At 43.4% G+C, this 72089-nt stretch overlaps 1 protein-coding gene across 1 annotated transcript; it reads right to left on the bottom strand.

Annotated features, from left to right (window-relative positions):
- Window positions 1-18294: 18294 nt before the first annotated feature.
- FRMD1 (FERM domain containing 1) lies at window positions 18295-71230 on the bottom strand. Its single transcript, XM_067535820.1, has 14 exons — window positions 70992-71230; window positions 53051-53240; window positions 47383-47473; window positions 40703-40782; window positions 38586-38662; window positions 36264-36450; window positions 33419-33574; window positions 30248-30313; window positions 29996-30064; window positions 29625-29799; window positions 24438-24773; window positions 24190-24318; window positions 23270-23349; window positions 18295-21299 (listed from the first exon to the last, which is right to left on the bottom strand). Exons 2-14 carry the CDS (start codon window positions 53144-53146, stop codon window positions 21012-21014), a joined length of 1830 nt encoding a protein of 609 aa, XP_067391921.1. The 5' UTR covers window positions 53147-53240; window positions 70992-71230; the 3' UTR covers window positions 18295-21011.
- Window positions 71231-72089: the final 859 nt, after the last annotated feature.

The following is a 72089-nucleotide window of genomic DNA, read 5'->3' as shown; positions in this document are numbered from 1 at the left end:
AAACACCAGAAAAGAAAACAGAAAATTACTTTAGCAATGATTACATTTGAACTACTAAAGAAGGATGTTTAGACTCTAACCAAGTCATTAATATTTTTAAAACCGTAGCACCCTCTTGAGATGGATGGGATAGGTCACACCGAGCTATTGTTTCAGGCTAGCACACTAAAAATAGCAGTGTGGATGTTGTGGCACAGGCAGCGGCTCAGGGTAGTTACCCAAGCTCAGCCCCGGGGGGGCGGGCAGGCTTGCACTCAGGCGGCTGGCCTGAGCCATAGCCCAGGCTGCTATTTTCAAAGAGCTAATGCATGTCTGTTAGGTCCCTTCTTTCTAGTCCTCAGTGTCTGTGATACCTGGAGTGGGAGGCACACTTTCAGCTGTACTGTACGTGTATACGATAGGGCCAGTAACCTGCCCATTGGAGTTAGACCACCTTTCTCTCTAGCTGCAGCTGCAATCAAAGGAGGCACATGAGCTAGAACTGCCCCTTGGTTGAAAAGGAGAGGGAGCTGTGGGCAGTGTTTGCAGTGAGAGGTTCTGATCTTTGGAATTCCCTCCCTCTACTTGCTGTCAGGACATCCTGCAAAGTCCCTTTCCAGCCTGGTCCTTGGGAAGGGAGATGTGAACAGAAGCTGTGACCCATTCCTCTCTCCTCCATCACCAGTCTTGGTTTTGAGGAAGCTATTGTATTTAGTTTTGTGTTTAAAAGGTGCCACAGGTCCTGGATAGGCCTGGGTTGTACCTGAGCGAGATCTAAAATAAAATAAACCTCAAGCCTAGTTATTTACAATGAAATTTAAAAGTAAGGCATCATACTTCATGCCGGCAGCTGCATTAGTACGGTAAACCATTGAGGTGCTTAACAGTTATTTGAAGGCTTAGCTTTGTGTTTCACCCTAGGCCCACCTTGTACATGAATGGCTTACTGATTCATCTACTGCTGTGACTTATTTAAAGAACCACATGGGTTATGGAGAGAACACTATGCACCTTCAGATCTAACAAGCATTATGATGTTGCAGTAACATCTGCACAATTAAGGTAATTTGTTTCAATTGAAAGCCCACTTCTTCCTCCCCTTACTTAATCAAAAGAATTCCTCTCTGTCTGATATCTCTTATCAGATCTGTCTAGAGACCAGATATTTCCCCTCTTACAATGTTTGAGAGTAAGCAAACATTTGGATGATATGAGAGGCCACAAATGAAGTACATACCAGCTTTTTTCTTTGCCGCATCATATCAAATTTTTCGTTTGTCACTGGTGACTAGTGCTTTAAGCATTCTTTGAAAGGCTGTACAAAGCCGTAACAAGTAACAGCTCAATAGTAAAGACCAACATGTTCAAACTTAGATACCTGAAGTTAGGCACCTAACTAAGAGTCTGGATATTTCAGAGATGCTGAGAAGCAGTAGTTCCCTCAATGGGGGTTATGGGTGCTCACCATCTTCCAAAAATCAGACCAGCTATTTAGGTGTCTAAATTTAGGCACACAAATTGGAACATTTTGTCCAAAGATTTTAAGCTAGGAATTACATTTCCATCCTCACCCTTTCACCCTGAGCATTACAAACACTGGATTGATGTAAGTTAATTTGGGTTGGCTTTCTTCTCTTAACATTACTACTTGCAGCAAGTATTATCATCTTCCCTAATTTGCATCATCTCTCCTCTAATTGCATAAAATTGTTATTGTGGGTGGGGTAGGTCACTACCAAACAGTTCAGTTAAACGCAAACACTGTAAAAATACTTGAAACCTTCTGTCATCTTCTGATCTTTACAGATCATACTTTTCTCTCCCTGTTTTTGTTTAAAATAACCGCTATTACAAAAAGACCTTGGAAACAGTGCCAGATGCTTTGAAGATCTAATGGAACACGAACTTGATAAAGTTCTCTTTCACCTATGCTCTTTGGTTTCTATTTCAATGTAACATTATGAATCTTATTCCCTGTTCAGGCCTCTCACTACACGCTTTTGTGTTGGCTTTTGGAATTAGACAACCAGAGTCAGGGTTAAAATGACAGCCTGCTCCAGAAATGCAAGCATTTAGCATAGCAGTTGTGGTACTCACAATTTTTTTTTCTCCTTTGCAGCTTTAGTCATGGACCTTGGATATTGCTTAGCCCTAACTATTTGGACATGGCATGCTGGTATACACAAGCTGTTTTTGATGTGCATCACATGTGCTCTGATGAGTTTCAGCTGGGTTTGAAATCGTTATTTGCAACATTTTTCTCACTGACAAGTGCCATTTAGAGTAAGATCACCCCAGTGTAGCGGGGTGTATACTAGCATCTATATGCTACTTTACATGGAGCATAAATAGCATAAACTGCTTTTCATGGCCTTGTATCACTGAGGTGAAGCCTTGGGGAACTGCAGGGGAGGAAAAAGCTGTTTTAATGCTCTGACAGGGTGCTTAGCCCTGTACGGCGATGGTAATTATTCTCTTATAGCTCTGAAAGTGTACTCAGCCAGTCACAGAAGACTTAGAAAGACACAGTCCTTGCCCCAAAGAACTTAGTCATAGAGGCTTTGGAAAATTTTATGTGACTTAGGCACCACACTCCCATTGACAGTGAATGGGACTTAAGCACCTCCATCACTTAGGGACAGATTTTTAAAAGTATTTAGGTGTCTAATACCCACTGATGTTGATGGCAGTTAGGCACCCAAACATGGTTAAAAATCTGACCCTTAGGTGCTTCTGAGAAATTTATATGCCTAGCAGAGATTAAAGCAAGTGTTAGGGGAGAAGAGTTGATGCAGAACATATGTCCTACCCCAACTAATTCTTGCAGGAACAGGACACATGAGATGGATTTTGGAAGTGGAATTTTTTTTTAAATCATTTTATTAAAAAAAAAAAAAAATCAGAATCATCCCCATCTCCCTCAGAACTAACACTAGGCTCTTGTTCTTTAAGGCTCACCTTTCAATCAGGCAAGAGATGTTGTGTGAAAGCAGCAACACGTGTCTTCTCTTAGTCCCTCTGCACACCTCTGCCTGGTGCCATTCCACAGCTTCCCTCCCTCCCCACAGTGCTGACAGCAAATGGTTCCTCTGGGCCTGGTTCATGGCTAACCCCTTCCTTGGAATAAGCATTTAGTCCTCACTTCCCTCTGCTCTTCCTACCAAGTCTGTCACTTCTGCTTGTCCACACACAAAGAGCAGGCACGCACTTGCAGGCTGAAGGGCTGATTAAAGCTGAAAGGGCAACAAGGCCAGAAGCAAACTTGGAAGAGGGCATAGTGTGTGGCATGCTGCATCTGCTCTGTCTCACAAAATAGCAGCTACCTCTTCAGAGAGCAGGGTCCTAGAAATTTAAAGGTGTGGTATGCTAAAAATTAAGTTAATAGCTATCAGTTACATACACCAGCGTGGCCCAGGCTCTTTGTGTGCTGATGACAGTGCTGTGCAGCCAGACTCGCCTGAGGTGATGATGGTGGAAACTAGTGTTACCATAAATCTGGGTTTTCCAAGCTGTCACCTTTTTTTGAGCCGCCACGCTGGTGGATTTTTTCAGAGGAAAGGTCTGGGATTTTGGCAGAGCAGACGGTGCAGCTTAGAAAGACCTGGCTCCACACCCCATTGGGCCCGCCCCTACAGCCACAGCTGCCAGATCCCACCCATGCCAGCCTGGTCTGGCAGATAAGTGTAGCAGCCAAGTGCTTCTCAGGCATGCTGCCTGCCCCACCGCAGGGCCTCAGAGTCTGGCTGGGAGAGATGACAGGGCTAGGCCCTGGCTTCCCACTCTGGGAGATGCTGACTGATGGGCTGGCACAGCCTCTGGTGCCTGCCACTGTGCCCCCCCCCCCCCACTGCAGCTGCAGGTCCTCCCTCCCCTATCCCCCAAATATCCTTTCACCCACACATTCCTGACCCGCCCCCAACAGTGTCATCTATTTGGGAACTTAAAATATAGTAACACTAGAGGGAAGGGAGCAGGTAGGCCTGGCTTTTATCACTACACTTGCGCAACCCAAGAACTTTGAACTTTGTTTCTTAGTCTATATGCACAGACACACAAGTCTGATGTCATTGGGGGGGGGGGGGGGAGCATAAGGGAAGAAAGGACAAAGCTGTTGTGAGGGGGATGTGGAGAGGTGATGGAGAGAGGACAAAATTTCATCTGTAGTAGCAACTGACAACAGCCCAGGGCCCTAGAAGCTGCACACCCCCTCCACCTATAGGCCCTGCACTATGGTGCTCTTCAGGTCTTCCATTCTTGCAAAGTTACAATAGAACCCACCTTCAAGGGGTTAGCATTTGCCCTGCCTTTATTCACAGCAGCAGGAAACAATGTCATCAAGAGCATCAGCCAGGAAAGCGGAGCAATGTCAGCAAGCTGCTCATTAGTTTAAACAATGCTGAGTACCTACAACTCAGGCAGGAATCAATGGAAACTATGTATGCACCACACCTGTGAAAATCAGGCCCTAATGGTTTAGTCCTGCTCCAACCAGCATCATACACCTGTAGCCATAGGAGCTCAATCATCACCAAGCCCCTGGCAACAGGGCAATTGCTGCCTAAGGAACACAGAGTCCTCTCTTCATATGCCACTACCAGCACTTCATTTTTCAGCAGTAATTTTATTTTGCCTCGGGAAGTGGTTTGCTTTGATGCAAATTAGAAAGTAATGTTTTACACACTGTGGGATTATTTGTCATGCAAATGCATTAAGCAAAAGCATATCCAGCTGCATTGCCATTGAGTCCTGCTGTTCATCATGACATGACCATACAGTCCAGTGTTGCCTCAAATGTCTGAAGTTGCATCAATAAAAATCTGCTGTGACCATGGGGGGGAGAGGGGGGGAACGGAGGGAAGTAGTTTCAGTATCATGATGCTCAGCTTTACTGAAAGTGAATCATTTTTGTGCACACATAAAAGTTGTTCTACCACTGAGACATAAGCGACAAAGGCCCAGATCCACAAAGGGATTTAGGCTGTGCAGTGCTGAGTATTGCAGTGACGCTTTTTGGTGCCTGGAAACTTATTGGACCACGACTGTGATCTACAGAGCCTGAGTTAGGCATCTAGAATCCCTTTACAATGGTGCTCTAGCAGGGCGGTCCTATCTTTTATTGGACCAACTTGTTAGGCAGGGCACTGCCCAAGATAGCCAACAGGCAAAGCCTATGAGGGGTGTTGCCAAAGGCCTGCTTCTGTCACCGAGTTCGGTGCCTCAGTCCAGCGCGTGAGGAGGCACCAACCTCTGTTTGGGATCCACAATCAGGAACCCCTCTCCCAGACTCAGGCACTTTTGTAAGAATGCCACGCAAAATGGCAGGTGGTGGATGAAAGAGTCGTGTGGGGGAGGGAGGGCGAAAGAGATTTGCTATAGTTAACTGGTTCAGGCACCCAGCTGGGGGACACCCTCTCCAGTCCCCCCTGACCTAATGACTATTTATACACAGTGGAAAAGCCTCAACAGATGAGACTGAGGGCACCCTACTCAGAATAGCCCAGTGAGGGGCAGAAGATTCTTTTTCAAATCTTTTCTCCCCCTCTGGCTGGGGCAGAGGAATTGAACCTGGGTCTTCCACATCCAACGTGAGTGTTCTATCCCCACCACCAAGAATTATAAGCTTTACCACCCTCACCCTTCTCGGGTTTTGAATGGGGCCCAATCCGGTACGCAGCCGGTGAGCATGCATGTTGGATTGGGCCTAGCAGGGAAGAAAGACACACCTCCACCTATCATTCCGTGGGTCATGGATTGCTCTGGGCAGCACCATATTTTGACCAATGGACACCTCAAGAAGGAAGTGCCATCAAGGACAGGAAAGGCATCCACAGCATTTACTAACCTCAATAATGTATGGAAATCGAAGATATACAGCACCTGAATAAAACGGAGAATTTTCTATTCAAATATAATCTCTGTGCTGACAAAACAACTGTGAGCAGTGGAAATATACCAAAACTTTAGATAGAAAAATAAGTGTCTACAATAAAGATTCTGGACACTGGTTGGAAAGACTTAGTCAGAGAGCTGAGAAATCACCAATCAGCAACTTGTTTCCACTAGAACCAGAAAGCAGTGATGGACATATTTGGGGCACGTACTCCAGATACCAACATACAGCCCGCCCCGCCCCCCCGCCCTGAAGCTGTCAAGTGGAAACTAACTGGTGTGAGGAAATTAGGGCACCCAAGTGAAACCCAGTGGTGTACCGGGGAGGGATGGTGCATGTGTGCGTGTGCAGGAGGCTCTCAGGGGTGCAGAACCCTCTACAGCCCCCGCCCGTCATGAACAACTGGCCCAGAGCGCACTTATCCGCTGCTCCAGCCCCAGTGTCAGCTCAGATGGGGTGGCCTCAACCCCCAGCCTGGGGGGGCGAGGCTGGGCAGGACATGCAAACGGGAGTAGCTGCTCCTCAGCTTCCTGCACCCCCTCGCCCATGAAGGGCTGACCGGTGCCCCCTCTCTAGGCTGGGGGGGGGGGTGAGGCATCTGAGCTGACGCCAGGCTGGGGGGTTGCTGTGGGAGAGGCAGGCGCTGCACACTGGGTAAATGCGGGCAGGGGGGAGTGGCAGAGCCAAGTGTGCATTTGCACTCCCCCACGCCTCAACCACCCCCCCCCCCCCCCGCAGGTACAGACCCCTCCTCCTTGGGACAGTTGGGGGGTGCCAGGACCCCTCCTACCCTGCACGGGCGTGGGGAAGGGGTGAGGCCGTGGGGGGTGGGCACTGGAAACCCTCCCTACACCACTGGTGAAACCTTAGGAAGATCCCTTCATATGGAGGGCAGAACAGCAGCAAATGGCAGACTGGAATGGAAGAGACTGCTTTTCCACCCTGTGCACCAGCCTTAGGATGTAGTGTAGTATCTCGGTTTTCTGCCTGTGTTACCTCTACCATGGTTAACGGTATTTTGAATGCAGTTGTTTCAGACTTCAATTTCTTACACATACCTTATCTAATCCCATCACTGGAGATTAAAAACAACCGCTACAGGATGGAAGGAAAAATACAGATTTGTAAATGCATTTGTATCAATCTAAAAAAAATTGTGGGTTAAATATTTTTGGTGTAAAAATTAGGTAGGCTTTCAGCAGTAACACAGCTACTCCTGTCAGTACCTTATATTCAACTACCCCTGTAGTCTACCAGAATGAACACACATGGCTTTTATCTTGTATGTCTTTGGGTTAAGACACTGACTTCCATCCACAGCTTCACCTATTCAACCCTTAAGCCACAATCAGCTCCTCCCAGAGCCAGTTCCTATTCCTGACTGACTTTACCAGTTCAGAACCCAACAGGACAGCACGCTCTCTACCTGCTTGGGCGATGAGGAGGAAGATGCTATGTGGCTAAGCTAAACTTGTGATAGAACTTTGTGGCATTCACCACATGAGATACAGAGTCTTTAAGCTTTCATAGTAAAACAGTATCATCTCCTTATGTACAAAGCATTCTGGGGTTCATCCGTTTTCAATCCCAGAAATACAGACTGCACAGACACCAACTCTATGCCTGCAAGTGAAGAATGGGAAACTATTTGAAAAAAAACCCTCCCATCCATATGACTTGATGTCCCTCATTCTACTGCTCATCTCTACCAGGAAGGTCAGCATAAGATTGTAGAGAGTCTGAGCTACCGCTTGCTGCATGCACCTCCAAACCAGGGAAACCCTGCACTACAGAGTTTGGGTTGCGTGGAGTGCCACGCAGCAGGCTCACAAGTCGATACAGCATCCCTTGATGCAATTAGGTGGCATGTCTATAGCCCAGAAGTTCTTTCAAAGGATCAGCAGTGAAAGAGTTACCACCCTCACTCAGAAAATTCAGGTATTTCAAGTAGCCAGAAATAAGCAGAGGTCATTGACAAGAAGACAGCCCGCAAGAAAGGGCAAGGAGAAGCTATTGGCACAGCAGGTAGACAGTATTAAAAATATAATGCATTCTTAGGCCTCTCTGTTCACTAATAGGATTGATAACTGATGCTAGAAAGGCATACAGATTTTCCAAGGGAAGTGGAATACTGAAATAAATCAAAATTGCTGAAGACTGACAAAACTTCAGGGCCAGCTGAGAATTCTTAAGTGGCAAGAAAGAGAGAACCTTTTAGCTAAAATATTTGAAATGGCATCTGATAGAACAAATTGTGCTATGGCAAAGCTAGCATCAGTAAGATGGAACCAGGAACACTTGTGGGAGCTAGAGAGCCTTCAGCAGAGAGCAAGATACCATAGAGTCACAGGTTCCAAGTCCAGAAGGGACCACTGTGCTCATCTAATCTGACCTCCAGGAATATACGGTTTGGGCAAAATAGGGGAATACCTAGAAAGCTGTTATACGCGTTAAAGGTTGAGGAGGAGTCCACGTGAAATTACAACTGAAAGATCTTGCCTCACAGTTCTCTTAGGGCTCTTCTCTGATGGCTTAAAAGCAGATTCTTAAACAAGCTATGGACATAATGGATTTGAGTATCTTAGTGTATGTTACCACCCCTTTATATTTGACTTTGGTATAATGATTATGGTAGAGTAGGGGAAACCACTTAAATGATGATGAACTTGTCTAGCTAGCAAAGCTGGGAAGTACTTGTTATGAGTGGAAGTGACTTGTGGATGACATGAAATCACTTGATGAGTGAGCAAGGCCTGATTTTGTTGATAATGCCTATTTCTTATATAGCACTTTTCCTCAGTAGATATCAAAGTGCTTCCCAATCTTTTAATGTATTCACCCTCATAACACCTCTGTGATGTAGGCAAGCCTTATTATTCCCATTTTACAAAGTGATTTGCCCACGGTCAGACAAGACGGCCATGGCAGAGGAGGGAATTGCATCTCAATCTCCCAAACCAGTGCCCTAACCACTGGACAATCCTTCCCCTAAGGCACAAACAACCAAGGATCAAACAGCTACTGCCTAGCAGTTTCCACTGCTGTCTCAAAGGAAGTGGCAGAGGAAGAAGAACGTGGGCTTGTATGAGGGCGTCTATTCTCCTTTCATCCTAGAAATTTCCTGTGTTGCCATCTATTTTGAGGCAGAGACACAGACAGACACACTCAAGTGAGATTGGTAATTTAAGATGTACTCTAGCTCTCTCCCTGCCTGTGTTACTAACAGAGTACACATTGCTAGGTGCAATGGAAGAGAGAGATGTCAGGTCAGGAGCACTGCAGGAGCAGATGTCAGGAGCCAGGTCACAGCAAGGACAGGTTTCATTCTTTCACATCTGTATGCAAAGCAAAAAAAATAGCATTTTGCAAAACACCTCCCCCCGTCCCCCCAATTAAACCAGAAGAACTATAAACCGGCCTGTGGGGCTCACAATAGTGCAGCATAGTGCTTGTAAGAGTGCATGAAAAGGGATCGTTATATTGTATATAAACAGAAGTATTTAGAGAGCATTGCAGCATTAGGATGAAAATCCTATTACCTTTACAATAGACGCCTGAGGTGCTTTGCTTTGCCCTTACATGACAAGTCTAATTATAAACTAGCATCCTTGAAATAAACTCATACGAAACTCTTCTGCAAGGTGTTCAGAAAACTATGGGTCAAATTTTGCCCCCTGAAATCAACAGTTGCTTCATTTGCACAGGTAAAGGAATCCAGTGTATTGGCCCTGATCCTGCAATCAGAGCTGCACTGGCAGAGCACCAACCCCCCACGCAGAGACACAGCATACTGGTCCACACCTGCAGAGCTAATTGCAAAACCAGGACTTTAGCAATCCTGTAGGAGTGGCTAGAAAATGGCTTGGCTTGAATGTACTTGGATTAAGAAATCAATATGTGTGGAAATGGCTCCATTATAAATCCTTATTTGCAGGGATTTATAAGATTATGACAAGAATTCCTTCCAGGTTGACCATTGAGACAGCAGGCCACATTTTCAAAGGGGTTGGTTGAGCATGCCAAAAATGCCCATGAAAACACATATACACCCTTGTTTGTGTGCACCATTAGCACAACTGTACATACTAGCTGATCTTGGCCAGCTTGTCATCTATTGTAACTAGCCATTTCTACATGCAGTTACCCAACTTTCACATGAAAACATGGATGAACAAGTACAAGGACTTTTTTTTTTTTTTGGTGGCAGGTCAGTCTTTACTGTCCATTTTTTAAAAGTTGGCCCATAAAGTTTCAGGCCAAAATTGTATTTTCTCTTAAAATTAAAAGGTTCAGCTCTTTTTGAGTTAGACAAAAAAAATTAAAGCCCACACCACCACTCCCTAAAAGAACAGAGAAGCCCAAGCTGCAGAATTTGGATCTGGATCAAATTTACCAACAGGATGGGGGTGTCTGGATGCAGCGTTTTCAATTCAGCCCATTATAGAGATAAGCGATTGCTGATCTGGTCCTGATTCAGACCTGGGCCCTCTTCAAGGGGTAAGTATGTTCTCATACTTCTCATTGACTCAGCTATTAAACTACAAAACCAAACATTTGTCACTTTCATGCCACCTTGAGTGTGGGGATTTTGAAAGGCTTAGATGAAAGAAGACTCAACATGACAGCTGCTGCCAATTCTCTCATGGTGACTAATTGCTATTTTGTTTGCCATTGTGTTTATTTTACTCGCAAATGCAATGGGTGCAATATAAGATTTCCAGCATTCTGAGCCCTGTATGTACCCAGAGCAACATGTTAAGAAACTTTTCTGTCTTGAAAACCACTCCTACATATGATATAATTGAAAAGGTTATTCACTGCCTTGGATAATTGCTGCAACCTTGCTATCTCCCTGTATTTGCAGTCTGAGATACTGTGGTACCACAATCTTTGCAGAGGGCAAACATGTCATCCAGCAATAGTGAACAACATTTAAGAATGCCATCTGTAACTCAAATAGACATTTTCTGGTACAACCTAAAAGCTTTTAAATGTTGCCACCAGGAAAAGTCAATGGAACTTTGCTGTATTGCTAAAAAGATTTGATTTATGCTCTGGACAAAGGCTTCCGGTAGGGAGAGTGAGGGAATCTTCTGAATATTTATCCAAATTAGTTTCCTCATCTCTTTGTGGAAACTTTGTGTCTGTCTCTTTATCCTTGCCTAAGACATAAGCCAGTGGAACTGCTTTTAGCACTACTGCTGAAGATACTCCAGGATATCTGGTAACACTTGCTTTGCAGTATCTGTTTCACCTCCTCTTCCTTACCCCCTGAAACTTCCATTCACGTTCAGACTCAGGCTCTCCAGCAAGATCAGTTTAGTGGTTTCCACTCTGGCCTAAACAACAGTTCACACTATCACACAACACACACAATGACTTGGCACAGGTGACAGAATCTGTCCATAGAAGCCAGACCGAAGTTGGAACAAAGTCTGACTCATCCATTTGGGATTGAGTGGTTCACTCCAGGTCAGCTAGCGGTCACTGTCAACTCTCAGTCTTTCTGCCTCCACTAAATATAAGCACTAAACTTTGATTCCAACCACAACCACACCACTTGGCTGCCAGCCTGCCACAAGCAGGAATGGTTCACATTAAAGACAAGTTTACTTTGTGTTGTTTTCCTTGTCAGTATCAGGAGAAGCAACACTACGTGGCATTTTGCCCCCCAGAAGAGGAGGCTGGAAATGAGTCTATCTCCCTTTTTATTTAGTAGCCTGCTAAGTACAGCGGATTACACCTTCATGGGTCTACCTACTTATTGGAACTTATATTATTGTGACCTGATACATGCTGACAACATACTTATACGGCAAAGAGAGAAGTGCAGCAATGAGAACAGAGACAATGCTAAGGAAATTTCAGTGAGAAGATGAGAAGGCACTGGACCTGTTCGTGTACCTACCTCTGGGTACTAACACACACTAACACACTCCAGTAGTGTTGGCTGCCACATCCGTCCCAGTCAGAGCTCTGCCCATTTCAAATACTGAGTCTCTTACATCAGAGAAGTAACTTTGCAGAGTGTAACAACAACAGTAGCCTATGTCCTTTTGTTCTAATGGCAATAAATACAATTGTTACACAGAGCAGTCTAACCGGAGAGAGGAGGGAGTGTGCAGCCAACACGACAGAGGAGGGACTGAGGAAGAGAGATTTCCTCAATTATTGGGAATCAAAGGTCTTCTCTTCAAAAAGCAAAGCGGAAAAGCTGCCAGACCTTGGAAGTAAGGGGAGCGTTGTCATCATGCTCTGCCGCAACCTGTCTCCAGATTAGGAGCAGCCAGTAATGTTAAAAACAACACAGAGACCAGTCACACCATTCTGGGTGGGTTGTAGCCACTTCTGATAGCTACCTGAAGGGTCTGTCTTTTTCTCAACACTGTGACAATACCTGCATAGCTTGTCCTGGCAATAAAGTCTCGCTTGCCATGAGCTGTTTGATCAACACACTGTGGTACGACACTAGTGCCCTCTTGTGCTTTAAATGGGCAAGCCAGTTGTTCCTAACATTATCTTTACAGTTCCAGAGGGGTAGCCGTGTTAGTCTGTATACAGCAAAAAACAACGAGAGTTCTGTGGCACTTTGAAGACTAACAAATTTAATATTTGCAGACATAAGCTTTCGAGAGACTTCAGCTCTTTTCTTCAGATGCAGCAATACAGAAAATAGGTAACAAAAAGGCATCTTATAGATATCCAGGTGCATTGAGAACAACGGGGGAGGTGGAGTCCGGTACTTAAGACCTAATGACGACCATTGAGTAGGAGGTGAGAATGGGTGAGCAAAGTAATTTACCTTTGGTAGTGAGAGAGTCACTCCAAGTCTCTGTTTAAACCCAGTTTAAATGTGTCAAGTTTGCAGATCGTTTCTAACTCAGCAGTTTCTCTTTGAATGCTGTTTTGGAGTTTTTTTGGAGAAGTACAGCAACTTTCAGGTCAGAGACAGAATGCCCTGGGGAATTAAAGTGTTCTCCCACTGACTTATGGATTTTGTTAGTTTTTAATGTCTGATTTGTGTCCATTTATCCTTGTGCGTAGTGATAGTCCAGATTGGCCAATGTACATGGCAGAGGGGCATTGCTGGCACATGATGGCATATATAACATTAGTGGATGTGCAGGTGAATGAGCCCCTCATGGTGTGATTGATGTGGTTAGGACCAGTGATGATGTCATTAGAGACGATGGGTGGGCAGAGCTGACAACGGGGTTTATTGCAGGGATAGGTCCCTGGGTAGGATTTTTTGTAGGGTGTATGGTTGCTGGTGAGTATTTGCTTCAGGTTGGGGGACTGTCTGTAAGCCAGGATGGGGCTGCCGCCCACTGCCTGAGCGAGAGATGGATCATCTGCTAGGATAGATCTTTAATGATGTGCTGGAGAGATTTTAGCTGGGGGCTGTAGGTGGTGACCAGTGGGGTTCTGTTGTTTTCTTTGTTGGGTCTGTCTTGTAGTAGGGGGGAAAACAGCTCAATGGAAGAATTAATTTACATTTCAAAGACCAGCATGGTAGAGGTGTGGGCCTGCAGGACACTGTTTTGACACTACGATGAAGAGGCAACAGATCATCAGTTAGGGCTATGACCTCAGGACTGTCCCTCATTCCAGAGGAACATTAAGATCTTGCTGTTGCAGTTACAGCTGGTAAAAAAAAAAGGGGGTTTTTGCAGTTTTTTTTTTTAATATGAAGAAATGAAACCCAACAATACTATTTCAGAAACTGAAAAAAGCATTTACTAAAAAGTTTGCAGTTCCCAGTTTGTCATTGAAAATGAGTTTTTTTCATGAAAGATTTTTCATTAAAACCATTTTTTGGTGGTTAAAAAAAAAAGTTTTTGAAGTCAACCAGTTGCAGCTTCCGTGACCTGGCTACCCTCCGCCTGGGTCTGCTGTTATACTTCAGGGAATACTGTCACATTATTATCAACTGTATTGCTTAAAACTAACTCCTGGCATCACACCAAGGCACCTGAAAAACTCGTAACACCAAAAGTCTCATGTCCCCTTGAATGTGACTTACTTCATGGAGGTAGATATTTCATCACCTGTTGCTCCCTTGGATTTGAGGTGTGAAAGAATCACTCCTGCACTCAGCAAAGGCCTCGTGTGCAGCATTGCCAGGCGCTGTCCCCTTGAAAAGTCTGTAGCTGGTGCACAACTCCAGAGAACTGTATCATCAGACTGTGGCCAACTGGGAGTTCATTTTCTATTGGTCACCATCGTTACATGGTGCCAGAGTGCCCCCAAAGGCACACTACTTTCTAGATTTTATGCCTGAGTCCACACTGCTACTGAAGTCACTGATTTCAATAGCAGTGGCCCCTTCAGTTCTAGCTAAACAGCAGAATTGTTGTAACCAAAACCAAAGTGCATTTGATTGCAATGTTTAGGTATTTGGTGAAGCTTTTTAGAACTGTTTGCAGGGACACATTTTAATGAAAGATTTTTTTCTCTCTCCTGGTCCTTTTTTCTTATTTTTTTTTTAAATGTGGTTAACATGAACTACATTAGTATGACCCTGAATTATTCAGAACGGGTTTTATTCAAATAGAGTCCGTTTTAAATGCCAAACTTTTGAATTTTGTTGTAGCATTCAATTTGAAATAAAAATCCTAAAATCTAAAAAGAAAAAGTTGCCTCTGACAGATATGATAAGCATTAGGACAGCTATAGAAGCAGTTAATTGGAGTTTTAAAATTCAATTTTAATGATTTTAAATAAAGTGGCTTGAAAATTACCTTTCCTCTTTATGGATAGAAAGATTGTCCTTTTCAACAAAAGGGCCTATTGTTACTGTTCTACTGTGAATAGAATCATAGAAATGTAGGGCTAGAAGGGATCTTGAGAAGTCATCAAGTCCAGCCGCCTGGACTGGGACAGGACCAGTAAATCTAGACCATCCCTGACACGTGTTTGTCCAACTTTTTCTTAAAAACCTCCAATGATGGGGGTTCCACACTTCTCCCTTAGAAGCCTATTCCAGATTTTAACTACCCTTGCAGTTAGAAAGTTTTTCCAAATAACTGACCTAAATCTCCCTTGCTGCAGATTAAGCCCATTACTTCTTGTCCTACCTTCAGTGGACATGGACAACAATTGATCACAGTCCTCTTACATTTGAACACATTTGAAGACTTATGAAGTTAACTTCTCCCCTCCCCCCCGTGTCTTTGTTTCTCAAGGCTGAACATGTGCCTTTTTTTTTCTCCTCGTAGGTCGGGGTTTCTACATCATTTTTGTTTCTCTCCTCTGAATTCTCTCCAACAATGAAACCGTTGCAAGCAAACTGCAGCATAAAGGTAAATGATTGGTTGAATTACCTCTGATCTCACAGTGATCTAGGACTTGTGGGGAGATCCAGGGGGCTGGATTCTGGGAGCCTGCATGAGGCTGGGGATGCAGGTGGCTCAGTGAAGTGTATCTAGAGGAATAATGGGGTGCTGGATGTTTGGAGGAGGCAGAAGGTTGGTGTTCCTGATTCACTCACCCCCTTCCCTGTGCACGGCAAACTGGGATTAGCAAGGAAACTGAATGCTAGGACACTGCATACACAGCTGGCTGCAGCAGTGGATGTCACATCCAGGTTCAGGTGTATGCAGAATGTGATAGCAGCAGAGATCAGGCGGAGTGCTGGCACAGAGGGGCCCCCAGGGAGACATGCCACTTATTGATCCTGGCCTGGAAACCTGCAAACGCCTACTTGCTTTTAGAACTACACTTGAGGAGTCCCTAACCCTCTATTGAACAGTCCTGCTCAAGGATCCAACCTCTTTGTTTTACCTTAAATTGCAACTGGATAGCCTTTGTACCTCAGATAGTTGCAGCGGTCCCCTTTCTGCCAGCCCTAGTAAAATACTCCTTCACTTACCCACGTTGGAGTGGAACCCACTAAGGTTAGGGCCTAACCTGTGAAGTGCTTTCTGCATTTGCCTCCAAGTCATGGTACACTTCGCACGCTATTAGAACCTTAAAGGTTTGGTGTATCACCGCACTGGGCAGTGGTGAGCTATAGAAGAAGATTCCAAGATTGTCATTCTGAAGACTAGAATGTCTGTAGAGTCAGTGTGACACAACAGAAACAGCTACAGGCATAGCTAAGAGCTCTGGGTTAAGAATATCATCATCAGGTTCAATCATTCCTAGGATTCACAGTCTGTTACCATCCAGTTTTTAAGTTCTCTGCCACTTTGAGTTTACGAATGACACCTGTGCGACAGCACTGTATGTAGCCATGCCAAACTCCTAGACCACTGTGATATCAGAAGTAACTCAACCAATCACCACCCAACCTCTACAGCTAATTTGCATGGAAGTTTGTTTGTATGTGAGAGACTGCACAGATGGTGGATTACTTGGCAAAACTACCACACTTCTTCAAAAACCACCCACATCATCATAACCAGTTCACACAATAATCCCAGACACACAGAGCCCCTCACCACAGCACATACAACTCTTCCAGTACAAACAACCCACACACATCAACACAATACAATAACCCCGAACATCACTCTGAAGTTTAGAATATCTGTTGTCACTGTGAAGCGACAAACAGACAAGCACTGTTGAAAGCTCATTTTTGTCAAGAGTATCACCAGGTTTAATCAGTCTGTTGTCATGCAATTTCTCAGGCATTTTTGAGTTTTGTTTTGTTTTTTTAAAGACAACCCCTCCCGCCAACTCCCGACTTTACAAATTCTATTTGTGCAACAGCACGGGCTTTCAGCAACTAGTAATTTCAATACTTCCCTACTTCACAGGGAACTATTGTATATGCCATGGGTGGGCAAAATATGGCCCGTGGGCCGGATCTGGCCTGTTTATCTTTTCTGTCTGGCCGCCATGCAGGGGCAAAAGTTGGCCCACCCAATCTGTTTTTTCTGCTACCGATGCTCTGCTTAAACTACCCTGGAGTGTCAGGCAGCTTTCGGTCAGTTGCTACCCAAACTTCCGTTCCGGCTTCTGGTCACATAGCTGGAAGCAGGAAGTTCAGGGAAACAACCAGCCAAGAATCACTAAGCTGCCCGATGTTCCAGTTGCCAAGGTAACTAGAGGTGGGACAGCTTAGCTTCTCAGTTGATTGCTTCCCAAACTTACTGCTTCCAGTCACATGACCAGAAGCTGGAAGTGACCCAGGCCTGTGACGACACACCAACATTCGTGGAGGGGCCTCTCTGTGAAAATTATTGCCAACCCCTGGTATATGTTATGAGGATAAATTTATTAAATGTTTGCAAGATGCTCAGACACTACAGGGATAACTCCCATAGAAAAGTCTACCTCTTCAATGAAATGGACAAACATTAACTAATCCTGACAACTTCACTGTATGGAAGGTCAGTAATACTTATTGGCCAATGCACCACTATGGTCTGGCAGGTGGAAGATGACTGGAGATGGTAGAGTCCTTTTGAGAAGTTTAATGTGGAATTAAGAATTAAAGAAGTAGGGGGAAAAATCATTTGGGGAAATCTCAGTTTGGAACCAAGAAAAGAGAAAGGAAATATATTTTTAGTAAAGAAAGAATAACCTGGGGAAGAAATGATAAAATAAGGACAGTAGATATTAGAAAAAGATGAGAGGTTTAAAAAAAATCTCAGTCATGAGATTAGGGATGTTACTGTACAACACAAAATGGTCAGAGGGAAGCTAAAAATATCAAGGAACACAGCAGCTTAACCCAGAAGTTAGCAGGAAATGAATTTGCCAGAGAAACTAATACAACAAACCACTCGGAGAAGAGGAAATATGCACAGCAACTATGTTTAGCACCTGTTCAAATGACTTATTTTTGTCTCCAGAGAGAATGCAAATTTTGTAATTAAACAAAAATTAAGTGCAATTCATGCTCTGAAGAAAGAGAATGTTCCTTACACATGGCAGATACTAAACCAGCACCAACATGCTATGGGGAAGGGTTTTTTTTTTAAGAAATGGTCTGAGTTTGATTCTGGTGGGTGGAGGCTGATCTATCCAGAAATGATCAGGATGGGGATATGGTCCCTCACACCATGGGGTATTTTCCAGAAGCTCTGATTCCTCGAGCAGCAACTTTCATATCCCCTAATCACCGAACACCAACACCTCACTCCTGTAGAGTCCAACTCATACATTTAGGCCCGATTCAATTCCCATCAGTCTCTCTACTGATTTCAACCAGAGTTAGACTGGGTCCTGCAAGATGTGGATGGATTTGGAAACACTTCCACTGTAAAAAGCTTCTCTCTTCCTGCCAGTCTCCATTGATAGAACAGTTACTTTAAGGATTTGGCTAATAAGGATATCCACACTATATGTATTAAACCAGAGCCCGCACAAGTTAAACTCATCAGCAAGCGAAAGCATTTCCTCAACCCAAATACCTCTAGAGAGAACGTTATTTATGTATACACCTTGAATAGCACAGTGAATACATTCAAGTCTGTTTTTCTAGTCATCCTTTATTACAAGTGTACATATATTTATTTATATATTTATATATATCTAAATTTTTTAAAACAAAGATTCCTTTCATGGAAAGGAGAAACATTTGCCATTAAAATAGAGACTTATACCAGGAGTATATTACAGCTGTACAAACATCGGCAGCTGGTTTCATAACGTCATAGATAAAAAGCTTATTTTACCCCCTACCACAACTAATCCAAAACCAAATAATAAAGTAGAACATCTAGATTTAAAGACAACAAAGTACATTACTAGTCAAAACAGTCTCACATGAATACAAAAGATTGCATAATAGATATTCACAGTGTTCGTAAGATATAGGGCAAGTCACTCAATCTAGACAAAAATCAGGTCTATTCTCACTTTCATATGCATATGCAGCTTTCATTAGTATCAAGAGGAGCTGTATGTACCAACAAGAGAAGACTGCCCAAAGTTTGGAGAGTTTTATTTCCGCACCAACTACAAATAAATAAATATATACATATCTATACACATACACACACGTAACAATTCTTTGTGATGGATACACATGCAAGAATTACTTTAACTTTAGGCACTGGTGGTTCCACCTCTTTTGTAAATCAGACACACTAAAACTTAGCACTTTAAAATAGTGGCAGCATAAATTTAAAGACTGTATAGCGATAGTTTTCACCCAGTCGTGCTGGAATTGAGAGTCTTTTTGTTGGTTTCTAACATGCACAAAAATCAGTTACAGTTACAAAAACCTGTTTGGTGACAGTGATCAGACTGGCATTTTAAAAAAAGCAGTGAATACTTCAGACAGCCCAGTAGGATATAGCAAATATCCACATGTTAAAGATAAATTATTTCTATAAGAGAGAGAATGTGTATGAGTGACAGTGTGTGTGCATGCATTCCCACTCCCACCCCCACAGAGAAACCCTCCACCTCCCCAGAATTGAAAATAAATGAAAGTGAGTCTTAACAACAGAAGGATTCCTGGAGGAATTGTATTAGAATGGGTGAGTAAATTTAGTGTTAGCGTGACAGCACTGTAGCCCGAAGCCCTCTCTTTAGTTAGGACAGACTCACAACATTTCTCAACACTGAGGAGGTAACTCCAGGTCAAGGAATGAAAAGGAAAGCTCAGTTTCCATAGAATGGGGTCACCTGTCTGCTCGATCCTGGACTGAACCACTTCTCCCAATTCATTTTACATGCTGTTCAATAGGCCTCTAATGGTTATAACTTTTGGTCACTACCTGACCGGGACTGGATTTGACTGGTAATGTACAAGTTAAAAGCTCTATAGCTGTCTAGACCCAAAGTAAAAACAATGAAGTATGCTGTAGAGGGGATTTTTGCTTGACTATCAAAAGCAGAAGCCAACTGATGAATTCAGCATCATATAAATCATTCTAAAGCATTACAAAATAACAACAGCAATACCAATTAGGAGAGATTCAGTGGAATAAAACATGGTTACAGGTGACTGATAAGCTGAGACATTCAAAAAATACATATTGGCCTCAGCATTGCATTCATTAGACTCAGAGGATGTAATCAATGACATTACGTTAGTGGGTGCAGGGTCAGGCCAACCGAGACAATGCTGCGAATGAGGATTTCAAGGGTCAAGTTCTGTGGTTCTTGAATTCAACAAGACTCCCATTGACTTCATCAGGAGTTTTGCTCCATCAAGGATTGACCCAAGATATGGAGCTCCAGACATGCAAATAGTTACTACTAAACCATGAAGTTTTTTAAAAAATGCTATGGTTCAAGCAGAAGTGACCATACTTGGACAACTTCTCCAGTTACATGTCCTTCCTGAAAAGTTAATCAATTAGCACTTTTGGCATGTCTTCCTCAAAATCCAAACTGCTAGCAACAGATGAGTCATCTTGTTACTTTTCAAACAATAAAAAGGATGAAGAATGTATCTAGGAATCAAGAGTGGAGGCTGTGGCAATAAGAAGTGGCCAGTGGTTCCTGTTTGTTGCTCTAAAATGCAGTTTAAAAAAATAGCACAACAATTGGTGGTATGTTTTTGGGAGCTGGGGGGAGGGAACCCAGAAACAAAACCACAATGAAGCTAATAGCAAAGCTTCCATTGATTTCAAAGGGAGAAAGACAGGGTCCGAGATATTGCAGAGCTTCAGGAAGTCCATCACCATTGTCTATAGGCTGAGATATGTTCTATGAGAAAACTGACAGTTGACAGCAGAGTCTCAGAGTAAATTCCAGGGGACTAACATACTGGGTTAATGTTATGGGCACAAAAGGTCAGGAAGTAGGTGGTGTTCTGTTTTGTTTTTTTAAAAACAATGTGGAATCTGCAGTTCCTTTCAACTAAGTCAGTTCAGATGTGCTGTCTGTCTGTACTAGTAGCTTCTTAGGTGTTTTGGTCCATCCACTGGTATTTTAAACAACAAAAATTGTCTATTCTATTGGAACAGTCCACTTCAATTTTGTGCTGGGTAGAAGACAGATATTCCAATGTCAGTATTTTTCTTTTTAAAGTGCTGCCCTCTAATAAACTTTCACTTTTGTCAGGTTTGTTGGGTTACGAATGGCTCTACTTATACATCAGTTAATAGTGTACAAATGTCATTTACCAATCATATGCAAGGACAAAAGCCACGTATATGTATTGATGAGGTATGTATAGTAGCTTTTATTTCCCAAATGAGCAGTCCCCTGATTTAAGAGCCTGTCAACCTGCCTACACCACAAATTCCTCTGGCAGCTGGTCTTCTCCCAAGAGATCCAGAGACAGGCAGTTCATGGATCTCTTTCCATAGAGGGCGGACTTGGTTTTGCAGTCTGCTGTTGAGTAAACGCAGCCGTAGTTGGCCAGCTTATCCTCCGGGACACAACCAAATGTATAGCTGTGGGACGTGTCTGAAGATAACGTAGAGCTTAGCGGTGGATGCTGATGCTTGTAAAGGCGGATGTCATCCAAACTCTGGCTGTGCTGGTCTGCGCAGTTCCTGCCTTTGGGCTGTCTCACCTGCCAGTTCAGTAAAACACAGATGAGGAAATGACTATGAAGCACAGCACTTACTCAGCCTAAGGATCCTGGCTCCTAATCCTCATCAGAATTTTCTTAAACTGTTCATGTTCCCTCAAACCACCCCCATCAGCTTTTTGAAGGACATCGTCTTAATGAAGAAGCTGTGAACCGTGATAAAATTGTGAATTCACTTAACTGCCCTTCTATTTCATCCAGAGTCTGATCTCTATACACTATGTCCCCAGTGTCAAGTACAACAAATGGAGCATCTGACAGGAGTAAAGTCTGCCTGAAGTGATGCCTCTTGGCAAAGCTGGGGTGGTCAGCCACCGGCTACATATGAAAAACATGCACTAGAAAATACTGGGATGGGGTCCATTAAAATTTTATGAGCTAAAAGGAAAGCTCAGAAAGTAACTGTGAACACTGATGAGCTTTATGCCTAATTTTAACATAAATGCCAAGTACAACTAATCCGCACATTATGCAGAAATGGAAAAATAGGAGCAGTGAACCAATAGTAGTATTTAAAGGCTGAATTCATCTTACGCAAGCAATAGTGACCTGGCCTTTACTGAGGAATTACTGACCAGCCCCTGGCTCTTGATAATTATTCCTTATGTTAGTTTTAAGATTAATTCTGAACATGTGTCATTTAAACCAAAATCTCACCTTATAAATGCAGACATAATTTTGTTCTCTCACTCTCTTTCACCCCCTCCCCCCACACACTGGCTCAACACTTCTGCTATGCCAGCTCTATCTTGAGAGAAAAGTTTCACCAACACAGAATGCTTTTGAAAACCCTACCGATAATTCAGTTATTCAGTTACACAGCTCTGTATAGAAGAAAAAAGGCCAAAAGTTGCAAACTGACTATTCAGTATATATGCTGGTAAAAGAGGCAGCCATCAGAAAGAAAAGATCTCTTAAAATGTGTTATCAAACCTATATTTAATCAGAACTATTCTTATAAAACTGCTAAGGTGTTTGAATCTGGGGCCGTAATAGAATGATTATTAGCGGAAAGTGCTGTTTAAAGTGTGTGGTCAGAAAAAGACTAATGTGAAAACAGCACCTCTTACTCAACATGTCTGTTCCCTGTGTGTCTGAGTCACCACCTTTAACTCAGTAGCAGAAATAAGTTTTTATCATGGTATGCCCTCCAGAGCCAACAGCTCTAGAAGAATAAACTGGATTCTATTCTAGTCTCATGGATCAATAAAATAGTCTGTTAAATGCCAAGTGGAGATTATTTATCTCTGTTGACCATGTCCAATAAGGGGCAGAAAGAATCCAGAATGATTTAAAAGAGAGACTGAGGAAGTGTTTGCAGTGGGCGGCGGAGTGGGGGGGCATAAAAGGAAAAAAAAAACAGATTATTTTCTTAACTGAGAAGTTTTTCAAAGTAAGAGGTTTTTTGGAGGGTAAAACAGTATTGCTTAAGACATGGTATGCACTTTTGCCATACATAGTTTCCTTTTCTCAGAGGCTTGGGGAAAAGAAAATGTACACAGAAAAGTTCAGCAAACAAGCAGCACAGTGAAATGAACAGTAATTACAGATGGAGCAAAACCAGTCCCTCAGATTTGAACCTCTTTCAACTTCAGGAGTGGAGAGGAAATTGAGTTTGCATCTCAAATCCAAAAATCACACGAATGGTCTTGGCTCTGGTTTGGATCCAAAACTTGAAGTGGCTTATTTCCTAATTTCCTCTTTGGAAGCCTATATCTGAAAAAGGGCAGCTTGCAAGATTTCAGTCTTGCTTACTCCAAACCTTCTCATTCTAATTTGGATCCAAATGCTGCCTCTTCAGCCCATCTCTAGTAATAATTACTGGCCAGCTTCTAGTCTCCATTATGCCAGTATAAATTCAGAGTAGCCCCATTCACTTGATTTACAGCTGTTTAGATGAGACCAGAATTCGGTCCAACATCTACAGTCAAACCCACCCTGTTTCCTCATACCTGATAAAGGGATTCCACACTTTGGCCTCTTGTTTTTATCAGTGTGACTTGTACCACAGGGAGAGGCTTCTGCTTAAGGGCTGCAGAGGAAGAGATTGAAGTTCAGATCATTACAGAATCGCACACTGAAACATTTACAGCCGTTCGTGTGAAAAGGCAATTTAAGACATGTCGCCTGAGATGTTTACATGTTCAGCTAGTCCCATACCGGGCACCTCAGAAGTTCATTTGAAAGGCACTCACAGATGTTGCTTCAGTCACTAATAACCACGTGTCTTTCAACTTCAGGACCAAGGCCAAAAGGCTCATTTTTTTTTTTTTTTTTTTTTTTTTAAAAAGTATTATCAGGGCTGTTTTACTCTTCACTCCCTAGTTTCATATTCACATCAGTCTTGTCCTGTTTTAACTCTTGGAACGGGACATAGATTCATTGATTTATGGGCCAGCAGGGACCACCAAGATCATCTGATGCCTGCAAAACACGGGCCACAGAACCTCACCAAGCCCAATAACTTTTAATTGAACACTTCTGCCTTTTCTGCATTTCATCATATACATCAGTTAATTCATTTGCTGGAAAGGTTTCCATAAGTTTTCAAGTAACATACAAAAGATGTTCATGAATCAATTAAAAAATAAAGCAAGCTTAGATGGGTTGGGGAAGGGAAAAAAGGAGACCATTAAAGGGGACAGTGACTATATTTCAGTAGAACATAGCACACTTGCATTTCACCGTCTAGCGGAACTGGCTTTGAATCTTGTCTTAAGTCACAGAGACAATGAGTTGGAGTGTAAAACAGAGAACCAATTCCCAATGCTCCTGCCTCAGTGCCCCTTTTGGATGATGCTGTGCTTGCCATGCACATCTCTATGAAACAACCTTGAGAGGCGCATGGAACAACCGCAGAAAGACCCCTCACCTTCACAGCGAAGTGCATCTAAAGCAAGAGAACTGACAGATTCTCCTTCAGCTGCCTCCTCCATCTGGTTTCTCTCTACAGACTCATCCACAGGCACCTCTTCTGGCTCATCCACTGCCAGCTCAACCTCTGAAGAGAGAAAGTAATTAACCTCATGTCTCTGCTCTCCCAAGCCATTTTAAGTTTCATTACCAACAACACGGAACCACGCTTACAGAACACTCCATGCCTCCTCCTCACTTCCTTACCATCGTCCTGAGAGTCATCTTCTGCTCTCCCTTTGCTACCACTGTCAATGCCAGAGCTGCCATAGCTAACGGTTGAGCTACATGATTTCTCCTTCCGATGAACCCGATCGATACCGAAAGGCTCATCCACGGACATTTCCACCGACATCCTGTGCCTTGAATCAGCCTCGATGCCAGACGTGTGCGAGCTGCCGTGGCTCCCTGTGGACTGGCGAGATAGTCGATTGTTCCTCCTGCTGCCCCCACTGCTTCCACTGCCATGGGAGTGTTTGTCCGATGGGTCGAGGTCCATCTCTAGAGCGTCACTGATGTAGGATTCCCGATAACGCTTCTTCTCTACAGGGGGGCGGGAGGGGAAAAGGGGGAAGGAATCAGTTGGAGATCAAAGAAATTAAACTCAAACTGAGATCCTAAAATTCATTCCCTTCACCATGCCTCCTGCACTGAGAAAGCCATGGTAAGGAGGGGAGTGTGACCCTCAAGGCGGGTGGGGGACTGTCCTGTGTTTAACATGGGAATTTGGCCTGCTGCTGTCCCAGCACACTCATCCATGAAGGACCCATAATCTGAAAGAAATAAGTGGGGTTGGCGCAATTGTAGGGGCACAAGGGAATTGTGTATATGTGGTAGATAGTGGGTGGAGGAGACGGTGAGGCTATGTCCCTCACTGTAACCATATCTTAATTGGGCCCCTCCCGCACAAGTTTAAACAAGAACTGGCGAGATGCTTAGCTCTCTATTCCAGAACAGACCATCCTTACAGGTGGTATTAGGCCTTGTCTACACTAAAAAAATAAGTCGACCTAACACAGGTCAACTTACCCACTCCTTGGGTCGGTGGAGTGAGTCTTCATCAGAAGAACTTCCACTGACCTAAGGGGGCAGTATAAGGAGCTGAGAGCCTGGTCCTCTCAGCTCCCAGCCAGCAGCCCCACAGGGTTCTCCCCGTCCGGAGAAGCCACCTGGGGCTTCTCGCTCCTGAGGAGTGGGGTTCAGCTGCCCAAGCTTCTTGCCCCCCTCCCCACCGGGAGCCGGGCAGCCTTGTCAATGTCACGGCTGACCCAGCTCCCAGCAGGGAAAAGGAGAAGAAACCGCCTAGGACATCTCTGCTTCATGCCAGGAGCCGGGGGAAGCCACCCGGGGCTTCTCCATTTCCCACTCCCCACCAGGAACTCGGTAGCCTTGTCAGTTTCACAGCTGAGCCCTAAAATTGACAAGGCTGCCCCTGCTGGGATCAGTGGGAGACCAGCCACCCCGGTTTCTCCCCCCTCTCCCAGTTGGGAGTGGAGACCTGCTCTCAGCTCTCTGGGGGGCTTTCTTGTCAATTTCACCACTCCCCACAGCTGATGTAAGGGATGCAGTGTCTACATTGACACTGTGTAGCCTTAACTAATCCAACATGAGCTCTACATCTCTGGTTAAAGTCACTTTATTATGTCGGCATAGCAGGAGAGTTACATCAGTGGGAGGAGCATTTCGATATATGCACCTCCATTGTTTTGTCGGCAAAAGCTGACCTTTGTCAACAAAAGGGCTGGTCTACACTGGAGAGTTAAGCACAAAAAAGGACCAAATTCTCTTCTTTGCTTCAGCCCTCTCCACCAGAGGGGCTGAAAAGTTAACAGATCTTCTCAGCCAAAGATCACCCCATGTGCATCAGCGCCTACATCAATCCACAGAGTGGACGGAGAGTCAAGAGGAAGGGACGCATCTGCAACACTACTTGTGCATGACACAGAGGGTCCTTGACAACAGGTCCCCTATTCTTTGCAAACAACTCTCACCTCAGAGCTGGCAAACTCACTACACCAAATATGACTTGCAGGATATTTATCCATAAAGGGTAACATCTAAGGTATCTACAGAAACTTGTAACCTGTCAAGATTCATATTCATTGCAAGATGTACGTATGGGTAATATTGAAGGAACCATGTATTAATACTGAAAGTCTACTTTATGGACTAGGAGTAAAAAAAAGTTAGTCACCAGGGGATAATACATGTCTCATGATGCTCCATTTAGGAGGAAGGCAGCGTCACCCCACCCAGTTTAGCCAATGATGCAGTGCAAGGCTCATGTCTGACCTTGCTCCAAGACTTTCAAAGGAAAGCCAACGGAGACAACAGCAAACAACGGAAAGAGACCGACCGCCTTCCCTGCCTATGAGTGAAGACAAAAGACTGTTTCAGTAGAACAGAGAATTTGGAAAGGCACTGTGGATCCATGCACTGAAGAGACATCTTGAGGACAAGGGGTGTTCTCATTAAAAATTGGATCCCGATTCTTGTGAAGCCAGCCAGCTCTGCAACAGACTGAACTTTGGAGGAGGAAAACCCTACTTTATTAGAGAACAAAAGGTAACTATTATGTGTAGACACAGCTTCACATGTAATGATTTCATTTTGTATGTTATCATTTGTTTCCATATCATTGTGAATTGTATGAACACTATATGAGGAAATGTGGATACTTAATGATGTGGCCAAAAACAAACAATGGGAGCTCCATTTACACAGAAATCAGCAGGGGGATGGAAAGCCCACAGGAAGGGAAAAACTGCATGAGGTCATGCTGCCTCTTGAAACAAGACAATTGAACTTTGATATTTATAAGTGAGGAGAGAAGCCATCTTTGGCATCCTTCACAAGACAGACAAGTGAACAGAGCTCTTGCAAACTGAGAAAGATGGGTCCTTCAACCAGGGTGGTTGAAATCTCTGGGAAATAAATATATTAGAGAAAAAACATCTTGAACAAAGCTTGTATCTTGCTAAATCAAGTTTTAGGCTTTTAGATGCACGTTTTCACTTTTATTGGCTTGTAACCCGTTTTAACTTCATTTCTCTTATTTGGCATCACTTAACCTATGGGTCCTCTTGTTAATAAATTTGTTTTATATTTACTATAAGCCAACTTAGTGCGGTGTTTAAGGAAAGGATGTGCTTTCCCCACTTAAGTTAATAAGCTGTGATGTACTTTTCTGTCCTTACAAGAACATTTTATTATTTCTTTGAACTGTCCAGAAGAGGGCTGGACGTTACAGAACACAGGGTTTGGGGAAAATTCAGGATTGGGGGAGTGAGTTAAGGTCACCTTACTGGTTTTGACCAAAGCTGGGGTCACAGCTGCCAAACCAGGGCTGTGTGAGACATGTATACTTCTTGCTGACTGAGTATCCCAGGCTGGGAGCTACAGTAGCAAAGTATTGTAAGGCACCTAGGGCTGCAGGGCAAATGGTGACAACCCCTCACTAGTCTGGATTGCCCCGCAACCAGACCATCACAGTGGCTGAAAGGGTGGTGATGCTAGAGAGCGGACATCCAGGTAAGCCCAGGAAAGACAAGATTTACAGTTTAGCTAAAATCTGGTGAATTTTAGAATAGCCGGAAGGTGAGAGTTCCACCCCAGGTATAAAATAAAACTGACACATTTTGATTCAGTTATGTCACCTAGACAACCTGCAATGATCATTCTTAAAATAAAAAAAAAAAGTGGTTGTGTTTTTTTTTTTTGTTTTGTTTTTTTTTTTAAGTTCTGTGGTGCTGAAAAACTTTTCACTAAAGTAAGAGAGTGTGTGAAGTATATTGATGAGCAAGCGTAGTCCATGACAGTTTGAGTAACAGGTTCTATATGTCAGTGTTTAGTAGATTAGGGTTTGATCCTGCTCCCATGCAATTACATGGCAAAACTCCCATCGACTTCAGTGGTAGCAAGATCAAGCCCATCTGCTCTAGGAAATTGACCCATCACTGGAAACAGTCATCAGCAGGGGTCCTTCTGGGTATTGATGTTGAAAGGTGTTTAAAAATGCTAGCATAGGAGATGGGATTAAATCATTTTCAAACCCTAGTTCTGCGGAACAACGGGTCACTTTTCTCATGTGGCTAGGACTTGAAATCTGCAAAAGAAACAGAATCTTTAGGTAGGCACTGAACTCCCATTAAAGTCAGTGGGAGTTAGTGCTCCGCACCTCGCAGGATCGAGTCCTAAATGAGCCACAAGGAAATGGGAAAGACTGATTACTGGGATGTGTGTGTCAAATGGGGCACAAGTAGATTCCGCTTTGACTCCTGACATTTATGGGAGACGTATGTTATTTCCAAACCTGCTGCATTTTGTCTTCACAAATATTACAGGTTTTGCCAGACTGGACTGAGACCAATGGTCCATGTAGCCCAATCGCCTGTCTGGTACAGTGGCCAGCACTAGATGCCTCAGAGGAAGATGTAAAACCTCCATAATGACAGTCATAGAATACTCTGCCCAAATATATCGTATTTGTTAGTGTTCTAACAGCATTCTTTAGCTGATGACTGCCACAGGCCATTGAATGGTACCCATGTTCCTCAGTGACCTTCTTTACACACTATAATTAGGATTAACATTTAACACAAAAAGGAAGAACACAGAGGTGGACCACACTAGAAATGACCAATGGTCCATCTTGTCCTGTATCCTGACTCAGAATAGCCAATGCTCACTGGTTCAGGAACAGATGTAAATTCCCCATAATTAATCTAACGGGGCAATGCTATACCACAGGAAGAAATTGCTTCCTGACCCTTCTGGGGATCATTTTAAGCTCTGAAGCCACAGGATTGACAGTTCTTCTCATTTTAATCACACTTTATAGATAAATGGTCATTAGATGTTATGCCCATGTTACACACGAGCAACGTGTTCTAGATGGTTCTGAAGAAACTTCCTGAATAGTTGGACTCCATAGCAACTGATTAGCCATTTAGCAACCCTTCATAAATGGTACTTTTAATACAGAAGTGTGACCATGATTTGTATCATACCTTGAGTAACTGCAGAACTTATCATAATTCTGAAAAAGATTTGAACTTAACTAAACCTCAAATATCTCAAGGTGACAAGTGCATGTGAGTTGAGAGGGTAAGGAGCAAGAATCACCATTCACTTCAGGAAAGGAGGAAATCTCCCCTTGTTTTCTGAACACACACTCTAGTGAGAGAAAACCCAAGACATGCAGTGGGAGTCATAACCATTTCATTCTAACCAACTGAAACAAACTTGAGCCCTCTCCTTGCTCTCACTATCTTCAGTTTCATGACAGAAAGGCCATCAAAGCAGCAGCCACTATGAAGCTATAATAACGAACCTAACAATCTACCTTCCTTGCTCTTTTCCCCTCCCCAAAGGAGCCTGCTCTCCATCGTGTACCTTCAGCCTCCTCCAGCTTTCGCATCTGCTTCAGCACAGGCTGGATGTTCAGAAAGAGTCGGTGGCTGTTGCTCAAAAGTTGCAGCAAGTGTCGTGACCGGAAGGGACAACCTGTATAGTACACCAACTTCCGGGCAGAGGGCAAACCATCTGGCTGGATCTCAAATTTTTTCCCCTGGATAAACAGAAGGAGAAACCCCAGAGCAATAAAGAGAAGTGCATTTTCAGTCAGTGGAAAAGATCCATCACTTTTTATTTACACTAGGAACGTAAAGTAAGCTTGGCACGGAAATGCAGGCAAGGCAACAAGCTTTGCCAGGTTCCAGGCTGACTGCCGACCAGACAGATGGTCCATGTTCTGCCACACTCACCAGAAACGCAAGTTTCCCAATGTGCGACCAGGGGAAGTCATAGAGCAGCTGGCAGACATGGTTTACCTCCTGCAACATATCAAACACACGATGACACAAGAACTGGGAGGAGTGGAGACGTGCAAAGAATTCACACACAATCAAGAATGTGAAATACACAGTTTAACAGACATGAAGGAGACAGGGAGAGGGGAGTGGTGAGGGCTAGATGGAGTTAATGGTACACCGAAAGCTTTCATTTCATTCTGTTACCTGATAGATGTGAATTCCTTTAAGGGTGAGGCCCAGGACAATTGTTGGGCGATCTTCCTTCTTATCCTGCAAGGACATAGAGGTCTGGGGTCAAAAGGTAACCCATACACACAGAGACCCGTTCTGACTTTGGTAGGTACTGAAGCAGAGCTTCAGCAAGGTTCTCTCAATTCAGCACGTTATGAGAATGTCATCTCTCTCTCCACCCAACCAAACGGGGGGTTTTGTATGTGTCCATTTCCTCACTGAAAAATACCTGCAAATTAAGCATCACATTTGTGTAGTTTTCGTCATGCCGGAGTCTTGAGCATTTCCCTACACACTGAACACCAACACTACCTGCAGCCATTGAAGCAGAATCCTGTGGCTTTACTGATTTTTTAAGGGCACTGTTATTTATTTAACAAAGTGGTTATTTGTAGCAGATTGCCCTTTACTTCAATCCGCTTCCATGGCTATCGCCAGGAAAACCCCTCCTCTTCCCCCATCTGAAAAGCACAGAAGTAGAGATGGAAACAACCTGTTATTAGGCCCTCTTGTCCCATCTCCTTGCCAGGGCAGAAATGTTCGCATCAGTGGCCCTGTTGGAACCTGGAAGTGCAGTTCAGCAGCAGGGGTTAATAAAGCCCCATAGGTGGAATGACTTGGTGTTAGTTGATCCATTTTGGGGTCTAGCTTTTTAGCTTTTTCTCTCCGACTGCTATACTGTAGCATAGTTTTATACTGAAGGCTCTTAAATAATTATTAGGATCATTACCCTATTGTAACTGTGCTGCACCTTAATGGACATGTCTACTGTATCACTGACAGTTCTATTCGTGAGTGGGAGATTAGTTAGAGTGAACGCGTTTTGGATTTTTATTTCCCTTAAGCAACATGCCTCCTAGGACACTCCAGCGACACAGGGTCACACATACCTCCCCTACCAGAGGAGAAGTTGGAATTTCTTGGGAACTCACAGAATAACTCCAGACTATGATGATAATGCTCAGACGTTGACATTAAAAAACTTCCACTTTTCCCACCCTGCACTTGTTCAGATACAGCCCTCAGGCAACTACAGTAGAATCTCAAGAGTTGTGAACACCAGAGTTACAAACTGACCAGTCAACCACACATCTCATTTGGAACCAGAAGTACACAATCAGGCAGCAGCAGAGTGCCCTCTCTTCCACCCCCCCAAAAAGCAAACACAGCACAGTACTGAGTTAAACAAACTACTAAAAAAATTAATGTACAGCAGCCTTTTTCTTCTTCATAGTAAAGTTTCAAAGCTGTATTAAGTCAATGTTCAGTTGTAAACTTTTGAAAGAACCACCATAACATTTTGTTCAGAATTACAAACATTTCAGAGTTACAAGAGATGATCGTAACTCTGAAGTCCTACTGTATATTTAACTTCCCTTCTGCCTCCCTCTCTTTTACCACCCCACCCCCAGTAGAAGGTGAAAGTCTAATGAAAAATGGTTTGAAATGTGTCATCTTTATCCAGTCCATAAATTGGTCTGTAAAGGAGATGCAGTAAACAGATGTGAGCCTCGCCAGCCCAGAGACAAGGAGATATGAGACTGCTCTTAAACGCAGGACTCCCATGAATTGGTACAATGCACTTCCACACAAGCAGTCAGCAGCTGGCTCCTCTGACACACTGTCCAAACGGGCTGGTGCTTTGTAATCAAAGGATCGCCCATGATATTAAACTATTTAAAGACTTGCTGACTCCAGTATTCTTGCCTCAATGGTAGAGATGTCAGTGGGAAGGACAACACACTGTGGCCATAGCACTGTATGAAATAGTTAATACATGCTACAGTTCAAGACAGACAGGAATTCAGGTATTAAGAATAACCAATTTCACACCTGTCATGCCTCTGGACATAAATTGCATCATGTCCTGTCAGTGCGTTTCTTATAGTCTTCAAGTGCAAGCCACACTGTCTTATGACTATCAAAAGCATTAGTCAAAGCAGGGAGAAGATTAGGGAGTGAATGTGGTTTATGAGAGGTTAAATCAGCATCATTAGAATATGAGCCCAAACTGAACTTATTTCCTCTAAAAAACCTACAACTTTCTTCTTGATGTTTTCACTATCGAGTGGAGCGTCTAAGAGATTTAATGGAACAAAACAGGCCTCTTAAGCTTTTGGTGCCTCCTTGACATAATCTTGCCTGGGTGTGACCAGCACAGAAAGACAGACTGGATCAGGAAGCCTTCAAATTATTCAGCAAGTTCTGGTGAAGTGGACTGTGTGCATTTAGGAAAAAGCCCTGTGCAGCTCCTAGGTCCTGGCTTGCCAACGTGGGAAAGGAAACTCTGCTGGGGGTGAATATATGCTCTGACTCTGGATATCACCCTTCCATTTCCTACACTAGATCACTTATCAAGTCAAAATGCAAGAGGCACCTTTTTTAATAGGCCTTCCCTCCCCTTGTAACATCATCTGCCCAAGACCAAACAATTAGGGAGACTGGAAGGGAGGGAGTAGGTGGCCAAAAGAAAATAAAATAATTAGATGAAAAATTAAACCAAACTGAAAAACACGCACACAAGAACAAAAACAAAGTACAACAATTGCCATTTGAGCACACTCAGCACTAGACTCTCAGCTCTTTGGGGCAGGGACTGTCTTTGTCCTGTGTTTGTACAGCCCCTGGCACAAAGGGGTCCTGGATGTCTGAATGCCATGACGACACACCCCTTAGGATTATCCTTTCAACAATTCCCAAAAATGGATCTCCCTCATCTAACAACATACGGTTTCTCAATGCTTTTCCTCCCACAGCCCCACATTCAGCCAGTTCTCACGATGCACTCAAAAATGCTCTACAGCAGTTGCTGTGGTACTACATAGAGCAGGGCACAATGGTCTTCATCAAGGAACGGGAGCACACTCCAACTGCTCCCAGAGAAGGGAGGATGACCTACTTAGTGGGCTGTGACTCAAAGGCTGGAACCGTAAAAGGTCTTTCTTCCTCTCTACCAAAGGAATCTGCCATGCAACTGTGTTTTTGCATATTGATGGAACTTCCCCAGATACCAATGGATTCATTCCTACCTGCGGTGAAGCCTCTGCTTTTAACATTAGAGGCACAAAACTTATAAAATGAAAGGAAATCCAATGGCATATTAGTCTTTGAAAAAAGGATAAAATAAGAAGCTGTTTGTTTAACCTTCTGTAATCTGTAATAATGGACAGGCACATCTTCCAGCAAACAGGACTCCTTAATGAACTTCAGGACAGCTTCTTTAGCAGTCAGACCTTGCTGTTCTTGGTGCATCTCTGGAGCATGCTTCAAGATATAGTCACTACCCCTCTTTGCAATTATCTGCCATAAAGGAAAGAAACAAGGTCCGTCAGCAGCTTTTCAATTATCCCAACAGGAGGAAACTGGGATCAACAGCAAGGACCAAACGAGTAAAAAATGAAAACTTTTTCCCACTAAACCTGAACATCACACCAGGAAATGTAAGTTCACTTAACCCCCTCCTTGAAGACTCAGCATTTAAATTTGCCCAAAAGATATTAGAGAATAAAATCTCTGAATAGGTCCCCCTTAGATATATGGCACAATCATAATATGCAACACCAGAGTACTATAAGACCATAGATCTTGGTATTTAATATTTTTGTTCTCTAGTCCTGGCAATTCTCCAGGTCTCAGTTTTGCTGAACACTTACAGGCAATGCTTACCTAAAATAGTGGTGTATTCTTCAGCAATGTCCCCAAAACACTGAAGTTTTGTATCAACTATTGTTTTGTATCAATAATAATTACCCATGGTGCTTATTACACAGTGTTCACCTTCAAAGTGCTTTATCAACATTAACTAAATACACCTCCCATTGCCTCTATGGAGGCAGGCAAGTATCACTACCCTCCCATTTCACAGATGGAAAAACTCGCACGAAAGTTAAGTGACTTGCCCAGGGTCACAGAAGGAATCAGAGCCAGCGCTGGAGCTTAGCCCTCAGGAGTTCCTGGCTCCTGATCTTGTGCTCAGACCACTTAGCCATGTGTTACCGTAGAATAATGCAGTATTTCTAGGATAAGGTTAAAGCTTTCCCTCACAGCGGAGATGCCTCTTTCAGGCTGGGTTGGGAATGGTTGCTACACAGGTAAAAAGGAGTTTATGGCTGAACTTGCTTCTTCACAAAGCCCCACCACACAGGACATTTAAAACTAGACTGTGCAAAGCACTTGAGAGTATCCTACAAGCAACATACTGCCCTAGCAGGGGTATGCACTATGGCCCAACAGAGCCTTTTCCATAGTTATATTAAGCTCTTCTTTTGCCTTCTCCTACAGACTCCCTGCTTCTGCCTGTACACAGGCCTCATGTGACTATAATCATCCTCCTATCAAGAAGGCTGAGCTCTGTCAATGTCATTCTTGATCTGATCAGCCAGCAGCTGTACAGCATCACAAGGCTATAGTTGGAGCCAAGTCCAGAGTTCAAAGCCAGAGTTCCCACTTCCCAGTCTGCGGTTCCACCTTTTTATTAATTATTACTTAGATTACAGTAGCCCTTGGCCACTGATCTGAACCAGGTGCTGTTAAAGAAGTAGATCGTGCAGGGTCTCACTGCAGTACCCTGGGGCCAGAGAGAAGCATCCCCCTGGATGCCAGATTTTGATGTCTGTAATAATAAATCATCTACACGCTCGCTCGGGGCTGTGGCTCAGTGCAGCGGGGCTGCGCTCAGCCTTGACCTTTGGAATGTCTGCAAGATTAAAAAGATTGATAGCTGCCCTCTGAACAGTCCCTGTCAGACCTACCCTTCTTAAACCCTTTGGAAACTACATAATGCCAGGCGTGTCACCTGGGAACTGCAATTCCCAGAGTGTCGGTGGGACTCCAGTGGGGAGAATTCTGCCAGGCAGAAGGGAGTATTGGTACACGGCAGGAGGAGAGGTTGCTTAGGGCTCATGAGTATAAAAGTCCAGACTTGCCCTGCCTCCACCACACCTGCCTTCCTGACGCCATTCATTTCTTCTGCTTTGAACCCTTCCCCTCCCCGCCACTTGGAAACAGCTTGGGCTGGAAGGGAAATAGAGGCACAGAGGTGAGGTGACTTGCCCAAGGCTACACACAGCAGGTTGGAGGCTGAGCCAGTAGAACCCTGGCTTCCTAGTCCAGAACCCCATCCACTATCTCCCAGCATCTCCCTCCCTGTCGTTTACTTGGATTCTCACTGACTGGTGGTTCACTTATCATCATCTGCGCATAACAGCAGAGAAGGAAATGGTGCAGGAAGCATTCTGCCTCTTGCATATTTGCGTGCTCCTTCCAAAGATATGACCAGAAGACAAGAGACTGGTTCAGTCATTGCCCTCAGGCAACGTTAGTCACCATAATGGGTTTTTGTTTTGTTTTTTAAGAAGGCAAACCATTTCAGCTCAAAATGATATAGTCACAATTCAAATTAACCTAAAATGACTTTTTTTTTTTTTTTTTAAAGGTGAAAAAGACATCAAACTGTCCCCAAACACCGCAAAGTCTGTAGAAATAGAAAGTGGTAACTGAAATCTTTAAGTGTATATTAGAAGCACTGGACAATGAGACACAAGTGACCTGAGACTGAGCAGTGGCCAAGAGAGCATACCCAGAGAGATCACGATTAAATGCTCAGCTAAGTCAAGTCAGAATGAGAAGTCACCAAAGAATCCTTTTCTCTTTGTTTTCACCAATCAGTGTTGCTCCTCGGGCACTGCCATCCTGCACCTTGCTCAGTCCACCCCTCAGGTAAATGCGATGGGACCAAGGTACTGAAGATGATTTTACTGGTCTTCGGCCTCTTGGGGTTGCCAACTTAGAGTGCAAAAGCAAATGCATTTCAATGCAATTTATTTCTGAAAATACCTGCCCTTTAACTGCTGGATTCAGACCGGGAACAACAGAAGCCTCAATGGAGAAAAAACCTCTGGTGGAGTCATCCCACATACAGTGACACAGCCTGGGGAGTCCCTGCTGCAACTGCAGATGATTCTCTCTAATTCTCATAGTGAAAACTTACCCACTGTGGGAAATAGGCCTGAGGTTCAAAATATTTCCCAACATGGACATTCTCTGTATAGTTGCCCAAGTCAGCCTGTAAACTGTAAGCAGCCAGCAGGAAATAGATTTCTTCTTTGTGGGTGCCGTGAGACCTCAACACCTGCTCCTTGAGATGGCAGTAGTACAGGTGCCGTGCTACCTTGTCACTGCAGGATACAGAAAGACAGCTTTGTTTAAGGCAGAGCAAAGAGATCACGTTCAGGTAAGGCCAGTCAAATGCTGCTTCATTATAGAGAATGGACACACTTATGGTGTATAAACTGCATTTTTTAAATAACCATTTATAACTTGTATTATAGCGGCATCTACAGTGCCGGTCAGGATCAGGGCACACTGCACTAGGCACTGTGCACAGGAACAGTTTCTGTCCTCAAAGGTTTACAGTCTAAACAGTCAAAACAGACAAAGGTTGAAGAAAGGAACTCGTATAATCCTTTTTGTTTGGAGAGGTCAGACTAGGGCAGAGAGTGATTCAGTGCCGAGAGTAACACGAGGAGCTGTGACAGAGCCAAGGAAGGATCCCAGATCTCCTCAGTCCCAATCCAGCATCTCAACCAAAAGTCCATCCTTCCTCTCCAAGTCTGGCACTGTTTTTGTATTGCATCTTCCAGCTGAGGCTCTCAAAACGCTTTGCAATATTAATGAATTGCCTGGGAGGTAGATAATAGTGGCAGGAATCTTGGATTTGCTTGTGTCTTCTAGGAGCACTAAATAGGGATATTAGGGAAAGGTGAGCATATGATAGACAGACGGACAGAGGGTCACAGAACCCAGGCCTCCCGTCTAGGATTCTGATTCAGTGTGTATGTTTTAAAGAAGCCCCACGACTGCATGGACATGCCTCTGTATGCCTTTCTCTGCTTTACTACTACTGCAGAGAAAAGTCTGATGCCAATGGAGCGATACAAAGGGTACATCTACACAGCAATTAAAAACTCGCAGTTGGCCCATGCCAGCTGACTTGGGCTAAAGGGCTGTTTTGCTGCAGTACAGATGTTTGGGCTCAGGCTGTACCCCGAGCTCTGGGACCCTTCCCATCTCGCAGGGCCCCAGGCTGCAGCCTGAGCCAGAGCGTTTACATCACAACTAAACAGCCAGAGTCAGCTGACAAGGCCCAGCTGTGGGTTATCTGAATTTTACAATAGACATACCCAGAGAAAGATGAATAATACCAGGAAGTTTCCCTACAGCAGTAAGAAAATCTTTCTCCTCTCAGAGGGAAACTTTCTCCCCTCAGTCCAAAGGGGAAAATAAAAAGCCTTGCTCAGATGAGACCAGCAAATGCTTAAATGGAGTGAAGACTGGGCCGACATTAATCCACCTGAATAATTCTAGCTCTTGGCTTGCCCAGGGGCCAGAACCACACCAGCAGCACTGATGCAAAAACACTGTCAGTTGTTCATTTTTAACTGAATCATCCTTTGTTCTGCCTGAGGAGGTAAGGGTAGTTGTATGCATCCTATATTCCACATGAATGGAACCCACTCAAATGCAAAATTCTGTGACTCACAAGTCATTCCTTTTGCCCACTTCTAAAACTGCAGAATTAGCTAGCAGGCGTGTGGCTCAGATACAACAAATACAAAAAAATAAATTACCAAAGGAAAAATATCAGACTGTATCCTAGCACAATTTCCACGATCAGTGTGGGTGCGATTTTTCTTTTTAATCTTGTACGTGCGATCAGAAGTTTGTTGGCTGCATTTTAATAAATATTATCTACATCTATATCGCGAAAGAGCAATAAAAGAGTTAAGACTTCCAAACAAGGAAGAGCAAGGGAGAAAATATTGTAGACTGAGGTTCAGGCTGTGGAAAGGATCTGAAAACAAGGCTGCCATAGTTGTTATGGGCAAAAGGCTAGGGAGTTTGGAGAAGAGCAACAGCTAAATCAGCATGGGAGTGAGGATGGAAAGTAGGTATCAGCAGAACAACAAACTTGAGGGTGCTCATTGTTAACTTTGTAATAACTTCAGCCTTAGAAGTGTTTAGATGTGCAGTAATTAAAAAACAGCAACATTACATTACAGGAGCATGGAGCTTAAAAAAAAAAAAAAAAGTTGAAAAAGCATCTCGGTTTGATTCCCACCAGGATGGAAGTCAACTCTTTTGGATAAAAGGATGTTCTGACATAGACCTTATTACTGATCTCCAAAGAATGCCTGTAGGACTACAGCACCCACAAAGGGAAGAAAAAAGCTCTTCAAAAGCAATATGTTTTTGTTTTTCCATCTAACACAGCTTTCTGAAAGAATAAAGTTGTCACCGTAGACAGATTTACCTTATGACCCTTCCATTTTCTACGTAGTACTGTACTCTGAAGAAAGCAACAAAAGGAGGGGTGAACTTCTCTGTCCCCTTTAGGGCAAAGGGAGAAAAAAAAAAAAGTGTTAGACAATTTTCCCATGACCCCACAGTCTCATGATCTTCCTCACCATTCTGTGTTTTGCTCATTGTTCCCCAGTTCTGACCCTCTGTCAACATTTTTTTTTTTTAAGTCACCACCCTTAACTGTACAGCAATTACTTTGGGATTTTACCATCCTTGGAGCTCTTGTCAATGAAACATTCGACAAAGGCGAGACACAAACGAAGCATCCAAACTCTCCTATTTCCTTATACCTCGTGCCTCCAGCCTCACTCCCAGGAAAAGACTAAACCCTTTTACCTCTGCAATACGCTCAGCCTTCACTGAGTAAGGCTGAGACACTTCAGTCTGCTACTGAAAATTTGTCTTTGGGCTGGCAAGGGTTACCTTCATACAGCCATGAACTAAAGGGAGACACTATGTCCCCTTCCCTGACACTGACTATAGATGTTTAAAAGAACACTTTCAAGATTTTTTCTTCAAACTGTGACCTGCCTTACCGGGAGCACCAAATATCTATTTTCCAATAAAAATTAAGACACAGTTAAAGTCTCACGTTCCTTCCCCTCTCTGCTTTGTCTATTTTACGGTCTGGTCTGCATGTAACTTCACTCACATAAGCAGGCCTGAGCATGTGCTAGGTCAGAGATCCATCTGCTTAGGCACATAACGTGTCATGCACACCCATGGTACCACCAGTAATAACTCCATCACCGAACAATTCATTTACAAAAAAAAAATCCAGTCATAACAGTTAATCATTTTACAGAGTTTTGTCGTCAATGAAGGGGTAAGGAGGAGGGAGCTAGTCAACAGGGCACTGGACTGTGCAGGGGGGAAGGGGGGGAGGAGGGGGCAGGGGAGAAGAGGGCACTCAGGAGACCAGGATTCAATCCCAGATGCAGCCAGACTTTCTGTGTGACCTTGGGCATGTCACTTAGCCTCTCTGTGCCTAGTTCCCATTTTACAGATGGGAATCAAAATGCTCTCCGACCTCACAAGAGGTGTTGTGAGGATAAATTCATCAATGACTACGAGGCACTCCATTATTATGGCAATGAGGGCTATGTGAGTACCTGGTTCCACCACAGCAAACTGCAGTGGTTGCCTATTAAAAGCTTTATTCTCCTTTGGAAGATGCTATACTGGGTTGAGAGATATTCCCTGCAATTTAAATGGGATGTGCTGCTGGAATCAGCCATCTCTCTCAAGGTGGAAGAAACCGCAAGTTCACCAGCTGCGCAAAAGGATCTTCCTAGAGAGGTATAACAAACAATACTTGTATACAAACAATTCTGGAGACAAAGGATGTTGTTTAATGAAAACATTTGTGTTACTTTCAGCTTTTAGGATTTTGTTTTGAGGTATAAAGATGACAACTGGGCAGGGGACCGGATCTTCAAACTTCCAATAAAAAAAAGACTTGACAATATCATTTTAGAATGGCTTGTCCTAAACAATTAGACACATGCCTTATTCATTTCACACGATTTTTCTTGACATTTCAGCTAGGTGTTAAGAAACCAAGACTCTGCTTAATAAAAATATACTTCTTCCCTGCGACTGCTATTCTTCCACACGCCTCTGTAGAATCGCAACCCCAGCCCTCGATGCATTTCATATTCAAATGCACTGTGGTGCACAGGTTATTACAAGTAGCTGTGCAAAATCATTTTACCCAAAGCTGCTCTGTTTTGTACAGCAGGGGTTCTCAAACCTTTCCATGGATCAACCATGCTCAAAAGAGTGGCTCAATGACCTCTTCCCCTCCTATGGGCAACTGAATACCACGCCTGTGGCAACTACAGCAATTATTTATGTGGAAGAGTAAAGTCCTTAATGTAGTTTTAGCCTCTTTTAATCCAATTTAGCAGCTGGAAATTACAAGACCCAGCTGTGTGTGACCAACCAGCTCGCCAGAGACCACCAGCAAGTGCTCCATGGACTGCAGTCTGAGGCCTCCATGTCACTGTATAACCATAGCACCACAAAGTTACTGATCTCTAAAAATTAAAACCACATTTGACCTACTTTGCTTGACTCTTTCTTCCATTCCTTTGAGAAGTATTTGCTAAGCTTCTGCTCCAGGTCCATAAATACATATTCATTGTCTGAGATAGAGAGAGAGAGAGAGAGGTGAGGGATACTGGCGGGAAATGGTGACTGTTTCAGAAATGGAAATTCCCATCTGACAAATACTTCGGAGACAGTTTTCACGGTCTTCCAACAGTGCACATGAATAATAGTAAGTACAACCCCAGAGCAAGACCGGATAGGCACCAGGGAGGAGACGGTGGGAGAAGGGGCTCCGTTCTCCAACTGTATTCTACTGGGGACATGGGCTTGGAAGGAAGCTCATAACAGAGGCCTGACCCCACTAGGTGCTGCGGAGAAGTAGTGGAGAATTCTCAGACTCTTGCACATTCAGTTCCCTCCTCCCCCCACAAATACTCGCTCCTTGAGTTGAGCCCATTATGGATGGGAGAAATGCCAGCTGGTTGAGCTAACCTTGCTGTCAAATTAGTAGAGCAACACTGGCTCAAAAGGAAACCCTCAGCAACCTTCCTTCTTACCAGAGCTGGTATGTTATATACATCTTCTCTCCATGAAATGGACAGGGTCTCCTCCCTCCAAATATTTCTCACCAGATTGTGCCCCCTCACACAAAAACAAGAGACACTCCAGCTTCCCCCCCAGTACTATGCGTCAACAAACCCCAACTCCCTCTGTTGAAAGCTTGGCTCATCTCCCCTCTTGGCCAACTTCTCTTACATAGTTAGACAACTGGATTGGAAATGGAGGAACTCTACCTGCCATGAATGGCTGGAATGTTCTCCCCATGAGGGGGTAGGTGGTGGGAGATGACAATTACTGTCTTGATACCACTTTGTGGTCCTTTCAAAAAAACTGGTATTTTGTAAATTACACCCTGTACAAAATATCAAAAACACATGCAATTCAGCTGGTGAAAAATTGTTTGACACTTCTCAAGCTTTCAAGAGATGACTTGTGAGTATTTTAGGCAACAGAGGTCATTCCAATTAAGCACATTCATGTGACTAGTCACTCTATTCTCTGGTCTCACTCAGGAAAAAGGTGTTTTGACAGGTGACAAATGCCAAATAAAATGATCTTGTTCCTGAAAGACCTGAAATGGAGGGGAGGGCAGGGGGAACAGACTTTGAAGCTTCGGCTTATGATGTTCAAAGCTGATCTGAAGAAGAAGAAAACAGGACATGCAAATTGACCTAACCTGCAACTGTGTGGAAAGAATAGTAGATTACACTGATAGTCCTTGTCCACCCTATGCACTGAAGCACTCTAGCAACAACAGGGTTCACGACAGTTCTTTAGCATCGCTCAATTAAATCACAGCCATTTTCCAAGAGAGTTCAAGCTCCTAAGAGAACAGATGTAGCAGTTCTTTTCTGGACAGGTTTTTAGCCCCTCCCCAAAAAAACCAAAAACACAAAAAAACCAAACCCCACCTTCATACTGGGCCGAAATTGTTCCGCACATGTCTAGGCCTTGTCTGGAGATGGCACATGAGACCCAAATTATGAGGAAATGATCCCTAAATTGTGTCACAGAAACCTAATTGTATACTGCCCCCAAACATTCATCATGCCACATCTTTTTGTGTTGAAAAGCATTTAGTAGCATTGCAGGAGTTGCCAGAGGTGTGGGGGCTGGAGGTTTTGGGACGACAGAATTAGGGGCTTTGGCACGCCACAGTATATGGAAATTTTGTTATTTTGACAAAGAGGCGGCAATTTAGGCCTTGACACTGGGAAGACACTGCATCTTATCTTTCCCTCCCATTTTTGGGCAAGAGCAGCCCTAAAATTTGTTTTAAATTTATGAAGAAAAGATGGTTTGAATTCCTCCTTCCCAGCACTTCCCACACAAATGGCTGGTACCCCCATCACAATATCTACCACTGAATCTAACAGCAATGGGAGAAGCACATTAGCTGATGTTTCTGCTAAAATGACCAGGACAGGAGTGAAATAGTTAACCAAGACATCTGAAGTCTTCCTAATTAGGCTTCAGTGTTAACAGCTCACTGAAATGCCTGGGTCAGTCCATGCTTCCTGGACTGTTGTTCCAGGCTGTTACGACAGAGGTGAACAATCAGTTCACTCTGAAGTTTCTCTTCGCAACCTTCAGGCAAGAGACTTTAAAAAATGTTCGTATTTTGGAGCACAATCATGTGGCCAATTCAAGTAGGAACCATAACACAGCAGTGTGTGTGGCTATGCAATCCTATCCTAAATGGCAGTCCGCAATTATAAAAGGATTCCTCTGTTATTGACTATCCCTCCTCATTTTAGACTGCTCTTTTAGAAACATTTCTGATCACAGTATGTCACATCCGATTGGGGTGGACGTAAGCACTGTCTGGAGCTACTTCGGGGTGGTTAAAGGCCCTGCCCACACTACAGGTTCTAACCATGATTTGGGGACCAAGTACGGCACATTCACCTTTACACATTACATGGGTCAGTTTGTGCCCACATGGCAGCTTTTCTGCCATCACAATCGTGTGGATGCACCTGACATGCTGCCCAATCATGTTTCTAATCAATGCATTCTGGAGAAAAATCAGAGCAACCATCCAACACTGCCTCTGCAGGGGAAAAAGTGTCTGGAGGACATATGTTCAGCTCCACACTAGGAGCATGTGGGGCATTAGATCTGTCACAGACAGCTGGGGAGAAGGAGAAGCAGCCAAAGTAGTTAGTTACATCAAGATGATTAGGGTAGTCCCATCCAAACCTAGTATCCCATTCCTGATCCCAAGTGCGCTGAACAGATTACAGGAAGACAACGAGAGAAGACCTAAGCCTCTGGCAGGGATGAGACACTGTTAGATGGCCATGGCTATTAACAGAGTTTGAGCTGCATTGCATTCATACACAAACCAAGTTTAGAGTCAGCCATGATGGAAACTGGTTACAAGCATGGTTCAGACTTGTAGCCTGTCCAGGTTACAAAACAGCAGCTGAGAAACCCACAAGAAGCCATAATTATAACAGTATTTATAACCCAGTCAGAACTAAACCATATTGGTCAGTTAGTGCAATACAGACAATTGTACTCAGTTGATCATTCATACTTTTGTCAGAGCTGCGTACGTGATATTTTAAGTACACACACCCAACTTCAGAATTTCATAAACAGCTTGAACAACAAGTGACCTCCCTCCCTGCCCTCTCCCACACCACCCTTCTTGTTTCTCCCCCCTCATCTCTGTTTTTTTGTCAGTCCTCCCGTCAGTCCAGGAATGCAACATCACATTCCTGCTTAATTAAGTTAATACTGTCGGAATGCCAACCTGCAGTGTAATCCTCAGTCTACAAAAAACAAAGATACCCCCTCACCCCCCATAGGATTTTTTTTAACTGGATTAGTTGTAAAGCTTACAGATCTTTGTCAGATGCCTAAATTGCCTCTGGTTTGGATACATTCTTCTGTTTAAAAGAGATGTGGGCACTGAACTCTACTCATTTAAGAACAGAGCTGGAAAGAATTGCTTAGAAATGCAGAGAGTCTCGCCACTTCAGGTGAAATCTAATGTAATTCACTATACACACAGGTCAGATACACCACCTGAGTAAGCTGTCATAGCTCAAAAAATTTGCACAAGTCAGGATCTGGTCCCCAGGACCCATGTGCATGCACATATGCAACAACTCCTCTTAGAACAGGGCTACACTAAGAGCTATAGGTCGGATTCCTCCGCTCATGTACACACACGTGCAGTAGGTAGCTCAAGGAGAGCTAGCAGGAGTATAAAGAGCCGCGCAGCCACAGTAGCATGGGCAATGGCAGCAGAGGCACAGCGGAGCCATGGTAAGAACAAAAAGACCTGAAAATGGGTTGCTCCCATTGAGCTACTGCGAGTATGTGTACAGAAGCACGGGCATCCAACCGCTAGCTTATAGTGCAGGCATAGCATGAAGCACGAGAGAAGCATGACTACAGTTAGTAGTTTGCATTTTACCAGTGCAGTACTCACAAGAAATCCATCCGTCCCTCCAGACAGTTTGCAGCAGTGCAGTTTGTTTAAGCTTTCCTCTCCCAACCCCAACTTTTTAAAAACCATAAGGTGTTTTTTTTAAACACACACACACACACACACACACACACACACACACACACACACACACCCACCCACCCCCCACCCGGAAATGCAAACTTTATGTTGCTGCTATACAGCAACATTCACTTGGCACATTGCACATTTAAAGATTTATCACCACAAAAAACGGGCCAGATCCTCAGATGGTATAAAATGGTGTACCGCCACAAAAGTACAGGGAGCATGACAATATAAGGCAGCTACACATTTGATCCAGTATGTATTTAGTTACACATTTATCAAGGAAAACTGGAATAGAAAATACTCCGTGTATTCAAGTGTGACTGAGTTAGTGTTAATATAGGAGTCTTGACTTTCACATTTCCTGACCACCTCTATTTAAATTTTACTTTAATTACTACACTCCTCTAAGAGCAGCATGGTAATATGGTACGCAATGTTGATATTCTGCTCTCCCTACTATGCAATTCTTGCTCTGATGCACTGGGGAATTCCACAGATGTCAGGAGAGCAAAATGAGTGATACTGAAAGTGAGAACTGCATTCTAATTGGCAACAATAAATGGCTCATTAATTAATTTGGTTGCATTAAGTGTACTTTAACGTTAGAACTATGCACGGACACAGACGTTCTGAAGATTAAGATGCAGATACACGTGAACTGATGGAGCACAAAGTTCCATGCACAGCAAGTGATTTAGTGCAGGACACATCACTTTTTAAACTATGTCCAGTCTTGCTAGCCAGCCTGGTTGTACTGATTTTGCTATCCACTGGGTGGAGACAAAGCTCCCATTAGATGCACCCCTTTTGGAGTCACTGGGAAAACAGCCCAGGACATAGAAAAAGAAACCAGAGACATGTTGGAATTGGGGGTGATTCAAAAGTCAAAACAGTCTATGGGCCTCATTCATGGTGCTGGTACCCAAGATAGACATGTGGATCAGATTCTGTGTGGATCATAAAAAGTTGAATGACATCAGAGTGTCGACTCCAGTGGTCGACTCCTTCGGTGGTGGTATCATTTCTCTGGAGATGGAGGAAGGGATTCAGGAAAGTAAAATGTCCAATGGAGCAGCAAGGGATTCAGAACTCCCCAGTGTGAGAGGGGTGCTACTTGTTTGAACTGCTGGAGCCGGTGAGGAAGACAATGCCTGAAGCTGACAATAATTGGACTTAATCGGTGCCGATGGATCCCAGGGCTTGGGAGGCGCTGAGGATGATATTACCAACAGATCACAGTCTAGTACCAATGTAGCCCAATGCTTATGGGCTTTCTTGTTGTGCCTCTGGGACTTAGGATGTACTAAGCCCTCATGGGCCGAGCTGATGGGCTTGCTTAGAGCTGAATTTGGCTTCCCTGAAATGAATTTAGAGGAAGATTTAGTCTCATGCATAGGAGAGTGCTTCCTAGATTCCCAAACCAGATCCCAGGGTCTGTAGGTGAAGAGTCTCCTGCACTAGACTCAGACTTTGCAGCAGGAGGCATACTCCTTGCTGAATCAGGCCGATGTATGGGGGGTTCCACAGCCTGGGTCTGATTGGGGCTACCTGGCCTTCTCTGTGAGTATATATGCTGTGTACAGGTACGGCTGGGGAGCGATCAGCAAATACCACACTTCACGCTGATGTGGGCCTCCCCAAGGCAGTAGAGGTGGTGGTCACTGTCTGAGAAGGATCACAAACAGAAAGTGGAGGTGTTCTCCCAAGAGACTAAAACTAAACACTAACAGGTCTATAAAAACCACTAAACTGTAGACTGTAAAAACTGTTAAAACTACTTACAAAACTAAACCCAATTCTTATTTTGTAAGATAAAGCTGAAGCTATGGACACTGAAGGTTCTGGCCTGGATCATGCGGCTGTGAGAAGGAACCGAAGAGGGGATCGGTCTGCCCCACCTTTTATGGGAATGAGGAGGAATGAGGTGAGCCATGGCGCACGTGTGGAACAACGGACACTACTTTCAAATTCTCCAGCTCCAGCTGCGTGTGACCCATAGTGGACTGCAATAGGGACCATCACGCAAAGAAAAAAACTAAATGCTTGTGTAAACAAGCCCTGAGGTGAGAGTACTGAGCACCTGGCAGAATTCAGGTCTGCAATTCTCCTGCAAAAAACAGCCACCAAGTCAAAAGGTCTCTGGAGATAAATCACCTCATCCAAGTGAAGGTTAGTGCTCACAAAACTCATTGTTCCCTCCCAACCACTGAGTTTAATGAAAACCACATTCTTTAAAATGTATTACTAAGACAGTATGTAATACTTCTTGCCCCAAGGTCATTTAAAATTTCATCTTCTGTGCTGACACTTTAAATTCAGTCAGTGGCAAAAATGTCAGCAAACAACGTAGCTATAGAAAAACAAAAAGTCGAACAAGTTTAAATATACCTGCCCCTCCCCCCCAAAATATGTCTGCTCACGGACTGTAGATCAAAAGGACTCTGACACGGCTTTGGGTAATTTACACCGTTTGTGACCTTATTACAATGACGTTCCCATCCAGGCGTGGCCAGGGTGCATATATGCACATTCACTGTAGATACACAAACGTGTCTGTGGACGTTTGCCGAGTCCTTTGTTTCCATGCATGGAGCTCGCTTACTTTTAACAACACTGAGGCCAAAGAAGTGAGGGTCTTTAATCTTCACTAAGTCACAAACTTGCTGGAAAAGCTCCTGTCCAGTGGCTTTAACCTGAAAGAAACAAATCAATCCAGTGTTACAGGCAGGCCCCACACACTGGCACTGAACAATTCTTCATGGTCATAGGCGATCAATAGGCACAAGGGCAGCCAGGTCATAATCATACAACATAAGTCAGTTCTCCATATGGAATTACCTCGGGCCAGGTTCTTTTTTGTTGCTGTAGGGTATTGCTGTAGTGTATTCTTGCTCTCCCTCCCCCTTGATTGTGCTCTTATCCCAGTAAGACTGAAACTTAGGTGCCGGTCTATTTTTAATAAGAGACTGGACCTCCATCATCTGGACTATTCATACTGTGCAAATACGACTACGTACTGAAACTCTTGAGGGATTATCTTATTTCCAAAGAAACAAAGATATTGTCCACAAGGAGAAAGAAATATAACTTTTGGAGGGTTTGAGGAATTACAGGTTTTCAGTTTCACCTAGGAAGTAAAAAAAAAACCCACCGATACTGCACACTTGGGGGGAGGGGGCGGGCTTTAATCTTTAAGAGAAGTTGGTTGTGACCACAAAGATTGAACACTTCATTTTCAAGTTTGTCTCATGCTGACTGGCCCAGGGGTTCTTACTCATTCCTTCATTCCATGCCATGTCATTAAACTACTTTGCTAGTTCTTTTCATAGCATCTTTCTTCTGACCAAGAGCAGGATTCATGTCCCTTCCCCGCCACACACAATGCCGCCTCCACAGATGTTGCTCTATAGATAAGCTACCAGGGATTTGATTATTTCTAAGAGCTTGAAAATTTGCCAGACATCTACTAGCCAGAGGCTGATAAGAAAGGGAGACGGAGAATGAGCAGGGATGAAAAGCAGCAGCAAAAAGTTTCAGAGTAAATTAGTGCAAAGGAAAGGGTAATACCCCTGGACCAGGCATAGGACTGCCAGCTGCTATTCCCATACTCTTACTATTCCTGCAGTCTTTCTAGGGGTAATCTTCCTTAAACAGCTCCAGCACCCCTTTACACGTGCTGTTGCTCAGCGCTTTCTCAATCAGCAAGCATGACAGGAAACTGACAAGAATCACATGGAGATCTGAACAGAAACAGTAAAATTAACCAAAATCTTTTTAATTTCATGGTGCAGTGGCTGGGGAAACCTATGAACAGCAGTAGAGACACTGGAGCTCTACCTGTCTGCAAACAGTAGTGGATCAGTTCACATATGGAAGGTTATCTTCACAGCCATAAAGACAAGAAACTTAACGTTTGGCAGAAGTTGATTGCTAAGGACAGCCATCTAATTACCATTGCAAGTAGATTTTTTTCAAACCCTGATATTGCAGATATATCTGTCACTGGTCCCCAGAGACCAAATGTACCCCACTAGGACACATTAACTGTCTTCCAGCCTGGACAACAGGAGGCCAGGGTTCATTCCAGAATCCAGTTCTACCTACAGAACACTGACACACCGTACCACTAGCCAGCCACGCATTATCACATTACCAGGAGGTATGAAAATTGCACTATAGGGGTGCCTTCTGATGTCAACAGACAGGGAGCGGTGTATGGGGGGGCTAATTGTACAATTCCTGTTAGAACTAGAGCCTGAGGTTTGAAGTGAGAACATGCTCCCTGGTGTGGTATTTGCTTAGGTCATTGTGATGTGCAATCAAGAACTTGTGTACTGAAGTGTGCATCCTCCCCCTCCCCGCAAAATACAGCACGCTCACGCACGCTTGTGGCCGAACTGTCGAAGAAGGAATGTCCTAATGAAGAGTGCTCACATACTAGTAACAAAAAAATACAGTGCGCACACGCAGACTCTAGCATGCATTATATCAACAGAATAGATATTTTCAATAATGAGTGCATTTACATACTTTCATATTCAGAACACCACAAAGAGGAGCAGACGTACTGTGCTTGAGTTTTCTAAAACCGAGCATGTGAAGTTAAGTGTTAGAACACTTTTGAAGAGGGATCTTGATCCAATTGCCTACTCAAATGAACACAGACTGCCTCAGCCACATCACTCATCGCTTCAAATCCCTCAATTGACTCTCGCTTTATGTATCAAGTTCATATTTCTCATCTTCAAGGTCATGCACATAGAACAAAAACTTAAGCATGATCAAAACTATCTCCTACACTCCCTCCCTTGACATGTCTCCTTCCTGACAACTCACTGTGCATTGTTCTTCCATGCCGTCCTTTACTCCTGGAGCTCCTTTTCCTAGATCAATGTGGTATCAGAGCACCTAGAGTAGCATGAATTCTCCCTCTTCTCAAAAAGAACAGGATTCAGCTCTCCACTGCTTTGCCCCTCGCATAGTCATTTAGAGCTCAGTAAAGTGGGGGTAAAATGCCACCAAATGAGAATGGTGGTGTTTTATGTGCACTTTACAGGGGGTTGGGTCAGTATCTCCACACAGGAGAAGAAGCTGGAGAAGTTAAGCCTTCATACACCCCTGAAGCCAGTTAGCTTGAGTCTGCTGAGCTACAACTGAAAATATATTTTAAAATAAAGCCAGTGACACAGCATTAAAATCTTCTTCTGTCATTCTAGAGCATTCTAACCTAGTGCTACCGTTCTGTCTACTATTTGAGTAAGCTCCTCAGGGCATGGACTACATCTTCCCATTTGGTCTGCACAGAGCTGAGCTCATTTTCTGCCTCTGTGCCCAAAAGCATTCCTCTCTGGCAGGCAAGATTACTCCCACTTTGCTTCAATTTACACAGAATGCTTAGCAAGCTCCCCTACACTCTCCTGCACAGTTTTCTTCTTGAAGATTTCTTGGCAGCCTTTCAGGTGTTTGCATTTTGGAAATACTGCATCCCTGCAAACTAGCCTCTCGGATATCTATCTTTCACATAATGAAGGAAAAGGAAGATGCTGACAACAATGTGAACTTGGAGATATTTGATATTGAGAGAGGGAAGGGTTTTTTGTTTTTTTTTTTGTAAAGCCACACTCTTTTCCCACTTAGCACTGCGAAGATTTAAAAAAGCCGATATGCACAAACAGTAGTCAAAGTACAAACCCTACACCCCAGATCTAGACTTGATCACATAAAAGGTAAAGCTATAGTCTCATCTTGATGGACAGGATACATGTGGCATCTCTTAACAGGGATAATGGGAATTATATACATAAATCCCTTGCTTCTTAAATGGAGATTCTGCACTTCAATCTGCTGGAAGGCTAACGATATTTACCAACCACAATGGGCTGTTGTAAAGATTATTTAGCGTTTGCACAGCATATTGAAAATGTGAAGTGCTATGCAAGTCCTGGGCAGTAGCCTTATTATTGCAGAAAATGCTGTCCGTTGCAGTGCTAACTAAATCTGAAGTCTTACTGATGTTGCTAGGAAATTGTTCCCATGTTCCTTTAAGATTTTGCAAGAGGAACACTCTTTTAAGTTCACATTTTTAAAAATATAAAAAAGGTGGATTTTGTTACTAGCCCCTGATTTATATAAGAGGTTGGATTCAGTTCTTTACGCAATCTGCATCTGACTGTATTCTCAAAGTTCATGTTTTGATTCAGCCAGCTATTCTCTTTCATACATGGAAACATCCATGTATATATTAAGGAAACAAAGCCTCCAATCTATTTAGCCAATAAAACAGGTATAAGCAAAGACTATTAAAGGGCTATTGACAGATTTAAAGTTACAGAACCCTTACAAATCTCTAAAGGCAAATATGTAGATCTCTACACTTTCACAATAAAGTATCAAAGGGGCTGAACTCCGTTGTCCCCCTCAGCTCTTCAAAGAGGCTTCAGGAAAATGAGAACTAAATGGCTGGAAGGATACCTCTGACATTCTTTCCATTCGTGCCTACATTATAAAGCTGAACTCTAAAGACCCCATCTACGCTTAATAAAACTGTCTGAGCCTGAAGCACTTCAAACTACAGGTTTAAACACTGGGAGACAGACACCGTAACCAACTGAAGCGCCATTGGTTAGGTCTAGCCTGCAATCATGAGATGTGACTGCAGCTCACGTACACCTACCTACGCCTCCTTCAATCTATCCAGCAGGGGCTTCACCACAGGCTGAACAAATTATCCAGGGTTCCAGGTGGACTTGTACAGGCCAGGCTGAATCCCAAGCTGCCAATGCGTCATGGCTCTGGTACCCAAGCTAGCTAGAGTAAAGCTAGCTCAGGTATGTCTACACAAGCTGTTATCACACCCTGTAGTTGTGGTGCATACATATCCATTGCTGATTTGTTATGCTCTAGGCAGGGTTACATGATGGGATGCTTAAAAACACCAGCAGACTAGGGCTCCTGGTATTGCTAATGCTGGAGGGGCAACAACAGGACATTTTTTAGAAGTGTCCCTAGTACAGTCAATGCCTGCAGGTGGGAGGGTAGTTCAGTCTCCATACCAGTTTGATTTCCCCACCCACGCTGCTAAAAGCTACCAAGAAGTGGGGTATTTAGGGTCAGCTGTGATGGAGAGATTTATACTGATATGGCCACCTGCCCACTAAGAGCTTAAATAAAATCACAACTTCATGTATGCCAGGACAGCCATCAAATTATAATGGATTTTTGGCTCTCTTCCCCGGGCTGGTTTTGAACTAGAGGAAGTGAAGCGCTCCAGAGTCAGTTACCAATCCCCTGACCTACCTAGGCCCTGTTGCTGTTTTCTTAAGAGATACTAGATTTAAGCATGGCAAGTAGGAAAATTCCTGTGGGGATTTTAAAGATTTTTGCATATTTCTTTGCTGATGTACGTGCTTTTTAAAGCCACATTTTGAATTAAAAGACTATTTTGTCTCCACATCCAAAAAAACCAGCCTGTCTAGAGATAGACAGACAGACCCCCATCCCAAAAAGGGGCAGTTCACAGTTTAGATGGGAAGATAACAGGAGGACTAAGAAGTTTCAGGCATTGATTCAGTTTCTCACATATGCCTGATAAACAAACTATATTACAAAGTCAGCAGCATGGTCTTATCATGGATAGCATTCCATCCCGGGAGTCAACAGACCCGGCTGTGAGTGCGTGCGAGAGCGAGACTGATTTTGCACAAGTCACTTTACTTCTTTGTGCTTCAGATTTCCCTACAGTAAAACACAGATAATATTTTGCTTGGAAATCTACATATGCAGTGCTCTATTTTATTTAATTAGTAAAGAAAAAACATCTGAGAGAGTCCCATCTACAGAACAGCTTCCAAAACAAAGATCAACAGAGCTAAACTGCGGAGTGAGCTGATGTCAATTAGCACTGCCCACTGAGGTCCAACGGTCACGACATTTCAGGTTCCTGAGTATCAGGATTTTCGTTTCAATTTGTTACAAAACAATTTGAGAGAATGAAAAGGGATTAAAAATTAGGTCCTCATTATCAAATGCAATAAAGGAGATTAATCAAATCATCCTGTAAAGTTTTACTAGTTTAGCCAATTAGGAAGCAAAACACCAATTATTTTAAATCAGCTAATAGTCTTTTGGTCAATGGACTAATATGGTACTCTTATAAGTGCAATGAAAGTTAAGCTCAGTCTTATCACTGACTTCTCTGGCAACTACAATACAATAGACATCTATGAGACTCACACTAAGATCTCAGAATGAAATTTTTTAAACAAACTCACCCCGATGGTTATGTCAAGTTGCTCTCTGTTGGGCAGAAGGACGCAGACATTCCGATACTCCTGCGGCATCCTGCTTTGCAATAGCTGTCTGCTCATTGCAGAGCCTGTGGCAAGCTTCTCAGACCCACTCCTGCTGGCTATCCAGGCACTCTTCTCAGGACTGAATCCAGGCTCCCTTCATACCGCACATCTGCCAAAAACATAAGGTTTTAGGGGTGTGCTCTTGGGAACAAGGCTGGGAGCACTGAGCGACAGGCAGCCCAGGATATTTTTTGCTTCATTCTAAAAAAACAAGGTAAACAAAAGTATCTCAAAAGGCTTCCTCCCAGAGTGATCGTCATAGGTTATTCTAACATTAGTCAGCCCTCTTACTGATTAGCAGTGCAGTCACACTACTCTGGAGGTGGGAATACAAACCTCAGGAAACTTATATGGAACTGGCAGGTGGCACACATTCCTTTTTCCTGACTCATTCTTTTACGGTGCCCGCTAAGTGTCACAATTCTAGCACTGGCAGAGCATATCACAGGGGCACTCAGCCTTTAAACAGCCAAAATCACTTGAGTCACCAGAGATTTAGAGAGAGCCACAAAACAATTAAACATACTTAGAATACCAAAGTGCCAGGAATGAGCTTATGAATCAATACTTAGTAACAAATAACTATACTACAGGCAGCTTTCGGAAAGAGGAAACATCAGAGGAAGAAATTGCACTTTCCTACGGTTTCTGACCACCAGTGCAAGTAAAGATTTAAACTAACTGTCAGCACGAGTCTGTCAATGTAGAAGAACCTGGAGTTAGTTTGTATTGTCATTTTTTTCCAGGAACACTCTCGCAAGACCTTACTTAAGACCCAAAGGCAAAAACCATCTAGAAGCCAGACAGGAGCCACAGGACAACCTCTGCTGTTGTATAACAGTTCTATTGAGACAACTCTTGCCCACTCTCTGTTTAATGGCCGAGCATAAGTGGCTAGTTAAGCATTCTCAGATTTCTAGTCTGTGTGGAAAAAAAAAAAAAAAAAAAAAAAAGAAATGGAACAAAAATAGTGCAGCAGCCCAGAGTCTCACATACAGAGCTTCAGAGCCAGTTACAGTCGCTACAGATGAATGGATGCATGAAAAATAAATGAAAAGCTACTCAATTCAGGCACACAGGTTTGGTGGAAGTGCAGGACGAGCTCACTCTCTCTATTTTATTTCCTTGCAACTTGATTTTGTTTAGACTGAAGATTTTCTCCCCATCAGCTAGCTGTGTTTGTTTATGCTCCTGGCTGGATTCCTCTTCAGGGCAAGGAAGCCCCTCACAGGGCAATTGGTCGCTGTTGATGGAAGGCAACTGCCCCTACCACTTTGTACAGAACTAGCTAAACTCCCTTATAGCAGCACATACAGAAGCAGAGTAAAGCCAGGACTGCTGCCTCCAACACCTGCAAACTGCAGACCAACAACATGCAGAGGACATCCAGCTCTGTATCTTTTGCCGCAGATGCAGCCATCGCCATTACAAGGATGTCAACATGCCTAAAGAAGGCTAGCTCCTGGATGATGTGTAGCTGGGTCTAAACTGAACCCAGCCAACACTGAAGTGATGCTGGAGACAATAACTGAGAAATAACTGGATCACTGTCCTCTGCTTTTATCAAAGAAAATGGCTCCCTTCCCTGTTCATGAAGGGATGATGGGAAACCTCAGGGTCCTGTTAACTCCTCAATTAGCCTAGAAGGCCAAATACAGTGACAAAGAACAAAAAAACAAAAACAAAAGAAAAAACCCAAGCAACCAACCAGATTTATTTCACCTCCAACTTGTTCAGAAACTTTGCCCCTTTCCTCCCCAGAAAGACAGTGACCCATGAATTGTCACCTCCAAACTGGATTACAGCAATTCACTGTATGTTGGTTGAAGGTGGAAGCAATGCCAAGAGGTGCAGATTGTGGGTAGCCATGGCCTTCAGTAGAATGGGCTGCCAACAGCACATCAACCCTATGCTCTGGTCCCTCCACCAGCTCCTAGTCTAAGGCACGGACCGTCAATAGGCCAGGATGCAGTGACCGCATCTCCACTGATGACCCAACAAGACAATTATGCTCCTCAGCAACAATGCGGGCTCACAGAGCCCACAACAATTCATGTAGAAGCCAGAGGTAAATGCTTCTCATTTTGGAGAGGCTAATGTTGGTGAATAAGCTTCCAGAAGAGGTCAGACTCATCCAGAAGGCAACCCCCATTTTCAGAGCACGATGTAAGGTTCTCCTCTTTGGACAAAGCTTTCCTACCATCAACAGATCAATGGCGGAGGGAAAAGAAAGGAGGGTAAAAAAAAAAAAAAAAAAAAAAAGGTCCAAACCAGGGCCTTCTTTACTAGCACAGGGAGAACAAAAGACGAAATCCACCAAGGACCTCAATTTACCTGGGAAGTACTTAGATACTAAAGCAGTCAGCACTACAGAAAACATTAAAATAGAGAAGCCCCACCTCTGCTAGGTTCCCATGGACTCTTCCTTTAGACCTAAAAGCTACCTTAAGGACTGTGATTGCAGAGCCTTCAAGGTAACATCAGAGAAAGGAAAATGGAACCAAGAAAGGGGAAAAACAGAAGAAAAACATCTGGGAGTAGGTTAGTGGCAGGCCTCCTGTTCACCTCTCCTTGGCCTAAGACATTGAGACATGGTTCCTCTCCAGGATCTGAAAAAGAAGTGAAGAAAACCTCTCTCTAACACATCATAGCCCAAACCTAAAAAGGGTGACATACTATCCCCCAAAATCCTGTGCCCTGGGAATAGGGATCTAGAGCAGTGCTTCTCAAACTTATTTAATCGCACCCCCCTTCTTTGTGTCTAGAGTAGTTTATGCCCCCTCCCCCTCCACACAATTACATATACTGATAAAGAAAAACCAATATGCAACTCTCACTAAATACGAAAAGCTGCAAGGCATTGACTAACACAGAGCCCATGATCCAATTATAATAAGAGCAAAAGCAAAACTGCCCTGGTGATAGATGCTTGCAATTAAATGTGCACACCGCGTCGCAGCAAACGAATTAAAATACAGATGGCAATTACTTTGTAGAATGCTATGCAAGTTTAACAGAAATCCATCCAAATGCACAGCGCCAGCTGAGGACCTGATCTTTCTGCAGGGATCAGCTTGGCTAGTTATTCGTGGTGGTGGGTAAAATGTGCACAGTAATTTTTTTTCCCTAAAGCTTCTCATACCCCCTCAGAATCACTCTGTGCCCCCCCATGGGTGCCCGCCTCCCAGCTTGAGAACTTCTGATCTAGAGTGCAGCATTTGAAAAAGAGTTACAAAGAAATACTCTGGAGAGTGGAAGTCACTGTCTTATCAGTACTTTCATGAGCTGTTTAGAAGATGCCAAATATAAGGAGTGATTCCTGGAATCCCAAAAAGAGAGAACCTATAACACTTTTAGAAATACAGATGCACACCATGGGAAAAGCACATTGTATATTCTTTAAAGATAAGAGTGGGAATTCTGTTCCAAAGTTATTTCTTGAGGTCAAGACCCAAAAATGAGAATCTTGCGAGAGGATATTCTCAAAGATGCAGAATTATGGTAAGTAATTTAATCCATTGCAAGTTTATATTAGAATCTTAAGACTGAGTGTTCTAATGTGTTTGAACTAAATACCACTAAAATCATCACTGCTGACACGTTTTTGTTGAGTATTAAGTTAGTGCACTGTGAATCAGAAATGTAACAATTCCCTGCTTTTACTGAAATGTAGAAGTTAAGCATCAGAATGACTGACATTTAAGCTATTTGCCACCTTACTGCTTGAAAAAGGTAAATTGTTACTACTTTTACTACCAGCAAGAATAACTTTTTCCAAGGAAATTAAAAAAGATTTAAACTTTTAAAAAGTTACTTAATTCACTATGTTTTTTTTTAAAAAATACCATAAGAATGATTTGAGGTTGCTTTGGTGTTTTAAGTCAATCCACTCTGGTCCTGTGGGAAAGACAGGAATAGAGACATGGTGGAAACCATCTCCTCTTGCAGAAAACACTAGGATATCTTTAATACAATAGTTATAAACAACTGCATCTCTCATCACATATATATTTTTAATTTTACAACTGAAAAGGGCAAAAGAAACCCAGAAACAAAAATATAATTAAAAAACTAGATTTTTTTCCCTCTGCCCTTCCCTTCAATTTTGCATTCAGGCACCAGAATTATTTTATCTTCATTTTCCATATTCAGGCTGCAAAAACTGGATTTCTTAACTACATTTTGAAAATGAAGTAATTATCACTCCTTTTCAAATAGTACACTCACCCCCACTTAATCTAAACTTCCAAGAAAGAGCAAGAACTAATTTAATGTGTTTAGGTTAATAAAGTGGAAGGGAGCAGTTCTTTAAAATCAGAATTTCAGTTGGATAAAACTTTTAGGATTAAAAAAAAAAAAAACCTAGAATACAACAAACAAAATAGATTTGATTCCGTAAGAGGTGGCAAGTAAAAGAGTCACCTAGGATAGATTTTCTTGTAAAAGATTACTCATTTATCTTCTTCATATTATATATAGTCTTCTCTCTGCTTCCAAGCAGTAAGTGTAAACAACTGCATGTAAAATAGCAGATGTCTGCAAAGTGACTCCATACCCGTAGATTTTGAGTGATTACCTGCTGACATCATATGGTCCAAGAAGTTTGTGAATGGCATAAAAGTCTCTGAGTAAACTCAGGCTTTGTAGCATAGGGTAGTTGTTATCTTAAACTATCAAATTCATTAAGAACGTATAAACATCCTCTGCATTCTTAATCTAAAAGAGTTGTAATCTAATCTAACAAGTAGATTCACACAATTACAAAAACAACTCAAGAGGAGGAGTAAGAGATTACTGTAAAGCATACCTGTGAAAATTCACATTACACTGACCTATCGACAACAGCTAAGGGTTCTCAGACTTTTTTGTCTGGGACCCCCTTTGAAACTATTTCAGGCTGTGAGGACCCCCCCAAAAAAGTGACGACCCTCCCATGCCATGCCACCCTTACTTCTATGCTGCTACTGGGGGCGGTGCTGCCTTCAGAGCACCCACCCAGCAGCCGCTGCTCTCCGGCCAACCAGCTGTGAAGAACTCTGGCTATCAGACATGCACAGGGCTGACAGCTGCAGCCATGGCATGTATGGGGGCTGATAGCTCGCGACCCCCCCCCCCCATAACAACCTCATGACCCCTTGAGGGGTCCCAACCCCCAGTTTGAGAACCCCTAATTTTGCTGTATGCAGTGTTGTTGTAGTTGTTTTGGTCCCAAGACATGAGACACACAAGGTAAATTCAACTAGATAAAGCAAACAAGGGCATCTTGTTACTAGTTAGTTTTGCTGACTATGCCTTTTATTTTACAAAAACTACAGGGTTAAAGTGACCAGGTGAGTGAGGTAGTATCTTCTATTAGACCAATTTCTGTTAGTGAGAGAGACCAGTGTAAGCTTGAAAACTTGTCTCTTTCACATGAAGCTGGTCCAATAAAAAGATATTACCTCACTCATCTTGTCACTTTAACCCTGTAGTTTCCGGAAAATAAAAAGGTGTAGTCAGCAAAAGTAACTAGTAATAAGACACTCTTGTTTGCTTTATCTACCTGAATTTTAAGAGAATGGTTAGGGCTTTTGGGGGTGGGGGATGGGAGGAGGTATTTTAAAATAAAACACACATTGCAGAAGCAGTGAAGATGTTAAAAAAAATCCAAGCCCCTCCCCTCAGGTGAAGGGGATAACACATGCCTGAGTGAGTCTTTTATATTCCAGAGATATATCAGAGTGATAAAAACCCAGGCAATTATTAACCTACCAGTGTAGCATGTTTACACATTTAAACTGTGAACCCGGTAAAACTCTCCAATGAAAACAAATGGCCAGAAGGAATGCTCTTACTTAAATACACAAAATTTCAGCCTGCCCATATGCCATTCTTTTGTTTACCACAGATTCCAACCTCTTAACCTCAATTAAACCCTAAAAGCTCGGAGAAGGATTGAAGAAGAATTCATATAGCTGAAGTCAATCAACTGTCTCTGGGTTACTTTGCTTTCTTAAAATGACTTAAAATGACTCCCACAGAAGTGAATTTAAAGATGTAATTGCTTTGTCAAAGTCTGATTTAGACTATACATGAAACAAAGAAATCACTAATTTGTAGTCTCCCTGTTTCAATCAGGAATCTTTTTAGTGCCTAGAATGGCAGAACAGGCTTTATTTGGCACATTAAAAAAATGAATAAATAAATACAAACTCACACATCTTAAAACTTTGGAAAACAAACATTTCTGGGCCCCTGCATTTCCAGGTTCCTTTGATTAAATATCTTGAGCAGCATCATAAAACTATTCTCAAATTGTACTTTATTCCCCATCAAACAGCACTGGAGCTGAACTGAGTCTCCCCAATTCATTTTGGTGACTGCAACAATTATCAGGGTTCAGCCCAGCAACTGAATGAAGCTAGGGCAATAGTCTCCTCTCAAAAAAATGACTAGATTCATGAATAGCCATTAGTAAACTACTTTGACAGTCTTTCCCCACCCTTTAGTTCAGGGGCCTTAGAGTTATTTGCCATTTCTGCATTCACAAAACCTCCATCATAAATGAGTTACTGGTCAGGCTGTCTGCACACTGAAAATTATCAGCTAACTGCACTCCAAAGGCCTTGTCTACTCTGTAAATCACTGTGCGGCAGGGTGTGAATCTACAGCACGCTAGCTTGCAGCACACGTATGTCCTGTGTGGACACTGCAACAGTTCACTCAAAAGTCCCGGAGTACAGCTTCGCATAGTTGTAGCAATAGTATGCTAAGCCACTCTCCGAGTGCACGGTCGCAGTCTCCAAATGGTGAGTTAGTGCACCAGCTCACTTCACACTATAGATTCATGCCCTGGGGCTTGCTGCACACTAACTTGCCTGTGGACAAGCCCTAATATTCTCTTCTGCAGAAAAGTCTGAATTCATCTGGGGGAAAAAATGAATACTGTGCCTAAAGGTCAGCCTTCCGTTAGTCTACTGAACAGACACAAGCAGCGGCAATGCCCCCTTATAATATTTCAATCCTGACCCAGAGGGTCCAACTCATGGATGTACCTACACAAGACAACTGACACCTCTGTATCTGAACCAGTTTAAAACAGCCACACTAGCAATGCTGATTTGTGGCAAGAACCATTACAGATTCATCTCTGCTTCTAAACCTTCGCAGGGGCACAATTGTCTCCAAATACCTATTCCACAGTTCCCAGCAGTAGTGGACTCTGGACAATTCTGAAAGGACTTCAGCCAACTGTGGAACAACAGTGGGAGGACTGGTTTAACCATTTCAGAGAGCTTACATCCACACCGGCACTAAAATGGTTCAGAATGACAGAGTTTAGGACCACGCAACCGTTAGCCTTGCTGAAAGTAAGTCTAATCCAAACAGCATTTGGCAGGTGTGTGCATCATTCAGGAGTACATAGGTATGGATGCAAGGGTATGTCTACCATAGCTATGCTGGAGTAATTCTGAGGTGTAGACACAACCTATGCTGACAGGAGGAGTTTTGTCACCACTGTAGGACCACCACCTCATCAGACAATGGTAGCTACGTCAACAGAAGCACTCTTCCATTGTACATATCTGCCTCTACACTGGGGGTTAGGTTAGCATAGGTACTTTGGCCACAGGTATGGATTTTTCACACCCCTGAGCAACATGGCTATGTCCGCTTAACTTTTAGATGTCGCTCATGGCTTGCTACAGGTATGCGGAAGGGAATGAACAGTTTTTAATTGAATATTTTATGTTTGCACAATGTGCCACACAGTGTGGCCCTGATCCTGATCGGAGACTCTGGTTACTACCATAAAAATAAGTTTCTCTAATGTAGAGAAGGCCAAAGATTTAATACTTCATTGGCCAAAAAGAATGCAAGAAAAGACTCCAGTTGAGAGCGCGGATATAGGCAATTCTGTGTTTCTATCCTGAAGTGCATATCATCCCTATCCAGGAAGGGAGTTTTATTGTTTATCACTATAAATTATTTTGGAGAACACATCTTTTATGATGACAGCAGGTGACAAAGTGACTGTTCAGCACATTAGAGGAAAAGCACATAAGATTATCAGCCATTTAAAAAGCTACTGCCCTTCCCACGCTCTATTCAGAATTTCACCAGCTGACCCTCAAATGGGCTTTGGAGGATACATTTTAGTGAACAGCAAGAATCATACTCTGAAGTTTCATAATCAGTCCCCAAAGTGATACACTTCTTGTAACCCCAAAACAATTAACAGTTAGAGTGAGATGGCATGAGTTTCTTTGCCCAGGAAAAGAAGAGGGAATTGTCACTTTATATTTAAAGAACCTAAACATTTCTGGATAAATTTGGACCAATTTGATCTTAAACTCTGCCTTCCCTGCACAAATAGGAACCTCCCTCATCTCAAGAGGCACACAGTGGATGGCAACTGAAGAGTCAGCACTTACCACAGTTATTCTCTGTAATTAGAAGAAATAGCAGCTTTACGGAGTGGAAGATCTGGTGAGACGTTATGGTGACACACTGGCCACCACCATCAACAGGCTAGCATCTACATACACTTCCCTTCATTGTTTCCACAGATCACCACAGTTCTCTGATGAGATGCAATGGGGAGCAAGGAAAATTGGAGTGTCATTAGTGGAAAACAAGATTAGAGGTAGAGAGGTCTTATGCCATGGTTATAGAAGAAGCAGAGAGTGCCGCCTTTTCCTCCACCAGCTATCAAAACAACTAAATCCTGTCCTGAAGAATATTTCCAGAGAGTGAGTGGATTTGTCAACCCTGTCTGACTCCATGCCAAACCACAAACCAGCTCTACACAATGTGAGGTATTGTTATTGTTCTTTTCTCACAGAAGCTCAACTCTTCTGTACAGAAGCATCCACATACTGAGCCTAAGACGGATCACATACTTGTCACCTCCCCATGTCTCACACACAAAAAAAATCGGGTATATTCACAGCAAACTAGAATTGCTGGAAGAAATCCTAGTCACCATCCATACTTCAGATCTTGCACACCATAACAGATGAAAGATGTCCAGGAGCATCTTGCACCCCTGCTGATGGAGACTGGTATCACCTCTTGCAGAGGGAAATAAGACTATCCAGTCCAAAACATGCCATAGTTTGGCCAATTCTCAAGAAATTGTTTCTGAAAATGGCAGACTTTGCAGACTACCTCCTGGTGTCAAACCTATTTTTGAGCAAAATAATTGAGAAGGTAGAAAAGAATCACCTACAATCACATATCTTCGCCAATATGCTGGACCCCTCCCAGTTAGTGTTCAGGCCAGCCATCCAGTCACCTGTCCAGAGATGGGAGAAGATATCTGTAAGTTACCCTCCTGCATCAGCCTTTTGCATCTGATACCATTACTGTCCTCATCAGGTATAGCTGGGGCTGAGGGGAAAGCTCTGAAGTGGCTTCAAACCTCTCTTTTAGGATTCTCAATGGGAACGGTAATAGACAACTGCTCCTCTACCTCATGTGAGCATCATCTGTGGAGTCCTACATAATTCAATCATCTCCCTCATCCTTTTTAGCATCTATATTAAACTGCTGAGGCAGAGGAAATGTGTGGAAATTGAGCACCACTGATCTCAAATGCCAAACAGAAGATGATATCCAGCTACTTCTTCTCTGATGCAAATAGTACTATCTGCCAACTGTAAGCACCTGGCTGAAGCTAAACCTGGGCAAGACATAGGTAATGCTGAAAAGAAGAGGGAAAAACACTTTGGTATGTCTTCACTGCAGAGCTAGCCCGGGCCACTACTCAGGTAAGGTCAGTAACTCTCCTCTTGTCCCTCTTACCTAGGGTGATCAGATGTCCTGATTTTATAGGGACAGTCCCAATGTTCAGGGATTTTTCTTATATAGACACCTATTATCCCCCACCCTGTCATGATTTTTCACACTTGCTATCTGGTCACCCTACTCTTACCCGTTAAGTGGTGCTTTCAACCTGGATTAGTTGGTACAGCTGGGTGTAAGGGTTAGAGTCCAGGTTACGTTTTCACTTGGGCTGGTAACCCACCCGCTTTTCAGTGAGGATGCAGTCTAAAAATCACTAGAGCATGGATAATCCTCCAGTGTCTTTTCACAATTCCCCCCTGCCTGGGTGTCCAGAAGGACATAAGTTCTCCCACAATTCACTGGAAAAGCATCAGAATGGCTTACTTACTGCAGCACTAAGAATGATGGAATACGCTCCCAGAAATCCTAACAACATACGTAAGGGGAGTGCAGCACCAGTAAGGACAATAACTCAGGTAGTGCTTTGCACACACCCAAGCTTGATTAAGTCAGGTGCCAATCACCTAGGCTAACTGTAGTGAAGACATCCTCTCACTGAGACTATGGCCCAATGCAAAGAATAGATGGTGATCATGTCGTTAAACACCATCATAATGCATATGCACAAGGGCGTTGAATTAACATTGCACAGAGAACCTTAACTATGGCACTTCCTCACCTCTGAGTGCTTGACTTTGCAGCCTTAATTATGTTTTTATAGACTTTTATAGGCAATTATATAAAAACTCACCAATTTCTTTGCAAATCTTAGATATATGCAATATTGAAATTTAAGAATTGATGCAAGAGTGAAGCCTACAAAAAACAGCATGTATTATTTCTTGTCTACCCACACCCTTTAAGGAGCAATGGATGACCCATTTCACCTTCCCCACTGACATAGTAGCCGAAAGTGCTTCTTCTGCATAACAAATTGAACTACTGACAAGAAGTTCTTCATTATAATGAATTTGTTTATTTCTACAAGGCTCGTGGCTCTCATTTCCCCACTAAATGTCGATTAACATAACTGTTCTGATTTATAGGATGTGTACCAGTTGCATAAATCAAGCACATGAATCTGAGTCTAAGATTTAGTAGCCAGTAGAATTATTGATTAGCTTAGATATGTACAGAGTACAGGATCAGATTGTGGAAATATGGGATGGAGCACACCATGCAGTAGAGACTAGCATCTGGGCTCTTCTGCCTCACTCCTGCATTACACAAAGTCCATTTACAAACACCATGGTCCTGTTGTCAGTCATACCACCAGCATGACTTTTGATTGTACTTTTCTTATTCTTCATGGTTTAAGGTGCAGGGCTTGGAAGATATTCACTAATGGAGAGCAGTTCTGCCCAGAAATGCATGTGCATTACTAGGCAAATATTTTGATGAGTTGATGTACCCCCGCAAGACCTCTGCATACCCCAGGGGTTGAGAATCACTGCTCTAGATCTACTCAGAGCAGGATTAGATGTAGTGATAGTAATAGAAATGCATGTGGACAGTTTACATCAATGGTTCCCAACTTGGGGGGTGTGACCCCTTTGGGGCGGGAGGCGCCAAAGATTACAGGGGGTCCATGAGGCTTGAGTAATATTGAGGTCATTTAGCCCCCCCCAAGCTCCGCGCTGGGCACAGAGGCCTCCAACTCTGTGCCGGCTGGAGCAGAGAAGCAGCAGCCTCCGCTTCTCCCCTCCGAGCTCCACGCCGGCCAGAGAGGAGCAGCTGCCCCTAGCCCCACACTGGCCGGCCGGAGAGGAGCAGTCCCATGCCAGTGGGGGCCTGGAGTAGCCCTGGCCAACTTGCCAGAGCCCGCCTCCATTACCTTCAGTCTATGAGGGATGGGGAAGAGGCAGGGCCACATGGGGTGTGCGGTGGCAGCTGCGCCAGGGTAGGCTTAGCTTCTTACTCAGATAAGAGTAATTTATTATTATAATTATAACAACACTAAATAACATATGTGTTTATAGGGGTTGTGTGTGTTTATAGCTGGTGGGGAGGCGCGTGTTTTACCTAGTGTTAACTAGTGGGGCTTTCACTAAAAAAGGTTGGGAACCACTGGTCTGCATGGTTCTAAATTACTACATCCTGCTCAAAGCAGGTCTAGACAACATAGTGACAAAAAAGTATGAATATCAGCAGCCAGTCTGCTCTAGGGATCTTCAAATGCTAGAGTAACAGCAGGAAAATTTCAGAAAGAAATGTACACATGGCCAAAGGGTGTCAGTCTGATTGCACTGAGTGATGCACAGAATACTGGAGAGTTAGGTGGGTAGGAAATAGACCCTTTGTAAGAGGCCTGAGAATCTCCTCCATAAGGAAGGTTTCTTACAATTACATGCTAACTGGTGTAATCTGATGCATTTCTAAAAACAAAAATATATAAAATCAAATGCTCCTCCCAAGTATTTTTGTGAGCAAGGTAAGAAAGCTATCCCAGGCTGGAATAGTGTTGCTAGCACCATACCCAAAAAATGGGATGAACTCCCCCAGAAGGAAAATCCACCCTTTGCCCCACAATTCAAATGTTACCCAACAGTTAATTTTAATAATAAAATCCAAATATTCAAAGTTTTTACCATTCTGTTAACAGATTACCTTTTTAAAGAAAGCTATTTCTGCAATGCTTACTTTAAAGGTAGTCATTCGGTGTCATTAGTCAGTACAGAGAGTAATACCAGCTCATCTAATATAAATGTGTTGACTTTCAGATATCTTGCGTCCATTACTTCTGAAACACAGCTTGCTCTGTAGTACAACAGGAGAGAGAAAATTCCAGTCTGCCAAAACCCCAACAAAATTAACACTAACAGCAGTGCTTTTAAGATTAAATACCACTCCAAGGGCCACACATGGTACTACTAGGAATCAAATTTAACAAAGGAAATGGGAAACTTAAAAAATACCCAACCAAACAAAAGAACCAAAACTACAGAAAACAATCCCTGGCTATGATGAAGTTAAATCTTGCAGGGAAAGGAAAGAGTATGCCAAGAATCTGAAACTAGTATGAAAAACAATAAATGATTTTTTTTCCCAAGGAAGAAGGATAGCAAAAGAAAGTGCCAGAGAGTGACTCACAGTTAGAAGAGGATTATTTGTATAGGTTGTGCCCCTCAATCTGTCCCTGTTAAAACTGCTGGCTGAGCACCACCAAAGAAAGAATTAAGGTACTGCAACTAAACAATGCTAAGATAATCAAGGAACAGTGTAGTTAAAAAGGAATTTCTGTAGGAATAGAAGAATCGTAACCTTGGAGTAGATCAGGCATGCAACTCATTTACATTATTTTGAATCAGTCTAACAGTGGAATACTACTTTGTTGTGCACTGAACAGATACAAAGTTTGCCACCAGTTCACATACCTTTTACCTGAGGTACTAGGGGATCAAATTAGTAACAGTAGATTGAGGGTGGTATCCAATACATCTTTGTTACTTAAGACATTAAAAAAACCCTCTAAAAAGACTGTTTATTGACTCTTTTTATTGGAGATAACGCTGTATGCATGTAAGGAAAAAAAGTCTCTCTCTAAAATATCAGACAACAAACATCCCTACCTCACCACCAAATTTCTTACGGTCTCTGAACAGACTCTGATTAATCAGAGGAACACAAATGCAAAAATGCTTTTGTGAAAATAAGAGATTTATTGATAAATGAGTTTTTAAACTCAGCTTACCACTTTTTATAAGACTCATTTGCCATAAAATTCCCCAAACCAGGCCATCAAAAGATGCAGACACTATTTTGTGATAATAGACAAGAAAGGCTACCACAAACTTAGTTCTATAAAACTCTTTCAAAGATCTGTTTATGCATACATATTATGTATTTGCTGTTTCTCTCTGAATTTAAGTAGAGATACTTGTATGAAAACAAGTTCTTTGTTCTTTTGGAATCCATTTGTTCTGGTTTGTTATTCTTCACCTGAAGTCATAATGTCATTGTGACATTATGAACATTTCCATAGTAACCAATGATGAGGTCAGAAAATTATGTCTTAAAGCAATACACTGCAAGGTGCAGATGAACTATCTATCCCCTTGTCATTCCAGATTTCCGGGAACTGTCCAACACAAATATTTTTCAAAGTTTTCCAGGAGCTAAGTGGCTCTTTAAAATTAAATATAATCAATATTAGAAATACCTTATTTGTTTTGGTAAAGTCTTAAATGCTAAACATCCTTGCCCTTTTGAAAGGTATTTTGTAGAGGTCTCTGCAGCACCAGAAGGCACTTGGAGGTGGGAAAAGCACACAGGTGGTGTACATGTGGGGTACCACAAGATGCTGAGTGGGGAGTGAGGAACCCTGCAGAGAGGTAATTACCTCATCATTAGAAAAGCCCAAATGGAAAAGGTTCAGAGAAGAAAGAATAGCATGGCTGAGAAGTGGCTACCGATACTGATGCAAACACTTCCCAAAAAGGTAGTGTAGGGAAGTCTGAGTGTCTGTGAAGTATAATACCCCACAGGTGTACAAAGAAAAAACTCAGAAAAGAATCACTTTACTATGCATGCTCAAGGCACTCCCTACCACCCCCCCCCCCTCCCATTTCTGAGCAAAATGGACACTGATCTACTTTCCTCAACAAAAGCAGAGGTTCTCTGGGGCTATTATAATTCTCCAGTCCTCTCTTGGAAGGTACAAGTCTGCTGGCAGATGCCACAAACCTTCCACGTGGCCCTCACAATTTTCTCTCTTTAGATGCCCCTCATTTCATCACACCTCACTAACCCTGCTTTCTCTAACAAAAAAGGATATTGCCTGACAAAAAAAACAAAAAACAAAAAAACACCCCCAACAATCTTTGTTAGCACAAAGTTAAGGTTGCTTACCACTGCTTTATACAGTTTCAGAATGTGGAAAATGGCTAAACTTAAACCTCTGAAATACAGAGTTAAAGGTAATGCCTGCTACACTACACTCTCATACGACATTAACTCTTCCCCTGAGTGGATGACAAAGGACACTTAATATAGACATATTCTCTGTGCTCACCACAACTCCACTTCATTACTCCTAATCAGACACCCCCCACTATTTCTCACTAGGCGAGGACTTGCAGTATTGATCCAGGGAGTACTTGCAGCTGGTTAGCATAACACTCACTGTCAGTTCCATAAATCACAATAGACCACTAGCGATGTCAAGAGGAACAAGCAATATAATGATGAGGTGAACTAGTCTAATAATCCCTTGTACATTCTCTGTGCCCTCTAAAATGCCTTGTCTGCACTGGCATTCACACACTGCCATGCATCCTCCTATCCTCTGTGCTTCCCCATTGCTCTCAAACATATTAGAAATGTTGGCACACACCACTCTGCACCAGTTTACTGAGGGTACCTTAAGAGGATGACCTTGAGGCATTCCTTAAGGCAAGGATGAAAGGCTTGTAATAATTTATGCACTCTAAAAGTTTTTCCCCACCCCTATTCTCCATTCTCATTGTCTTCCACATCCCTGGGTAAGGGTATTGTCCTGTGATCCATCATAGGGACTCCTTGACATTATTCAAAGGGACCAGAGTTGAGGTTGTGTGTGAGGCATTACCTTATCTCTGTATTTCTTGGCTTTCAGAGGTTTAAGTTTAGTTTGCTTCCCACTCTAGAAGGGCATAAGGCCACCCCAGAAGCAACCTTAACTCTGTATTAAGTAAGTTTTTTGGCAGTGAGTTTAACTGATCTACTGTTTCGTTGATTACACTCTGCTTACAACTGAACAATATCAGTTGGCTTTGATCTATCATATAGAGTCCATACCCCGGATTATTTTAGTTGTTATGAATGGTTTACGTTTACAAGAATTAATTACTGCAAAACAGGTGTGGACTAACACAAAAATATATCCCGTGCTCATAAAGAAGCTTACCTAATGAAAACATGCAGACTGGCATTGATATGCAATAATCTCATCTTGTACTACTTCCAAGAGACTTATTTCCAAGTCTTGCCAAGTTTTTGTGGCAATAAGGTTGTTTTTATTTCAATCATGTACTAGAGCGTAAGTGTTCTGAAAGTCTAGAGACTAATAATTTTAATTAAAAGACTGATACCCCAAAACATGAGTGATCTGCACTGTGAGGAATCAAATGAGACCAATGAGTTGTACTAATGTTACAAACTCGATGAAAATAAACGTGTATAAAGTGATGGAAAACTAAAGACACAGTAGGCAGCAGTGAAGTTTCCAAGAGGCTAAGAATAAAGTCTCAACACCACACAAAGTGAGAACTCCTTCCCATGACAGGACTGAAGGCTGTCAGCATTGCTTGTCTGCAATCCACATCATTTCCACAGAAAATATAACCTTAAATCAAAGACACAATAGTACTCAAAGGTATATTAGCAATGACAATGTGCTGTTATTAATCTGTATTTGTGCAGAACTATAGCTCCTCAGAACAAATCCTTAATACATTTATACACACAAACATATTTTAGATTTGATAACCTTGCACCTGACTTGTGCTCAGATCCCCAACAAAAATTTAGCAGCATTATTTACTTTGAAATTTTACTTTGTTACAAACTCTCTCATGTGACTGACTTCCAACCCCCAATATTCCTTTACTGCTTAAGAGCTCTTTAACAAAAACAATTATGTAAAAACAACTTTCACATTTGCTGTTCTCTGCCCCTTTCAAAATCCTCAAGCACTTTTTGACGACTGCATGTGCTCTTTGAAGTATTTTCAGAGGAAAAAAGCAACAGAATGCATGGGCCAAGAACACTGAAGTAGCTTGGACTCCTGTCTTACATTAAAAAAGTGCTTAACAATCACAGGCTCTCTAATATGAGTGAAACAACAGCAAGTGAATTTTCTTGTTTTTCAGTAGGAGACAGGAGTATAAGTTTACCACCAGTCATTAAGGAAATGGATCCAAACACTTACTTTAACTGGGTTTTGTTTTAATCAGAGGTGAATGATGCTGGAGGAATTGACACAGAAACGTTCCTAGTAGAGAATGATCAATATCTAATTCTCTTAGACTTAAGACCTTCCCTTCACTAGTAAACTTCATAGTCGGAATTCACCAGTGATGCAGCTCCACCAATGGTAAGAATGGTTGAAGCTGTAGCGCAGACAGCAGTCAGGCAGCTGACTATTTGGGGTACTTATTGAAGGGAACACAGATTAAAAGATTCTTGTTCTTTGTCTAAGGCAGTTAAATTAGAAACCTTAAAAAGTGCTGACCCAATTTTACTCCATAAAGCAAGCCTATAAAAGACAACTCACAAAACCGAAATTCTTCAAAGAATGATTTCAAAAGCCCTAAATGAGGATAATGGAAAATACCACTAAATATCTTAATCCGAGCATTTAAGAAAACATGGGTATTGCATTTACACAAACAATGAGAACAGTAATGAACTACCCCATTTCCATGACACAGTCATCTGCATAAGTATATTCAAGTGATTCAAGATTAATGTTAGGAACGGGCTGGGGAAGAAAGGGGTCCTGTTCCAACAAGCTTCGGAAACTTCAACCCCTATTATGTTAACAACATAGTAGCCTAACTTTAGATCCAAAAGCGGACCAGGAGAGATGGACTGGCTATGATCACTGTCCCAAGCACACCGAGGGGAAGCCACCCGTTGCAGTAGAAGAATTCTGTTGCTAAAAGACTCTGGAAACCAGCATTTTTCCTTTTTCCAGTGCCTTAATTCAGAACATTTTAGTCGGTAAAGCAAAGGACAATACAGAGTGGCTAAACCTGCCACAACGAGGTTTAGTAAATTTCATCCCTAATAGTAGCAGCTTCACAGCCTGTTCTGTGCTTAGACCTAGCCAAGCCTGTTGCATAAACACAGCGGCTTTGGAAACTTCATGTCAGAGAGAAGAACAGTACTTCAGCCGCCGATCGCAGCACACCTCAGTACTCACCGCCAGCCGCTCCCCCTTTTGCAGGAGGACGAGGGGTTGGATTTAGCCAGGCGCTGAGGAAAGCACCTTGCGCTCCCTTCTCCCTGGCGCAGCATCCACTGCTCTGAGTGGCTCTGTCTGCCTCGCAGCAGCAGCAGCAGCGCAGCACCTCGCACACAAACACTCACTCTCACACACACACACACCTACCTGCTGCAGCCAGGTACCCACCACCCCCGGCAGCGTTGAGGGATTAGACGCAGATACACACACAGCACAGCATGACAGACACTAGCGGGCAGGAACGGGTGCAGGAACGGGGCACATGCGCGGCCCGGGCTGCACACTCAAGGGGCCGTGTGGACCCAGCTGGCGGCTGTGAAGCACGCCCCGCGAGCGCGAGCCGCTTTCTTGCCTGCTCAGCGCAGCGCAGCGCACAGGCACCAGCAGCAGCCCACGTGGAGAGGCGGCGCCCGCCGCTCCGGGTGACCCCGCCCCCCCCGCCGGGTGGGGGGTGTTGTCTGCAGCCGCGCAAGGATTGGCCAGCGCGGGTGGGACAGTGGGTGGGGCCCGCTGCCGGTTGGCGGCTGGGTGTGTCCGTCCGGCGCGCGGGCAGCCGAGGCTCCCGGCTGGAGAGCTGGGTGCGGGGCGGGGGCTGCAGGAGCGCTCAGCTGGACTGAGCCCGGTTCCGCGAGCTGCCCCGCCGCAGCCTCCCAGAGTGGCAGGGTCCAGACAGCTGAGCTGGGGGTACCTGGGGAATAACAGAGTGAAAGGGAGAGGGGTGGCAGCAGCCCACTTCCCACCCGGTCACAGCTCCCGGCTGGAAGGTAGGCGGCAGCCACTAGCTTCTGGGGGAGGCGGCAGCAGCTCCCCGCTTCCTGCCAGGTTCCCAGCTGCCATGTGGGAGCCCGGTGGCAGCCTCCTGCGCCTGGCGAGCTGGGCGGCAGCCACCCGTGTCCGAGCCGATGGACAGCCTTCAGCGCCCCGGCTTGAAGATGGGCAGCAACCGCTTGCCCACATCCCTGGGTCCCAGCCGGTGCAGAAGCTTCCTCTGCCCTAGCTCAGATTGGGTGGCAGTCACCCACCTCCTGAGCTGGCAGCCAGGTGGCAGCTGCCTGCAACTTGCCCAGGTGGCAGCCCCCATCCCTGGCTCAAAGCCCAGTACCCAGAAAATTTGTCAAGTTCACTGCTTTGGCTGAGCCCTGAAATTGACAACTATGACAGCCCCAGATTTCACCAATTACCCTCTTTTCCTGTCTCTCTCGCCCTCCTTCCCTGTTTCTCTCTCACCCCTTCCTCCTCAAATCT

This window comes from Emydura macquarii, unplaced genomic scaffold (assembly GCF_026122565.2).
Source record: "Emydura macquarii macquarii isolate MOO-44397 ecotype Brisbane River unplaced genomic scaffold, CSIRO-AGI_Emac_v2 contig_3517, whole genome shotgun sequence".
In the NCBI taxonomy this organism is placed as follows: domain Eukaryota; kingdom Metazoa; phylum Chordata; order Testudines; family Chelidae; genus Emydura; species Emydura macquarii.
The sequence above is the reverse complement of the archived record's forward strand: the minus strand, read 5'-3'. Positions and strand labels throughout refer to the sequence as shown.

Bases quoted from the DNA above. Each gene is read 5' to 3' on its own strand.
- FRMD1 (XM_067535820.1), bottom strand. From the start codon at position 53,146: ATGAGCAGACAGCTATTGCAAAGCAGGATGCCGCAGGAGTATCGGAAT. The intron at 30,314-33,418 runs GTTAAACAAACA...ATGTCCTTGCAG, and splicing joins ATTATTACAGATTACAGAAG to GATAAGAAGGAAGATCGCCC. The intron at 24,319-24,437 runs GTAAGGAAGTGA...TTCTCTCTTCAG, and splicing joins AGATGACTCTCAGGACGATG to AGGTTGAGCTGGCAGTGGAT.